Here is a 67,839-nt window from a genome sequence, read left to right as displayed (position 1 = left end):
ATAATGCTTGCAGTTTTGTGCTATTACAAATAATGCTTTGATCACTATCCCTGGGCACAATGTTTGTGCCTCTCTGTAACTTTTCTAACATAAATGCCTAGAGATTGGGTCAACATTTTGGTGAGGTTAGTGAGCTCTCTTGCCAGATGGCCCACAAAAAAATGTGCATTTTACCCCACCCCTATCAGCCTCTCCTTCCTATGCTACTGAAGGCCTTTCTCATCCTAAAAGCAACACAAAGTTCTCCTGCATTTTATTTTCATTATTTTGATGTCCGTTTAACCACTCTGCAAATTGTTTATGGCAAGGCCAAGGGTGTGTGACTTTTTCTCGTTCAAATAGTTTCTTTGTTCCCTTTAAATCAGTTTTTAGTCAGTATATCCCTGCTGCACAATTATGCCCCCTCCACCCTCCCAGTGGCCACAGGGTTGGACAAGCACTAGAGAGGGACACAGACACTGTGGGACCAGTTTGTGGCCTGGCTCAGGAGGGTGACTTTAGTCTTGCAGGCCCCGCAGGGATGCGAGACCCGCCGCCCAGCTAACACATCTCAGGAAACTCTTCCCACCGTAGATCAGGCTTGAGCAGGACACACAGCACCTGGTGCACATGTTGGAGATGTGCACTTGACTGCACTTGATTGGAGCTGCTGCATAGTCTCTCCGATGCTGTCACCTGGAAGCCTACCCAGGTGAGGGGAATGGGGATGATGAGGTGTCCTTTCAAGGCTGTTGCTGCTTTCTGCCCCACAGTCAGTATACCCTGGCTGGCTGGAGGGTCCTGAAGGAGTTGGGGACCATATGGCCTGGTGCCCACTCCTCAAGGATCCAGGTTGCTGAGTCTGCAGGACGAAGCTGTGGGAAAGGCAGGTCCCACCTGTGGGAGGTGATCTGAGCCTGGGTTCCCACAGCTGAAGGCTGCTCTATGTCCCTGTCCCTGTTGCTGAGCTACTGGCATCTGGACCTCTCCTGGGCCAACAGCCCCCTCCCTAGCCTCAGAGGAGCCTGCTAACAGTGGGGATACTCCTGGGTCATACCCAATCCCAGGGAGCCTGCTGATTCTCTGGGAGGCTCAGCATGGCTATGCATCTGCATCCCCTCTTGTGAGCCAGTGAGACCCCTGGGGCAGGAGAGCTGGGACTAAACATGGTGGTCTTGGAGTCAGAGGTCCACAGGCTGGACTGGAGAGTGAGGAGCCTAAATGCCAGACACATGCCCCTAGGCCCACCAGGGAGTCTGCAGCCACCAGATTCCAGCCATGGGGAGGGGTCTTCAGGAGCAGGAGCAGCCCAGCCTCCACATGGGGAAAGTGTCCCTTCCACTCGAGCTCCAGGTAGGCATGGTGTCTCAGTTTGGGCAGCTACCTGCTCTCTCTGCTGGCCCTGTGCGAGTTCAGGTCAGCACCACTGATGGGGCTCATGTCCTGGGGACACCATCCCCACCTCTGGTGGATGAGCCAAAGAAGAAAGGGCTATTCAGAAATCCAGTTTGGGGTAGATTATTCATATGAAATCCTTCCTCAAATCAGGTGTCAGTATCTAATCAGGGGATAGACTACTGCTTTACTTTAAAAATACAAGTTTGGAAAATGTACTTTTAATTTCCTTTGAGAGTCTTTGACCCATGGGTTATTAGAAGTGTGTTGTTTAGTTTCCAAGTGTTCAGAAAACTTCCAGGTACCTTTCTGGCACTGAGTTCTAGTTTGATTTCACTGTGGTCAGAGAACACATTCCAGTGATATCAGTCCTTTCACACTTATGCAGGTTTATTTCATGTCCTGAGGTTTGGTCTATGTTCCCCAGCCATTTGAAAAGCAGACACGTTCTGCTGCTGTTGGCTAGGTATCGATAGGACCTCTTGGATTATCAAATTCCTTGATACCCTTGCTGATTTTCTGTCTAGTAATCCTGCCCACTGAGCCACATCGATGTCTTCGACAATTGTGCGTTTGTCTACATCTCTTTTCAGCTCTATCAGTTTTCACTTCATGGATATTGAGGCTCTGTTGTTTGGTTTGCACGTATTTGGAAATTACAATGAAAATACAACATATCAAATATGTGGGATGCAGTTGAAGCAGTGCCGAGAGGGGAGTTTACAATCCTGAATGCTTACATTCAACAAGAGGATTGTTCTCAAGTCAATATTCTAAGTTCCTGTCTGAAGAAACTAGAAGAACAGGAGCAAAATAAAACCAAAGCAAGAAGGAAGGAAGTAAACAGGAAAACAATAGAAAAATCAGTGGAAAAAAGCTGGCTCTTCAAAAAAAAATCAATAATGTTTATAAACCTCTAGGAAGACTGAAGAAGACAAAAAAAGAAAGAACACACAAGTCACCAGTCAGGATGAAATAGGGGACATCACTACAGACCCCTGGACATGACAGTGATAATGAGGTCAAGCTAGGAACAATTTTCTGCTCAGAAATTCAACAACTTAGAAAACATGGACCCATTCTTACAAACTAGACTACAAAAACTCAACCAAGATGAAATAAACAACCTAGATAGTCTTATAACCATTAAAAAATTAATGTAAATGAAAAACAGACTCATAGATTCAGAGAACAAACTAAGGGTTGCCAGATGGGAGGGTGGTTGGGGGAATGAGTGGAAAAAGTTGAGGGAGTAAGTGGTACAACTGGCAATTACAACATGGTGACAGGGATGTAAAGTACAGCACAGGGAATGCAGTCAATAATACTGTAATAAGCATTTATGGTGCCAGGTGGGCAATAGACTTATTAGAGAGATTGCTTGATAAGTTATATAAGTGTCTGATCACTATGCTGTATACCTGAAACTAATATAATATTGAATGTCAACTGTAACTGAGAAACAAAAGAAGCTTGCATAAAAGAAATCTCCATGACCACGTGGTTTCAATGGAGACCTCTATCAGACATTTAAAGAAGAAGTAACACCAATTTTACACAATCCCTTCTAGGAAATAGAGGAGATGAGAACAGACCACATTTTAGAAAGCTAGTATTGCCCTGCCTGACACCCAAACCAGGCAGACAGTATGAAAAAGAGAAACCCACAGATTAATATCCCTGATGAACATAGGAGCAAAAATCTACAACAAAATATTAGCAAACTGAACCTAGCAATTTATGCAAAGAATTATATACCATGACCAAGTGGGAGTCATTCCAGGTCTGCAAGTCTGAGTCAGCTTTTGAAATAAATCAATGTAATTTAGTATATCAATAGCTAAAGAAAAAAACCATATGATTGTATTGTAAAAACCATATGATGCAGAAAGAGTGTTTGGAAAGAAGCCAACACTCATTCATGACAAAACTTTCAGTAAAAAAGAATAGAGGAGAAACACCTCTACTAACTACAGCTCATTCCATACATGGTGGAGAAAGATGCTGCATCCCCTCAGAGTGAGAATGAGGAGTGCTGTCTGCTCTCACCACTCCCATTCCCCACTGTGCTGTGAGTTCTAGTCAGTGGAATAAGATAGAAGCAAGAATAAAAGATGTAAACCTAGGACAGGAAGAAATAAACTGTTCTCATCAGCAGGTGACATCTCATCTATTTAGGAAATCCCAGTGAAGCTTAAGAACTCCCCTCCCCCCACAAGCCTTCTAGAACTTAAGTGAGTCCTGTAAGGTTGCAGGGTACAAGAAAAATGCACAAAACAACCATATTTCCTCCCACTCACGGTGAGCATGTGGGAACTGGGATGTAATGCACAGCACTCCAAAGAAAATAAAATAGTTACAAACTGAACACAACATGTGTAATATCTGCCTGCTGAGATTACAAAGTGCTGACAGAAAAAGTCAAAGATGACCTAAATAGAGAGCAATGCATCCCAAGCCTGCAGGCTGGTGGACTGCATCCTCCCCACGTTGGTCTACAGGTCTAGCATGATCCTCTCACAATCCCGGCACAGCTGCTAGTAGGCACAGACAAGCTCATTCCCACATTTACAGGGAAGGGTGCGGGCCCTGGAGCAGCTAGACCACCTTGAAAAAGAAGAAAGTGGAAGTATCACCCTACTTGACATTAGGGCTGCTCTACACCTACGGACATCAAGGGAGTGTGACTTTGCAGAGGGACACACAGACGAATGGCAGGTGACAGAGAAGCCACCAACAGGCCCACACAGACATGCTCACCTGATCTTTGACAGACGTGCAGAAGCACTTTGGTAGAAGGAAGAGCCTTTTCAACAAATGGTTCTAGAGCAACTGGATATCCAAAGGGGAAATTGAACAGTGACATAAACCTCACAGTTTAGAGGAAAATTAACTCAAAATGGTTCATGGCTTAAATGTAAACTGTAAAACTATTAAACTTCTATTTTAAAAAGGAGAAATCTTCAGAATTTTAGGCTAGGCGAAGAGTTTAGACAATACCAAAAGCACAACTATAAAAAGTAATATTAATAAACCTCATCAATATTAAAAAGTTTTGCTCTATAGAAGTCCATGTGAAGGGGATGAGAAGACAAGCTACAGGCTGGTAGAAAATATTTGCAAACCAGACACCTGAAAAAAAGAATCACACCCTCAATATATAAATAACTGTCTAACTCAACATACAATAATCCAAGTAGAAAATGGGCAAAAGATGAACAGACATTTCACCAAAGAGTAGATACAGATAACAAATAAAAATCATTAATATTCAACATCATTAGCCATTAGGTAAATGCAAATTAAAACCACAATGAGATACCACTACACACTATCAGTGGCTAAAATAAACACAGCGACAACCTCAGGTGCTGACAAGGATATGAGAAACTGGACCACTCACGCACTGCTGACGGGAACTAACTGTCAGCCCCTCTGAAAACAATTTGGTGGTTTCTTACAAAATTAAACATGCGAACACCACATTACCCAGATATTGCCCTCCTGGGCATTAGTCCCAGAGAAACAAAACTTACATTCATGCAAACCCTGCACACAAATGTTCACAGTAGTTTTGTTCATAGTAGCCAAAACTAGACACAGCCCATATATTTTTCAATGGACAACTGGTTAAACAGATTGGGGGATATCCATTCAGTGAATTCCTATGCAGCAATGAACACAAACTGTGGCTATTCTGGACAACCTGGGTGACTCTCCAGGGAATTGTGCTCAGTGCAAAGGCCAATCCCAAAAGGCTACATGCTATATGATTCCATGTCTATAGCATTTTTGAGCACACAAGTGTTAGAGAGAAGATTTGTGTGCCAGGAGGTAGGGGGAGCAGTTCAAGGAACCCCCTGCTGATGGAGATGTTTAGTATAACTGTGGTGGTAGCCACATGAACCTCCACGCATGATAAAAGTGCACAGAACAAACATGCACATAGATGAGTGCATGTAGTGAGGTCAATGGACTATGTCAATGTCAGTTTTCTGGCATACTGTCCTAAGGTTTTGTGAGATAGTATTGTTGCGGGAAGTGAGGAAAGGGTACAAGGGCTCTCTCTGTTATTTTTTACAACTGCACATGAATCTACAGTTCAATTGAAACAAGATTTAAAAATTTTTGAAGCCATTAAAAATGTGTATTATACACCCAGGCCTCCAATACATATCTCACAGGGTACAAGGTGGTATGAACAGATGGTGTCTCACCATGAAGAATAAGCTCTACATCTATTTGGCATCTGTCCCAAGAAAGCTCCTGTGCTGGCTGCTGCCTACAGGGTGTGAGCATGCTGGACCAGGATGCTGAACTGACTGAATGCTGGATGAGGACGCTGGACTGTACCCTGGATGAGGACGCTGGACCCTACCCTGGATGAGGATGTTGGACCCTACCCTGGACTGGATGCTGGATGAGGATGCTGGACTGGACCCTGGATGAGGACGCTGGACTGGATGTTCTGATGAGGATGCTGGACCCTTCCCTTGCCAACCTGCAGGGGGCAGCCTGGCCATGCAGGGAGAAGGCTATGGTGAAGGCGCTGCTGGGCTCTGCTTCCCGGTCCCAGCTGTGTCAGCACAGTGTTCTCCCCCTTCCCCACCCCACCCTGCCACACACCACACGCCACACACACATGCACACACGCACGCACGCTCCACAACCCATGAGCTCATTCTGCCCACGACTGGCAGGCTGGGTGGGATCATTTCTCCTTGAGCTCTTTGTCCAGCTCAGTTTCAAATGACTCATGAGTGGCTTTTGCTGTCTCCCCCAGGGAGACCCCCTGCCTGGCCCCATAAACCTCCCCAATTAGGCAATGCTTCCTGATAAGCGGCTGTTCACCCACTCTCCCAGACCACCCGAGAGAACTGCTCCCCCTCCCAGGCAGCAGCCTGGTAATGTAGCCTCCTCAGCCAACTGTGAAGTCAGGCCTCCTGTCCTGTCTCCTTCTCCCCTCTCCCTCTGTCTCTGGTGCAAGGAGGAGGAGGTCTCTGACTGGGCAGGTGAGGCGTCACCACTGCACAAGATGGAGCCTTGAATATGTTGGGTGGCTTGCTGTCACCCAGCCTGAGGTCATGGTGGGCACCTCTGACTTTGCAGGAGTTTGCTGTTTGTTTAGGCCTTGGTGGTCATCTGGATGGCTAGGCCCCTTCCCTGTGTTGGCACGCTCAAGACCTGTTGCTGTGCTGACCCCAGCAGTTCATAGGCTGAGGTCTCATGAAGCTGGGCGTCTGCAGAAGCACTCAGTCCAGTGAGTGTTCAAGGCCTCGGTGCCTTCCCTCCCTGAGTGGGCTTGCTTCAGAGCACACAGCTTTCCCTGGTACCCATGCAGTCCTCTTGGGGCTGTGCATGTTCTAACACATGGGTGTCAAACTGATTTTCACCGGGGGCCACATCAGCCTCATGGTTGCCTTCAAAGGGCCGAATGTAATTTTAGGACTGTATAAATGTAACTACTCCTTAACTAGGGACAAGGAGCTCAGCACTGCCGCTGGGTAGAAACATGGTGCTGGGTAAAACAAGGTGGAGGGCTGGATTCATTCTTTGCGCCTGGTGTTTGCCACCTGTTTTCTAATGCTTGTTAGGAAAGTGTGCAGAACAGAGACAGACACAGCCCAGCCTGGACCACTTCTGGTCTGCCCTGCTCTGCACAGCCAGGCTTTGGGTCACTTTGCCATTGGATGGAACAGACCATGCTGGGTGGGAGGTGTGCCCTCTGGGGAAACACTGCTCCTCACACTGTGCCTGAGGTTAGTGAGATCACCTTCAAGGTGACTAAGCTGGGAGAGCAGGAGGCTGGGCTTAGGCGTTTGTCCCCAGCTTGCCCTGTGCCCTTCAGCAGGAGTTTTCTAGGCCTCAGTTTACCACCCAGGGTCAACTGCGCAGGTGCTGATCTATCAACAGCTGTTTCTTGTGAGTTCACTTTCAGAAGTGGAGTTGTCAGGGAGGTGTCACCAGCGGCCAGAGTTAGCACAGGTGGACTGGGCCAAGTATGGGAGAGGTGGGAGCTGCAGGCACAGAGGTGGAAGCACCCAGGTCCCCTCTGGAGAGGGCTGGACTCCACAGGTGCCTTGAGGGCCAACTTGGCTCTCTGCAATTTAGGAAGGCCCCCAGCAATTGTGAGAGAGGTGGGAATGGAGGCAGAGGCAGGTCAAGGCAGCCAGGCCCTAAAGGGGGCTGGGATGGGTTTCAAGGCCTAGCTGCTTCAACCTGCCTGGGATGGGGGAGCCTGTGTCCAAAGGCCAGCTAGGGTGGGGGTAGCTGGTGGTACCACCTCCATCTGCTGCCATCTCCCCTGGTGCAGGGGGTGGGGCTGTCCCTCCCAGAAGTCAGGTGAACCCCCAACACCCTAACATTGTCTGCACTGGGCATTGCCCCCTACCATGTGGCCTGGTAAAAGCCGGTTCTTCTGTAGGCCTTGTCCCCTCCCCCAACCCTGCCTTGAAGGGGTCTCTTGGAACCTCTCCCCTGCCAATACTTGGGGTTTCAAACAGGGTATGATGGGACTGTTCACGGCTGGCTGGGCTGACAGGACCATGGTAGCCTTCTCCATCCTGAGTCCACAGGAGGTACTTGTCTTTCCACCTCCCCTGAGTCAGCTCCTGCCCATGGGTCCCAGGCTGGGCCTCAGGCAGCTGCCTCCTTCCTCACATGTGCTGGGTGGCTAACGAGAACCTGGCACTCCCCAGGAAGGGAGCCTGTGATGCTGGCAATGCCTTCCAGACTCACATTCACAACCTCACACTCCATTTTTCTTGGATGAAATCTCAGTGTCTTTAAACATGTCATCACTCTGTGCCCCTCATGCCATGCCTCACATTTCCCGGGTGTGGGGGCCAGGCCTTCAGGTGGAGGTACTGGGGCTGTTCCCACCAGTCCTGCAGCCTGGGTGGGCTGGAGCTCTCTCTGCTGTGCCAGCATGCTTGCTGGTGAGGTGACCGAATGGGCAAGGGTCCCTGGAGTGGAGAATGACATGAGGCAGTCACACTCACGAAGAGGCAGCACCATGCTGGGGCTTCCACAACATGATACCACAACTCAGAAAGGGCCACAGCTCCCTGGGGGTTGATGGGTCTTCGATAGGGAAACAGACCCAGAGAGTGATTTGCCCAGGCCCAGCTCCTTCCTGTGCACACTTATCCAGCAGCGCACCAGGAGTTCACCAGGAGGTTGAGGCCTGCTCACCTGGGTGGCCTTCCCAGAGCAGCAGGAACCAAATGATGTCCTTCACCAGGACCACCATGGGAATACATTTTCTGCCCCTCTGCTTTGCTTCTCAGCACTGTCTAGAGACAGGTCACCCAGGGTAGGTTCTCAGGGCTCAGGACAGAGGGCCCAGGGCAAGAAAACTGGTCCTCCACGCTTAGGCGCTGCCAGGGAGCTGCACTCTGCCAAGTTGACCCAGTCTCCAGGCCCCTCCTAGGGTGGACTGGTCAGCCCTTGGGGCAGTCAGTGTCATGTAAGGGCCGCCAACATTGTGTGGGCATCCAGCGCAGCCCAGCGGGACTCAGAGCCATGCTGCCCTTTCCCGTGTGGCTGCTGACAGAAGCCGTGGCCCATGGGCTTGTAAAGGTTCTCTGAGGCCACACCCCCAGCCATTTCTGCTTATTTGTGTTTTAATTTAGGTTTTAGCGTCTCTGACACGATTTGCTTCAGAAGTGGCTCCATCTCCTCTGCTTTCTGCCTCTGTTCACTACAAGCCTGCCCTTGCCCTGGAGCCCCCTCTCTCCGGTCTCCTCTATAGAGGTTTCGAGAAGGGGGTCGCCAGAAGATCAGCCTTGGTTGTGACCTCAGCCTCTACCTCATCTTCTTCTAGTTCAGGATGGGGGAGACAGAGGTCCCAAAAGCTTGAGCACCTCGGCCGGCCCTGAGCTGACCAGGTCTCTTCATTCCCAGGCCAGCAGACCAGAGAGCAGCGCCCCCAAACCTCGCCCCTCCCTTTCTGAGCGGTCAGGTTTCTCCAAGGGCTCGGACATCACCTGCTGTCCCGGATCCCTTTCCTCCAAAGCCCCTGGGGAGCGGAAGGGCGCAGTTCAGCTCCGGCTGACACCGGGTCCCCAGCAGCACCACCCCCTGGCCGGGGGTCCTGGCCTCGAGCTCCATCCCGGGACCCTCCGGCTCGCTCTGTCCCGGTTGCTGCCCTGAGTTCTCCCTGCAGCTCCCCAGACGCTCCCCCCCGCCCCGGCTCCTACCCCGCTGGCAGACGGGCTTCCACCCAGAGCCCGCCCCCGTCCCCAACGCCGTCCAGTCCTGGGGCCGCCCACGCTCCGCCCAGGCTCCGCCTCCAAGGCCCGCTCAGGAGCGTGTTCCCTTCTTCTACCCGCAGCGCGCACCCCCCCCTGCCGCCCCTCCCGCCGGTCCCCGAAGTCCCACCGCCTCTCGCTCGTCTCCCTCCCCAAGTGCGGGACGCAAGCCGAGGCCCGCAGGCCCCAGGGGCAGCGCAGCGGGCGGGCTGGCTCGGGTTTCTGCCCGCCCCCGGCGCCGGCGTGACCCCTCCCCGGGCGGGGCGGGTCCAGCCCAGCTGGCGGCCCCGCCCCCAGCCTGGCGCTCCGGGCGCTATAAGAGGGCGGCGGCCGCGGGGCGCCCTGCGCGGGGCCAGGAGCGCGATGGTCAGCCGCCGTGGCGCGGCAAGATGCTGGATGGGCCTCTGCTGGCGCGCTGGCTGGCCGTGGCCTTCGCGCTGACGCTGCTACTTGCCGCGCTGCGCCCCTCGGCCGCCTACTTCGGGTAGGTGCCTGGCGGCCGGGCGGGCGGGGAGACTGGAGGGCAGGCCTAGGGCGGGGGCGGCGCGGGGGCGGCGCGGGGGGCGGGGGCCACCAGGTGCGCGGGCCGGACTGGTGGGGGCCGCAGGGTTGCCTGGAGCTGTTTGTTGGTGGCGTGCGCGTCGCTGGGTCCGGGAGTCTGAGTCCGTCTGCGCCGCTCGGAGAGAGGGGCCCGCGTACCCGTCGGACTGGCGTGGGGCCGCCGTCCTCTGTAACTCCGGAGTCGTCATTGCTGCGGCCGCAGCCGAGCGACGGGCTCCCTGCAGTTCAGAGACCAAGGTGTGGTCCCTGCTCCTTTAGGCCTCCGAGTTCTTGCCAAACGGCTGGAGCCTCCCAGCCCCTGCCCACCCACCCCCCTTGCAGCTTCCCCCTCCTTTCTCTCCTCGAGAAGTTAATTTAACAACAACAAAAAAATACGTACAAAATCCAGATGTTCCTTGCACTGAGCCCCAAAGGAAAAAAAATAACTCCAAGCTGGAGGAATTTATTTTTCTTGCGCTTTGCTTCTGACGCTCACTCGGGCCCCGGCTCTCGGAAGCGCGTCCGTGGGACCCGGCCGGAGCGCAGGTCTTGGCGGGGCCGTGAACGGCGCCGCCCGCAGTCTCTGGGGGTCGCTGCCCCGTGCGCTTCTCCTCAGCAGCAGTGTGGGTGGTTTTGGCGCGTCTGTCTCTGTCGTTTCTCCCTCCCCTGGCTTGCCCCTCACTTGCAGGTCTGGGATATCTAACCCAGCGACCTTTGGAGACCCTCGATGCGATACGCATATGGCTACACTGAAGTTTGGGGTGGCACCAACTTGGGCAGCCTTCCGGCTCTCCTCAGCCTCCCCCCTTCCCGCCCCACGCCGACCCTGAAGTCATGCCCACTCTTGCTCCTCGACCCCTGTCCGAGGCGTCCTTCGGCCACACTGGGCCGCTGCCCTCCGCCCTTCACCTGTTCCCTAGCCCCTGGCCCCTGCGGCAGCGGGCGGCGGCCTGGCCGGCAGAGGGCCCTGTTGGTCCAGAAATGTGGCACCGCCGGAGCAGGGAGAAACTGACTGGGCGAGGAGCCCTGCAGGTGTATCCTGTTCTCAAAGAAAATAAAATATTTTCATGGGAAACTTTTCCTTTGTGTTTATCTCCCCCTCCCCTTTCTCCTTCTGCTCCTTTCTCTTGGGTTGTCTTTCAGGGTCAGCTCCATGTCCCCTTACCTGGAACTCCCACCCCAAGGCCCTCTCCTGGCTGCCTGTGGGGCTGGGCCCTGACTGGGACCCAGGCTGTTGGGAGGCTGGCACGCCCCTGCCCGCCATCTGTGCAGCCTTCACCTCGCCCTCATGGGCAGAGGGAGGGTCAGAGGATGGCTGTCCATGAGTGAGTCACGCTGGCCTGTTAGCCAGCTGTGCCTTCTTGCTGTCCTGGCCCAGCTGCAGGTCTGTTCACCAGGCTCCAGACAAACCCCAGGCTTGTCTGCTCTGGCTGTGCTCTGCTGGGAGTCTGCTGCTGCTCCACTCCTGCTAGGGAAGATCAGTTCAGGGGGAGGTTGGGCCCGACTTCCAGTCCTGCCCCCACCCCTGCAGTCTTTCTCTTTCTCCACTTTCCCTGCACTGTGTACCTCTGGAGGAAGTCTTTGAGCTGTTAGTGTGTCTATTTTAACTCCCTCTCAGAGAAAAGTCCTGGTGGTCATGTGGCATGTGGGCAAAGCTTGGTGCCCCGTGGTTTCTCCAGTCAGCTCACTTGGTTCTGCTTTTTGGCCCCAAAGGCCTGATCAGATGAGGCTCCTGAGGAGCTTGGAGGCAGATGTGATGCCCTGGTGACAGCTGGCTCTGCTGGAATCACTGCCACCCCTGGCACCAGGCAGGAGTTAGGGCTCTGCTCGGTGGGCCTGGAGAGTGAGGGCAGCATGCCCAGCACCAGCTGGGCTGTGAGAAGAGTAAAGGGATGGGTGCTGGAGGGGTCCACACGCAGCATACACCTCAGGACAGTGGTGGACAGGGTGGATTCCCAAGGTGGGGCCAGGTCTGGGAGGAGGGGACTGGGTAACACATCCTGTGTTCTGTGCCACTGTGTATGGAGGCCCTGCCTCTGGCCCATGGTGACTTGCTAGGCCAAGGTCTCCTTTCTGCTGGCCCAGCACAGGGGCAGAAGCGGGAGGGAGAGGGAGTAGGAGATGGCCTAAGAGAGGCAGTGTCCAGCGGATCCAGTGGGCCTCTGTATTCAGTGTGCAGGGCAGAGGGAGCAGGAGGAAGGACCTGATCCAGGCCCTCTTATCCCTTCCCCCTCTCTGAAATCTCTGCCTGGCACCGAGGCTGGAGGCTCACAGTCAGGGCAGCTCCAGTTACAGCCCAGAAACCCAGAGAGGCTGGCCTGGGGGAGGGTCATGTGGGTGGCGGGAGTCCTCCCTGCCCCCTCTGTGAGGCTGCAAACCAACCCTAGATCCACTGCCCCGTTCCTGCTGCCCTCCTCCGGCCTCTGGCCACTAGGCAGGACCCTCCAGGCTGCCCACTGGCTATCTTCTCTTCCCTCTGACCTGGTCTTCCTCTGGCATGCTTAGCAGGTGGCGTTTCCATCTGGCTCTCCCGGGGCTGTGGATATGCCTGTGTTGGGGGGCCTAGCCCCCTTGGCTCAATGCCCTCTTAGAAGGAGGAGGGAACCATGGCTTCCAGCAGGAGGGCTGCCCCAGGCTTCTTGGCGAGTTGGGGATAAAGACTCATGGACTTGGGTGGGCTGACAGCTTTGGTCTGCCTTGGGTGTTGGTAGGGGGTGGTGCTCGCCAGTGCCTAGTCCTTCTGGCTGTATCCTCAGGTGTGTGCTGAAATTTGGTCATGAGGGGACTCCCCAGACCTGGGGGCAAGGTTCCTGCTAGCTCCTACATGGGGCCACATCTGGGGCTTGTGGGGAACCATGCCTGGCTTTGGGGCCCCTCACTGCCATTTGCTTCTAGATCCAGGTGCATGCTTTGGCAGCTTGCAGCAGGGCCTCCAGTGAGGTCACTAGACCTGCATCACAGGGCTGCCAGTGGCTTCCAACCTGGTTACTCTTCAAAAGAAATAGGACGGGGTGTCAGGAGTCCTGAGGCTATCTCATAGTGTTGACCCCTGTAGCCCACAGTCTGCAGGCTGGTCCTACCTCCCTGGTCCAGGCTGCCTGGAGGCCTGCATGAAGGAGGTGGCACTAGGTGTGGCACTGAGGGCTCCCCCAGCCTGGCTGGATATTGGCATTGGAGTGTGAGGGGTACCCAGAGCAGATCTGAAAGGCAGCTGAGGTGCTTTCTACCACTGTGAATGGGGGGGCAAGTGGGTGTGAGGCTGGTTTTTGTTATTGACACGTAACTCACATCCTCTAAATTCACCCTGTTATAGTGGACAGCTCAGTGGTTTTTAGTCATCCACAAAGCTGTGCAGCCAGCAACCCTATCTAATTCCAGAATATTTTCATCATCCCAGAAACTTCATATCCCACTGCCCCACCCCCAGGCTCTGGCAACCACTAATCCACTTTCTGCCTCTGGATTTGCCTGTTCTGGATGTTTCATAGAAATGGAATCATACGATATGTGGCCTTTTGTGTCTGGCTTATTTCACTGAGCATGTCATTTTCAATGTTCATCCACGTTACAGTGCGTGTCAGTGCTTTGTTCCTCTTTGTGACTGAGCACATTCAGTTGGATGGACACATGTAGTTTTTCTTATCCGTTCAGTTGGTTTTGGGGTTGTTCTCACCTTTTGGCTGTTGTGGGTAATGCTGCTGTGAACGTGGGTGTACAGGTTTTTTGGGGGGCATACGTTTTTAATTCTTTTGGGTGTATACTAAAGTGGAGTTGCTGGGTCACATGATAATTCTGTTTAACATTTGGAGGAACCACCAAAATGTTTTCTACAGTGGGGGCACCATTTCGCATTCCCACACGCAGTGCCCAAAGGCTTCAGTTTCCCCTCGTCTTTGTCAATGATTGTTATTCTGTGGTTTTATAATTTTTAACTGTTTTTATACTTGCCGTCCTGGTGGGCATGAGTGCACATCCCTGCTGACTGGTGAGGTGATGTCTTTTCATAGGCTTGCTGGACATCTGTGTGTCCTCTTTGGAGTAATGTCCATTCTGTTCCTTTGCTCAATTTTTGGTTGAGTTTCTCTTTTTGTTGTTAACTTGTAAGAGTTCTTTATATATTTTGGGTCTTTCTTGAACTGAGTTGAACCTGGTTTCTTGACCAGTGACAGCCTGCTGTCTGGCCCCTGCACATGGAGGCTGCCCCCACAGGTCACAGGTCTTCTTAGCTTGGCCCCCAGCTTAACTGTGTGAGGAGCTGGTGTGTAGCTGCTTGTTTCTCTACCAGAGTCTGTTCTGGGGGCCTGTTGGGGGGCCTGGCTGAGGAGGCTGCACCAGCGCTACTTGGAGGGGCTGCTGTCATGGCAGCCATGCATGCAGTGTCAGGGAGGTGAGGGCTCCCTCTGCTTCTCTGGGTACCCAGCTTGGGGCCCAGTGGGGGCAGGGCATGTGGGCACATGCCTGAGGGCGGCTCAGAGGAGGGGTGCCCAGCTAGTCTCAGAAGGAAAGAGGGAGGGCAGCTTCCTAGGGCCAGAGGAGCAGGTTGTGCGGTGAGCCTGTGAGGGCAAGGAGTAAGAGAGGGTGCTGCCGGGAGAGTAGGGTGGCCCCAGTGGGGCGCAGGGGCTGTGTGTGGGATAAGGGCTATGTGTAGGATGGGGGCTGAGTCCTAGCTGTTGGCAACCAGAGAGGGACTGTAGGGAAGAGAGAAGCCCCAGCAGCCCCTGGCTGGGGATCAGGGGTAGTGGTGCAGAGTGGAGCAGGCAGGATTGTGGATGATAGTCAGGAGGGTGCTGTCCACAGAGACCCACATCAGGACAGCCATGCCTGGACCCAGAGTTTGGGGGGCAGGCCACAGAGAGCAGAGTGCTCTGGGGGAGAGAGGTAGCTTTTCCCAGGAGCTGAGCAGCAGGGGGACCCAGGTGAAAGACCTTATTGTCATGTCTAGGGCAGCCAAGGGGCCACAGGGAGAATGTTGAGGCCTCTTGGTCATGGCCCTGTGCCCTGTGGGTGAGACCTCCCAAATGCCAGCCAGGGGGACACTCAGGTCAGGGGAGGATGGTGTGTGTCGAAGGGCCTAGTGTTCAGCCTCCCAAGGACAGGGGATTCTGCTAGTACTTGCGGCCCGGGGCCCCAGAGACCATCAAAGGGAATGAGGTATCCTGGTCTCCCAGGTGGGTCTGGGGCAGTAGTGGGGAGGCAGGTGGAAGGAGCAGGCAGATAGACTGAGGTTGGAAGGACTAGCCACTTCCTGCACCTCTGGTCTCCAGTGTCTGTCCCTCTTCCTCCTCCTCCCAGACAGCCTGCTCTGGGGGACCACGGACCCCCTCACCCTGCTGGCACTATCCTGCCCTGGCCTCCTTCCACAGGCTCAGGGAGGGGAGGGTGCTTTTGCCTGGCTGCCCAATACAGCCACCAGAGCTCTGGGCTGGGGTCTTGTGACAGGGAGTGCCGTGTGTGAGCCTTGCGTTGGGCCTGAGGTGAGGAAGAAGCCGCAGCCACCTGGCTCCCTCAGCTGTGTGAGCAGACGTCCTGCCACAGCCGGTGGCTGTCTGGATTGGGTGGGGGTGTTGGACAGCTGGTGTAATCTTGCTCCTGTTCTTGCCACTGTGGCCCTGGACCTGACTCCAGTGCCTCAGGCACCAGCAGGACCCTGCCCCAGCTCCAGGGTGGCCCCAGCCAAGGACACCCCTGCCCAGGGGCGTCTCAGTGTTGAGGACAATAGGAGAAGTGTGTGGGCAGCTTTTCTCATGGGAAAGAATCTGCACACATGATTTCTTCCCATGGGCCATAGGCCCTGGACTTGGGAGGAGTGATGACCTGATAACGGGCCTGGCTCTGCTCTCCTGGCCAAAGAAAAATGACACCTGTTAGAAGCTAGCACTCAGTCCCCTTAATCCTGGCCTGGGGGCACCAGCTCCCTTTGTGTATTGTCCCTGTGGGTGGTGAGTGTCCCTGTGGTACCCGCCCCACTTGTTGGGCTGCTGGGAGACCCACTAGTCTGGAAGGTGGGCAAGGCCAGGCCCCACTGGGAGGGGAGCCCCTGGCAGGTAGGGCAGGGCCGCTGTGCTCCAGGTCAGCTTCAGCTGTCAGCTGCTCTAGGAAGCCAGAGGATAGTTCCATAACATCGTACTTCACTGTAGCCCGAGCTCCCCTCTGAGGAGGCCAGGAGGACCCCTCATGGGGTCTCTTCCAAACTGTGCTGGGCCAGAGGCCTCCCCTGGCTCTGGACCCAGGAGCCCAGTGTGGGGTCCAAGGCATTCACCAGGTGGGCCAGACCCTGCTCTGACCTCTGCCTGCTGCCCTCATACCTGCTGGCCTTGGGTAGATATCTGAATGCTGGCTTTGTGGGTGGCATGGGTGCTGTGCTGAGGGGCGGAGGGCAGTCTGGAGTCCCCAGAGTGAGGGTGCAGGGAGAGCCTGGGGCTCTGCTGGATGAGAGTGGGACAGGGTGGCTGACTGTGCTTCAGACCCAGTGGCCTGGGCTGGGCAATGACTTTCCCAAGAGGGCTAATCACCAAGGGACATCTGTGGGCTGGGCTAGTCTGGTTGGCAGGTGGCTATGCTGGGGCCACCACAGGAGGGCAGCCCCCGACCTGGGTGGCGAGAGACAGCGAGGCTCTGTGACCTGAGGACCGGCCTTCGTCCTCTCCTACCCCTCCCAGTGGTTCTCTGCTGGCTTGGTGCCTCTGGCCGCAGGAGGAAGCCCAGCCGCCCAGCTGGCAGGCCTTGCACCTCGAGACCGGCAGCCGGACGAGGGAATGGAAAAAGGCAAGCCTCAAGCTGCGTTTGTTTTTCTTAGCGATACCTGAGGTAGATGTGGCCAGGGAAGTGGTCTGGCCTGCGTGGAGAGGCTGCCAGGGGCTCCCAGACCAGCACATGTCAGAGCCGCTCCCTCCCAGCTTGGCCACCCTGTCTGTGCCCTGCACCTGGCAGGCCTGCTGTGGGTAGGAAGCCAGTCATCGAGGTGACTCTGGGGGTGGCTGTGATGGGGTCCTCCCATGGCCTCCAAGCACCTGCCTGGCCTCTTGCCTGTCCTTCCATAACATCCCTGTGGATCTGTGGCCATCTGGGTATGGTGACTGGGACACAGAGAGGCGTTGCTGCTCTGGTTCATGAAGCCACCACTGCCCGTCTTCTCCTTTCAGCCATCAGTGAAGCTGGGATCCCACAGGCCCCCTTTCCACTCTGGGTTCCAGCATCCTGCTCCTGGAAGGGGCCAGTCACCAGCAGCCCTCAGGGCCTGTGGGTCCTGTGGGTTCTGTTCACTCTGGGGGCCACCAAGGGTGGACAGACATTTCTCTTAGGCAGAGCACAGGTCCCCATGTCCTGGGGTTTGTTGAGTCATATGTCTGCCAGCTGACTCTCAGGGTGGCTAGACCTGGGTGAGAAGCTTCCCCTGGGTGGCCAGTCAGTGATGGAACTGGGAGCTTTTTGTGCTCTTGATTATTGGGGCCCAATGAGATAGGGGAACAGGGGTCCTGCAGCTCTCCCAGCTGACAGAGGTGATAGCCATTAGACATGGGGCTGTTCATACTGCCCCAGTGCGAATAGCCTGTCCATGTGGGGCTGTCCTCCTGTCCACAGCCTCCTGTCTTGGCCTCTTTGGCATGCTGGGCACTGGGTGGTGGTGGAGCGCTCAGAAGCACCTAGACCTGGTCAGTGTCTCTGTACCCCTGTCCTCATCTCTGCTGCCTGAGTGCTGGGCAGAAGACTGCAGGCTGCAGGAGAGTGGAGGGTTAACCTCAGAACCAGTGTCTCAGCACTGGAATTTGTTTTGAATTTGATTCACACAGAAATTAAATGCCGTCTGGTGGGGCTGAGGTTTCCTTGGCAGGGCACTGCGGCTTCTGGAACTCCAGCCTTTTCCCCTCCGCCCAGCTCAGGGTCTCAGCTTCCCCCACGCCCGGGGAGCTGAGTTTGTGGGCAGGGTGGCCCTTGGGGTAACCAGACCTGTTGGCAGGAGGAAGGGTAATCAGAATCTGTCACCACCCTACCCCCAGCAGAAAGCAGCAAGACACTGGGTGGGGGGCTGCTGGACAGGGTAGGCCAGGCCTGGCTGGTCTGTTCAGGGGTGGGGCCCTAAGGGCAATGACATCTCTGACCCCAGCCTGGGCCACACCTGCACCCCCCAACCCTCATTTGGCAGTGTCCATCTGCCACCTGGCTGCCCTTAGGGGCAGGTGTGATGGTGTGTGACCAGCTGAGAGGGCTGGCCCCTGTCCCCAAGCATGCACCCATAATGGCCTCAGGCCTGGCCCTCAGAGAGGGACAGGTGTCCACAGACTTGGCCCTGGCTGTCCTAGGCTCTTTTGCACTTGCTGTGCAGCAAAGCTTGGGTCCCTGCAGAGCTGCTGCGGGTGGTCAGGGGCGGTCAGAGCGAGGTTCCCAATAGTGTGGGGGCTAAAACAGGACAGCCTTGTTTCTAGGCCCTCACCTGGGTCACATCTGCAGACACCCTTATTCCAAGTGAAGTTACATTCTGAGGTTCTGGATTGTTGTGAGAATGGGTCCCTTTATCCTTTGTTCAGCTTATTCTTGCAAACAGATTGTCAAATATGGTGACCAGCAAGTTCAAGGATCACCAGGCTTTGGGGAAGTGCAACCAAAGCCACGCCGAAATGATGGCAGTGGACAAGTCAGTGTGCAGCACAAAGTAAGTTTCACTCTCTGCAAGGAATGAGATACACAGATTGACCCAGCAAGTCTGGAAGCCCAAATAGAATTGGGGAAGAAATTTGGGTAGTGGACTGATTTAAAAGCAGATTAGAAACTGCTGAAGAGAATTAACAAACTGGAGGATAGGTGAGGAGGCATTCCTGGGGTGTGGCCTGGGCAGGAGACCACAACAAACAGAGGGTGTTAGACCTCGGCCTGTGGGAGGCCCTGCACACTAACCAGTGCCTGGAGGTGGGGGCAGGGCAGTGTCTGGAGAGAATGGCAAAGGATTTCCTGAAACTTCTGGGAGCAGTCAAGGGGACTGAAGAGGCCCAGTGTCTTTCCAAGCAGAAGCGTGAAAGTTCAGGCTGGAATATAACAACTTGGTAGCACAAAACGCTGAGCACAGAATTTTAAAGCAGTTTGAGAAACAGAATGCAGGTCACCGTTCTGAGGGTCCTCAAGCTGACAACTTACCAGAGATGCAGCATGGGAAAGACAGTACTGCCCATAGCTCGGTGAGATCAAGGCATTTCCAAGGTGCTCTGAGGGAGACAGGCATGCTCACCTCAGGCCTGGGGAGCAGCCTGTCACACTCCAGGCAGGGGAAGTAGTGAGGTGAGGAGACAGTCGTGTTGGATGTGGGTAAAGTTATAGCCTCATGTAATTTTGAGGGTATTCATGAAAATAATGGAAATATAAAACTGCAGATTATAAAGGGGAAAATGGAACAGTAAAAATAACCCAAAGGGAGGCAAGAGAGGAGAAAAAGGGGAAATAGGCATGGCCAGTAGAAAGGATGAACTAAAGCCCCTGGTGTCAGACCAAGGTGACAGGGTTGTGGTCAGCTCCTAGCTGACTAGGCCATGTATGGGAGACACAGAATGTAGGAGACAGCACAGCAACTCTACGGGCCGTAGGACATAGAGGGAAATAAGGGAAGAGATTGAAGGATGCACTGTGACCCAGGCTCTGCACAGTGATCTGAGGCTGCACATCTGGAGAGACCAAATCAGTGACTGCAGCAACTTAAATGCATGTTTTAGAAGTGAAGAGAAGTGAGGAGGATGGCAAAGAATGTGGAGGGAATGAAGTAATGGTGAGAAATGAACAGAAGGGAAGCACTGGAGTTGGAGGTGAATAAATCTGCATCTGTGAAGGTCTGGGGAACATCTGAGGAGGAGGCATACAACGTGCGTCCTGCTATGGGGAGCATCTCGCAGATTGTACATAATAAAGCAAGGGGGACATAATGAAGGATTTCATGCCAGTAAATCTGAAAATTCAGAGGAAATAGAGAAAACCAGAAAACTAACAGAAACAAACTCAAGATGGGGAAATGTCAACTAATACCATAATAAGTAAAGAAATTGGGTCACTGAAATGTAAATGGTGAGACTGCTGTGGAAACTATCTGGCATTTCTACAATTAAACATGGATTTCTTCTGTGACCCAGCAGCATGGGGCCATGCTCGCAAGAAGTGAGCCGGTGAGCGCATTAGTGATCATAGTGGCACTGTGCATCAGAGATAACGGTTGAGCACCTCCTCAGACATATGTTAGCTGAGGGGTAACCAGGACAGGCTCCATCCTACAGTGGGACATTATTCGAAAATAGAAAGGGGTGAGGCACGAACACTGGCTGCAATGTGGATGAATCTTGAGAATGTTGTACTCAGTGATAGAAGCCAGCCACATGGTGTGTGATTTCATTATATGAACTGTCCAGGATAGGCAGATCCACAGAAATAGGAATGGTATGGAGTTTATTTTTCAGGTGATGAAAATACCCTAAAAGTGACTACTTACCCATATGTGTGATTATCCTATAAAACACTGACTTATGCACATTAAATTCTATGGCATGTGAATTATATCTCAATAAAGTTGTTTTAAAAACAGAGAAGAGAGAAATTGGACCAGAAAGGAAGTCATTCTACCAGGAAAAGGTCAGCCCGTGTGGTTTCATGACAGGTTCTACCAAACGGTTATGTAGACACAACTCTTTTAGGACATTTAAGAAAGAACACTCACTCAGGCACCTAAACTCAGCAGGAAGAGCACAAAGAAGAAAGTTAGAGATGTGAAAGACTACTGAGATCCATCATGCCAGGATCACTGCTATCCAGTGTGGGAACCCCCACTGTAGCCAAAGGAGAAAATTCACATACCAAAAGGTATGGGGATGACATTGGATGGAGTTCAGCATCCATTTATGATTTTTCAAAGGCTCTTAGAAAATTAAAAGCAGAGGGAACTTCTATATCCTGATACATAGGAGGCACTCAGTGAGCTTCATACTTCACAGTGAAGTGGCAAAAGCTTCTCTTTGAGACCAGTAAACGGGGACACCTGCTGCCACCCTTGTCTGAATGGGCCTGAGGCCAGCTGTCTTAACAGCCCCTCAGGCAAGATGGGAGTCTTCCTCTCACACAGCGAGTGTGGCTCTGTGGGCATACTTTCCAGGCCTCTGGGCTTGTAGTGTCCTGCCAGCCTTCAGAGCACCCTCGTCTCCCACGTGAGTTTGTGCATGTGGAGGGGACATGGCAAAGCAGAGGGTCTGCACTTCCTAGTGGTGCACAGCAAGATGGGGAGCTTTTGGAGGATATTAGGGGACTGTATTCATAACATTAGAATAGGGGTGGGTTTCTAAAATGAGACAGAAGTAGCAGACAGGAGAAGGCTAAACATTGAGGTGCAGTAAAGTTAAGAACTTTTGTTTACAGAAAGACATCATAAAGAGAATGGAAAGGTAGCCTTCATCCAGGAATGGGCGAAACACCCACCCTTCCTGTAGGATGTTTGCACCTGGTGTGGGTGCTGTGGAGATTGGATGGTGGTCGCCTCTGACCTCTTTGGGCAGGGACTCAAGAACTCCCCAGCGCAAGGCTGTGTCTTTCTTTTTAGAAAGTACTAAAGGTTTAGGCTTTACATTTAGGTTTATGATCTGTCTTGAATTAATACATTAATATTTGTATACAGTAAAAAGTATGGATCAGTCCTGGCTGGCGTAGCTCAGTGGATTGAGCATGGGCTGCAAATCAAAGTGTCACAGGTTCGATTCCCAGTCAGGACACATGCCTAGGTTGCAGGCCACGGCCCCCAGCAACCGCACATTGATGTTTCTCTCTCCCTTTCTCCCTTCATTCCCTCTCTAAAAATAAATAAACAAAATCTTTTTAAAAAAGTAATCTTTCTCTTAAAAAAAGTATGGATCAGCTATTTATTTGCATATAGCTATCTAATTGCTCCACTACCATTTGTTGAAAAGATTATTCTTTCTGCACCAAGTTGCTTTTGCACCTTTATTAGCGAAATCTGTTGCCCATATATGTTTGGGCCTATTTCTGGGCCTTTGTATTTTGTTCCTTTGCTTCATTTGTCTATGTTGACAAAAACACCATACTTCCTTGGTTACTGAGCTTTATAATAAATCTTGAAATCAGATAGTGTCAGCCCTGCAACTTTCTTCTTTTTTTTTTTTTTTTTAAGTTGCTTTGGCTATTTGACTCCCCTGCCCCCCCCGCCCCCCACTGCCTTCCCTTTAGCAACTATCAGCTTGTTCTCTATATCATGGGTCTGTTTCTGTTTTGTTCATTTTTTAAGGTTCCATGTATATGAGAAATCATATGGTATTTGTCTTTCTTTGTTTGACTTATTTCACTCAGCATAATACCCTCTAGGTCTATCCATGTTGTTGCAAATGGCAAGATTTCATTCCTTTTTACTGTTGAACAATATTCTGTTGCATATATGCACCACATCTTCTTTATCTATTTGTCTGTTGATGGACATCTGGGTTGCTTCTGTACGCTGACTATTACTAGTAAAGCTGCAGTGAACATAGTGGTGCATACATCTTTTCAAATTAGTGTTTTCTGTTTTTTTTTTTTATTAATACCCAGAAGTGGAATCACTGGATCATAAGGCCATTCCATTTTTAATTTTTGAAGGAATTCCATACTGCTTTTCACAGTGGCTGCACTAATTTACAATCAACCCAACAGTACAAAAGTATTCCCCTTTCTCCACAATCTTACCAGTGCTTGTTGTTTGTTGATTTATTAATGTTAGCCTTCTAAAAGGCATGAGGTGATGTTTCACTGTGGTTTTAATTTGCATTTTTCTGATGATTAGTGATGTTGAACATCTCTTCCTATGTCTGTTGGCCACCTGTTTGTTCTCTTTGGAGAAGTGTCTCTTCATGTGCTCTGCCCACTTTGTAAATCAGATTGATTTTGTATGTGTTGATTGAGTATGTTGTGCGTTTGTGTGTGCTGAGTTGTATGAGTTCTTTATATATTTTGGATATTAACCCCTTGTCGGATGTATCATTTGCAAATATCTTCTCCCATTTGGTGGATTGTCTTTTCATTTTAATGATGGTTTCCTTTACTGTGTAAAACCTTGTTAGTTTGATGTAGTCCCATTTGTTTATTTTTTCTTTTTATTCCCTTGCTCAAGGAGATAGTGTCCAAATATATGTATGTATAGCTGAGAGCAGTGTCAAAGAGTTTACTGCCTATAATTTCTTCTAGGAATTTTATAGTTTCAGGTCTAACATTAAAGTCTTTGGTCCATTTTGAGTTTATTTTTATGTATGGTGTTGGAAAGTGGTCCAGTTTCCTTTATTTGCATGTGTGTGTCGAATTTCCCAACACCATTTATTGAAGAGACCATCTTTACCCCACTGTATATTCTTGCCTCCTATGTCATAGATTGATCATGTAGGGTGGGTTTATTTCTGGACTTTATTCTGTTCCATTTGTCTGTGTGTCTGTTTTTATGCTAGTACTGTGCCACTTTGATTACTGTGGACTTGTAGTATAATTTAATATCAGGTAGTGTGATACCTCCTACTTCATTCTTTCTCAAGCTTTTTGGGGCTATTTGGGATCTTTAATGGTACCATGTAACTTTTAGGATTATTTGTTCTAGTTCTGAGAAGAATGCCATTGGTATCTAATGGTAACTGCATTGAATCTATAGATTGCTTTGGGTAGTGTGGGCATTTTAACAATTTAATTCTTCCAACCCATGAGCAAAGTATATCTTTCCATTTATTTATGTTTAATTTAATTTCTTCATTGTCTTACAGTTTTCAGAGTACAGGTCTTTCACTTCTTTGGTTGTTTATTCCTAGGCATTTTATACTTTTTGATGAAATTATAAATGTGATTGTTTTTTAAAATTTGTCTTTCTGATAGTTCATTATTGGTGTATAAAAATGCAACCGGTTTCTGTATATTGATTTTGTATCTTACAACTTTACTTAAGTCATTTATTAGTTTAAAACTATAAAACACCTGTAGTTTCTTGTGGAGTCTCTACTGCAAATAACGAGAGTTTTACTCCTTCCTTTCTGATTTGGGTATCTTTTATTTCTTTCTCTTGTCTTATTGCTGTGGCTAGGGCTTCTAGTACTGTGTTGGGTAAAAGTGGTGAAAGTGGTCATCCCTGTCTTGTTTCTGACCTTAAGGAAAATGCTTTTAGCTTTTCACTGTTGAGTATGATGTTAGCTGTGGGTTTGGCATGTATGGCCTTTATAATGAAGTATGTTCTTTTTATGTTCACTTTGTTGGGAATTTTTGTCATAATAAGATGTTGAATTTTGTCAAATGCTTTTTCTGCATCTATTGAAATGATGGTTTTTATCTTTTAGTTTGTTAATGTGATGTGTTGTATTAGTTGATTTATGGATGTTGAACCACCTTTGCATCCCTGGTGTGAATCCCACTTAGTCATGGAGTATAATCCTTTTAATGTGCTCTTGAGTCCAGTTTGCTAATATTTTGTCAGGAATTTTTGCTTCTGTGTTCATCAAGGATATTGGCCTGTAATTCTTATATTCTCCACCCCACCCCACACAATCTCTCTCTCTCTCTTTGGTAGTGGTTTTATCTGATTTTGGTATCAGGGTTAACGCTGGCTCCATAAAATGAGCTAGGAAGTGTTTTCTCCCTCTTCAGATTTTGCAGTAGTTTAAGAAGGATACATATTAATTTTTCTTTAAATGTTTGGTTGCTTCTTGAGTGAGAACTGCTCCTACACTTCCCTGGACAAACTGTATCTCTTGAGAATGTTAAAGATTAAAGGGAAATACCTGAATGTGGTAAAGTGCATTTAGGTCTTACTGTTATTTCTTCCTGGGAAGCAGGTGTGGCACTGTGAGAGGTGGCCAGCCAGATGAAGCAGGGGTTGGAGGGATTCTGCTGCCTCTCAAGGGCTGCCTGTGTAGGCTTGTGGACTTGTCTGCCTTGAGCCAGACGTTTGCTTGGGGTAGGGGTGTGGGGTGGCAGCTGCATTGAGCTGGGCAGGCTGAGCTGGGGCCTGTGCTATGCCAGGTGGCCTGGGCCACTTTTGGGGCTGGAAGGCAGAGTCCCCAAGGCAGGTAGAGTAGGCAGAGGTTCCTTGCCAGGCTAGCGTACAGGGCTGAGGGCCTGCACTTGGGTGGGGGTTTGAGGTGAGGGACTCAACCTGTGCCACCTGCTGTATGCTGAATGTTGTTTTGGATACATCACACATGCACAGTACAATATGTGAGAAGCTCACAGGCCACAGGTGAGAGAGGGGTGTTTCCTGTGCCCCAGGCTGCCTGTGTCCTGGGTTGCCCCTGTACATGCAGACAAAACATTCAGTACTGAGGCAGGCCGGCCAAGTCTGCCATGGAGAGATGGATCCCGGTGTTCAGTCCATCTCCAGTTTTTGTACAGTAGCCCCCTAATTCGCAGTCACTTTTGCTTTATGCAATTTCAGTCGCCATGATCAGAAATATTAAATGGAAAATTCCAGAAATAAACAATTCATAAGTTTTAAATTGTGTGATGTTTTGAGTAGCATGATGAAATCTCACACTGTCTGTTCCATTCCACCCAGGACGTAACTTGTCTCTTTGTTCAGCATTCCTACATTGTAGATGCTCCCTACCTGTCAGTCTGTGAGTACCTGTCCTGGTGATCTGCTTGGTTATCAGAGAGAGAGGCTGCATTCAGATAACATCTCTACAGTATATTCTTAAAATTATTCTACTTTACTATTGTTGTTAATCTCTTAATGTGCTAATTTATGAACTAAACTTTGTCATGGGTGTGTAAGTATGGGAAAAATCATAGCATGTGAAGGGTTTGGTACACTATGCAGGTTTAAGTGTCCACTAAGAACATACTGGAATGTATGTCTTGGAACGTATTCCTGCAGATAAAGGATTGACTGTATAATCAACAGCACCTCCAGCATTTTAGTGTGATAGTGTGGAGTTGAGTGACGTGTGAGTAACGTGTGTATGTTTTAAGGTAACACATCTGTAGCCTGTTTTCTAGAAAGAATTGGTGGGTAAATTTTTGTAGATACAATGAGTCCAGGATTCCAGCCACGGAAGGACACCTCTCCTCATCCTGGACAATAATCTTGATCAGGTTTGTGCTCATCTGATGAAAGAAAAGTAACATCAGTATATTTTTATTCTGTGTTCCTTTGATTGGGGGTGGAGACTAAGCTTTATCAGCGGCTGCATTTCCTCCTTTGAACTGTAAGTTCACACTTGTGTCCTCTCTAATTGACTCCTTTCACTATTGATTTTGAGGAAAATACACATACACACACATGCACGTGCACACATGCATAGCACACGAGCAAAGGAAGTGGGCCCTTGGTCTGGGATCTGAGTTGCAACATTTCCCCCAACTCTTATTTATTGTTTTTTAAAACTCTATGCTACTTTTTCACTGTACAGAGATTGTTGTATTTTTAGAGTCAAATTTATTACTTTCTCAAGGTCTTCTGAATTGAGTCATTCTGAAAAAAGCCTGCCGGAGTCTAGGCGTGGTCTATAAACCTCTCCTCTTCCCTCCAGCACTATTGTGGTTCCTCTGGGTTTGGGTTCCTGTCCTGGATCCTTGGCTCCCATCACTGAGGCCTCTTCCATCGAGGCCAGGCCAGCCCTGCTCCCTGACCCCAGATGTCGTCTGCCCACTTCTCTTACTACCTAGCACCTCCATAAGGGTCTGTCCTCTGCATCCCAGGCTGTGAGCCCTGAGGCAGGGCCATGCACTGAACACTCCCCAACAGCTAAGGTTCTGGGCAAGGGCTGTCTGGGTGCTGGTACTGGAGAGTTGGGGAGGGGCTGCCATGGGAGCAGAACAGTGTACCTGTATTGGGGTTGCACCCTCATGCCACCTGTATGGGTGGGGGAATCCTTCCCTCTCTCTGAATGTGTAGTGTGGACACAGTTGGCCCTGGGTGTTATGAGACTCCTGTTCTTGGCCCCATATGCAGTGTGGATGAGGGGACCCCGAGTATAGGGGACCCCTGTCCTCAGCCTCCCTGGATGGGGAGGCAGTGTGGCCCCAGGTATGGAGGGCTCCTGCTCTTAGCCCTCATGTGCCCTGTGGCCTGGGTACAGCCCTGGTGGGGGACCCCTGCCCTCTTCTCCTATGTAGAGGGTAGTTGGGAGGCACCATGGCCCACCCTCCTTCCTCTCCCCTTGTTCATCCTCACAGCTGCCCTGCCTAGGCTGGCCCCAGGTTCTCTCATGTTAGCCCCACCTTAGGGGGTCCTCTTGGATGCCGGAATGTTTTGGCACCACTTGGAGCTTGGTTAATCTCATACAAGTTGGAGGCTGCAGGGTTTCTGCTGCCTGGCACTCGTTCTGGGCACAGCTGTTGACATTCCTGTCTGGGGATAAGTCTCCACTGTGTGAGCTGCCTTTGTGTGGGGAGCACAGCTTTTCTAGCCTCAAGCTTGGGGTCTACGGGCCCCTGCCTGTTCCCTGTCTGCCTCAGCAGCTGTCTTTGGGCAGGAGGCCTGGAAGTCCATGAGGCTGCCCATGGCAGTCCCTGCTGTGTCCTTGTGCCCTTAGTCATGAAGCCCTACACCCTGCAGTGGCATTGGGGGTGCAGGTCTCTGGGTGGCTTGCTTGCCTCCTCCCTTACCTGCTTTTTCTCTAGTGCAGCATCCCAGCTTGGAGCTCATAGGCACCTTGTCCTTGAAGGCCTTGATGCCTCTCTACCTGCAACTGTGGGCCACCCACTCTAGGCCCATCCTGTGCCTCAGGACCTTTGGGGTTCTCCCCTAGCCTTTGCCCATGCTGGCCTCCCACTGTGCATGGGGGTGGGGGAGCAAGGGTGGCTCCTGGCTCAGAGCATCATTCAGAAGAGAGCTGTCCCTGCAGTGAAGTTTGCAGGATGGGAGCTAGCGAGGACATGGCCAGAGCTCTACTCTGGTGCCGTGCTGGCTGAGCATATGGGGAGTAGGGCCCAGGCCTGGGGTGGATCTTCTCACTGAGCCAGAGTGTGGAAGGGATAGGGTGGGGGGCACACCCTTGGTCTGGGGCCTGCTTCTGTGGCTTCTGTGACCCTCCAACAAGGGATACCTTGTTCCTGCCTGCTACTCCCCTTTGCACCCTGGGGCCTTTTGCCCTGGTGTCCCTCAGTGTCACCTGGCTCTCCACTGGTTCTCCTGCCCTCAGAGAGCTGGTTGGAATGAATGAGGCAGGCCCTACCCCTTCAGGGTCTTGGGGCCCACCTGGGCCTTCAGCAGGGTAGATGCCCCTTCCCTAGGGAGGGCCTGGGAGAGGCCATGCTGGGGTATGTATGGGGTGGCCCTGAAAGGGAGTGGGGTACAGGGGAGCTTTGAAAGTCAGTATCCAGATTGTCCCCAGAGGCTGCTAGGGTCTACTACACAGTGGGTTCTAGGAGGGCCCACCGATCCCTTCTTCTGAAGAAAGCTGTGGCTCTGGGAGTTAGGCTCGAGGCCACTGTGCCCCTCAGTGGGGCCTTTCTAGGAGCAGCAGGAAGGAGGATGGGGTGTGGTGAGGGACCATAGTTCCCATGGGTAGGCTGGTGTGGGAGGTTTGTTTCCAAGATGCTTGAATGGAGGTTCTAAGCCCTGTCTCTGCCTAGATGGGCCTCTTTCCCTCCCAGGTGCTGAAGGTCTGGGTGTGGCTCTGCATGGACATGCCTGGGGCCCAAATGAGCAGTTGTCTCTCTGGGGACACTGACACCATAGCATACAGAAGGCCAGTCCTGTCAGTCCCTGGATGGAGCAGGTCAGGGGGGCAGATTATAGACCCTGTGGGCCAGGGCCCGGGGTGGAGCTGCGGCAAAAACGCACTGGTTTCCTAGTGGCACCCAGGTCCCGCGCTGGGAGGTCTGCTCTGGTGCAGGCGTTTTGGCAGATCTGTTGGGACCCGGAACCAAGTGGGCAGGCTGCTGGAGGGCAAGGAATGTGCTAGGACCCTCACAAGGGCCCACACTCAGTGGGGGACTGCAGATGTGAGTTCCTCCAGCTGGGTAAGTGGGCAAGAGACTGGGGGAGGAGGGCATGTGTGCTCCTGAACCCTCAAGGCCGGGGTGTGGGTGTGCAGAGGCTCTTTCTCTGGGGCGGTGCTCGCCCTGGTCTCTCTGCACAGGCTGACCGGCAGCGAGCCCCTGACCATCCTCCCACTGACCCTGGATCCTGAGGCAGCCGCACAGGCACACTACAAGGCCTGTGATCGGCTGAAGCTGGAGCGGAAGCAGAGGCGTATGTGCCGCCGGGACCCGGGCGTGGCCGAGACACTGGTGGAGGCAGTCAGCATGAGCGCCCTGGAGTGTCAGTACCAGTTTCGCTTCGAGCGCTGGAACTGCACCCTGGAAGGCCGCTACCGGGCCAGCCTGCTCAAGCGAGGTGCGTGGCACTGGAGGTGGGGCAGTGGGCTGCCAAGCACAGGCGCACCAACCCCTGGTGCACCGTTGGAGGGGTCCTGGGCCAGGGGCGAGGAGCTGGGGCCTAGAAGACTCTGGAGCTAGCTCCTTCCCCACCACTCCCTACTCTCTCTGCCTCTGCCCCTCCCGACTCCTCTGTCCCTGTCCTCCTGCCCCTACCTCCTCTTCCTGCCCTGTTCGCACACAAGCCTGAACTGTTGCTGGAAGGACTAGGAGCCTTTGGCAGCTTTGACAGGGCCCCAGGCAGCTCTGATGGCTTTTGCCACATGCCTGTGGCCAAGGCCCAGTGCTGGCAGGGGTCCAGCTGGTGCTCCTAGCACAGAGCTTCATCTCATTTCTCGTGTCTCCTCCACACGTGGGAGCTGTTGGGGACTCTAAGAGCATCTCGATGTGCTTGTTTAAAAACCGGGAACTTCAGGCCCAGGCAGGGCTTCTCTAGGGCCATGGGCCATTCTGGTGGGTGGGAGACCCAGACGAATGGGATCACTGATTGCCAGACAGAACCAAGGCCCCAGTACCCCTGGATCCTCCCTGTCCCACCTTATTCATGCACATAGGAGAGCCTTCCCCCAGGTGCACCATCATCCCAGGCAGGTATTCTCCCCAAGTGGATTATGGGAAGGATCCTGCCAACAGTCAGGGATTCAGGGCCTCATCTGGAATGCTATGGTTTGGCTGCGAAAAGTGATGGGGGCTGCTGCTGTGCCACTGCTGACCAGCCCCACTGCCTCCCCAGGCTTCAAGGAGACGGCTTTCCTCTATGCCATCTCCTCGGCTGGCCTCACGCACGCACTGGCCAAGGCCTGCAGTGCAGGCCGCATGGAACGTTGCACCTGTGATGAGGCACCCGACCTGGAGAACCGTGAGGCCTGGCAGTGGGGTGGCTGCGGGGACAACCTCAAGTACAGCAGCAAGTTCGTCAAGGAGTTTCTGGGCCGGCGGTCAAGCAAGGACCTGCGTGCCCGTGTGGACTTCCACAACAACCTCGTGGGTGTGAAGGCAAGAGGGGAGGGGGCTGGCACCAGGCAGGGGAGGGCTGCTGTGGGGGCAGTGGTGAAGGGGGCAGGCCAGTCTCAGGGAGGGCTGGGGGGCTGGGAGGAGATGGGGTCTGCTGTCTCTGTGCTTTTGTTCTAGCCAGGTGGTACCAGCCAGGGTCCTCCATTCTCAGCTTATATAAGGCTCATTACCTGCCAAATAGATGGAGATGCTAGTTGTCACAGAGGATGCCAGTGGCCTCCCATGGAGAGTGTCCTCTGGCCTCCCATGGAGAAGTGGAGCTGGAAGGCCTCCTTTTTGCTGATTGGGGTGGAGCCAGGTGGGTCTGGACCCATCTGCATCTGGCCCTGGGTAGTCAAGGCTACCAGGAAGGTCTCTGTCATGGGTACCATCTATCCAGAAGGAGGGCAGACTGAGAACCTGCCTGCCAGAGTCAAGAGGCAAGTGGTGCTGTTACCAGGGACCTAGGTGGATGCAGTATGGGGAGTGTACAGGCCAGGAGTCCCGGGGAAAGGCTGGAGTGCTGCTGGTCCAAGTGTGTGTGTCAGGGGGGTGGGGGGTACTTCTGCCTCAGGGTTCTCCTCTGTGGCCAGGACTCTCTTCTGAGCAAACCCAGCTCAGAAGACTCGGGAAAAGGTGTGTCTTGATGTTTTGGGCTGGGCCCTTCTGGGGGCTGCTGGCTGCAAGTGTGGCTGGGCCCAAGGGAACCTGTCTCCTGCCACCCTTCACCATTCCTGCAGGCCCTTGGCTCCCTAGCCCACAACACTGGAATAGGCATCAGGCCCATACCTGTAGTCCTTACTGCGTGCCCAACACCAAGCCCTTAGTACCCCAGCCACTTGGGCCACCAAATGCCCCTCAGGCTCACCCATTGTCTAGGACCTGCACAGGATGCTGGGAATGTGGATCCTAGCCAGGGGGTATGTAATGAGAGACAATCTACTCAGTCTCAGCCTTGGTATTGGCTAGCTGAAGTTCTGGGTCTCGCAGGGGAGCTCCTTCCCTCCTTCTATCCTGTGGGGAGGGGTGTGGGGAGATTAAATCCCCCAGGCAAGGCCCTTTATTTCCCTTTGTACTTGCCTCTTATAAACGATAAATGAAAACTCAGAAAACTCAGAAAAAGTGCTCCATTAGCTCCAGGCCTGGGTAAGCAGTGTTTTAATTAAATTTGTCATGTTTCTCAGCAAAATATCAGTAAATGTGACTCTTCTGTTACACATCCAGGGAACATGGCTATGTTTCTTAATGCCCTTACGTGGCCCTCTAGGGAGCTCAGGCTTAGCTTGGGCCAGTGGAGAGGGCTTCCCTGCCCTGCCTTCCCACGTCCATCCAGGGACCCCTGGTGGGCAATCTGCCAGGAGGCTCAGTGGGGCAGCTGGCCTGACCTTCTGGCTTTGTAGGTGACACCCAAGTTCTGGAAGAGGAAGGATCCTGTTTGGGTCTCAGGTAGCTTCCCAGAGCCTGAGCAGAACTTGGTCCTTGGCCACACCTGCTCCTGTTCTGGCCAGCTGCATCCCACTTCTGGGTCGGTCAGGTGGCACCTGTGTTTTCAGCAAACCAGGCCCCAGTGCTTAGGCAGGGACGTGGTCAGCTCAGTTGTAGGCTCCAGTGGCCAATCCTGCCTACTGGGCATGCAGCTCTGCAGAGAGCACACTGCTAGGTCCTGGCTGATGGGGTGCTGATGGCAGGGCTGGAGGGTGGCCTGTCGAGTCCTTGCAGGGGCAGCCCTAGACACAGGGAGGAACATCTGGGCAGGGAGGGATTATCTCCACAGTGCCACAGGTGCTGTGGTGGTCACTCTGGAGGCCACGCTGATAGCTGTAGGGCTCTGTCCTAGGTAGTCGGGGGCTTGAAGGCAGAGGGATAGGTGTGTAAGCCAGGGAGCCTGGGTGATGGGTTGTGGCGGCCCTCTAGGCTGTGCCTGGGTCTGGGGGCAGTGGGGTTTGGGTCTGAGGTAGGTGCTGGTTTTTGGCTCATTTGGAGTCATCCATGTGGTCTGGTCTTGGTGTGCCAGGTAGGACCCTCAGGCTCACCTCTCTTCCTCTTTCCAGGTGATCAAAGCTGGGGTGGAGACCACGTGCAAGTGCCATGGTGTGTCTGGCTCCTGTACCGTGCGGACGTGCTGGCGACAGCTGGCACCCTTCCACGAGGTGGGCAAGCGCCTGAAGTACAAGTACGAGACGGCACTCAAGGTGGGCAGCACCACTAACGAGGCTGCTGGCGAGGCGGGTGCCATTTCTCCACCCAGGGGCCGGGCTTTGAGCACAGGTGGTGACCCACTGCCCCGTACACCAGAGCTGGTGCACTTGGACGACTCACCCAGTTTCTGCCTGGCTGGCCGCTTCTCCCCAGGCACTGCAGGCCGCAGGTGCCACCGTGAGAAGAACTGTGAGAGCATTTGCTGTGGACGTGGCCATAACACGCAGAGCCGGGTGGTGACACGGCCCTGCCAGTGCCAGGTGCGCTGGTGCTGCTACGTGGAGTGCAGACAGTGCACTCAGCGGGAGGAGGTCTATACCTGCAAGGGCTAGTGCCAGTTGGCCAGGCTGTCCCAGGGGTGCAGGCAGCGTGTGTGGCAGAGGCATCCACACTTGCAGACTGAGCCCCAGACTGGATGCCCCCAGCACATTTGGGCATGAGGCAGGAGCAGGAGCCCAGGGCAGGCTGGGGAGCTGTCTCTGCATCTCCGTCTCCCCTCAAAGGCCTGGTCTCACCTCTGCATACTCTCTGCTTGTCCCTCCCAGGGACCTGACAGCATTGCACTGATGCTTTCCAGGTTGTGTCTGTCCCTAAGACTCCAGTTCCTGTATCACAGCACCCCTTGACACTTGGGCTCCCTCTGAGGAGCACAGTACATTTTCATGACCAACTACACAGGGCCTCTGCAGCAGCCTGTGGGCTGCCCTCCGCCAGCTCTGGCTAGAGTCAAACCACTAAGAGAGGGACAGCCAGCCACCCAGGTGTGGGGGACACTGTCGCCGCACCCCCAACATCAAACACTTCTGTTTGGAGTGATAACAGTGACTTTTAAGTTATTTTTATTTAACTAATATATAATAATTATTTTCTCTGTTCCCACTGTATCCCAGGCTGTGGCTCTTCCAGACTGGAGGGGCCCCTTCCTCTTTCCTCGTCCCCCATTCCCAGACTTCTTTGCCTGATCTGCTTTGTGTTTGAAACCACTAAGTCAAGAGAGATGTTGCTGTTGTTCTAAATTAAAGTGAGCTATGTCTGGCCTCCTCCCTCAGGGCTTCCGAAAGTCAGGTCCAGGCTGCCACCCCCAGGGAGGCCGTCCTGAGAAGGGTGCCTGTGGGTACACAGCCCTGCACTCCAGCTCCCAAATGCAGATTCTGGGGCTGGGAGTGGCAGAGGCTGCCCTGCCCTCCCCAAGGGCTATGCATGGGCAGAGGGGCAGGGCCAGCCCCTTGGAGCGATTATTTCACAAAGAAGGCACAGTTTGCTCTGTGTCACTATGGGGGAAGCAGGGTGGGGAGAGATGTGATAGTGTCTGGGGCCAGGATTTGGCAAATGGCTATGTTCCTTGGCCATCCTCTTGTCTTTGACAGAAGGGGAAAAGGATGGCTTACATTGACCTGGCTTGGTTTTGGTGTGTGGTGTATGTGTATGCATGTGCAATGTGTACACTTATGAGATGTGTATTAGCATGTGTGGTGTGTGTGCATGAGTGCTCATGTGTGCAAGCACATGCCTATATCCGGTGTGCACACATGAATATGGACATAGGCATATGTTCATGGCTATGCACTTGTGCATATGGATGCACACACCCGAGCACGTGTGCTATATGCATGTTGTGTGGGGGGCATGACTGGTATGTGTGCATATGTGTGAGCATGTGCTTATGTGTGTGTGTTGGTGTGGTCTGTGGGTGGCTGGATATGGCCTCCACCCTGTGTCCTTCTTTAGCATGGGCCTCTCCTTCCCACGTTGACGTGAATGGCAGTCTTGGCTCTGGAGCCTCTGCCCTAGGCCTGTCCTGCTTGGCTGGGTGGCTGTGCTCCAAGGGTGCAGGCAGCGTGGAAGCAGGAACTACTGAGCTAGGGTGTTTCTCAGAGTCCCAGGGGGCTCCAGGAACCCCAGGGAACTGTGTTTTTAAAAGAAAACCTATTTATGTTAATGTGGGTCTCTTAGTCCCTGTTTTATAGTGTTAATAGTAAAGTTTATTCTCCTGTGGTTCAGAGAACACTCCGTGAATAATTGTGCTGTGGAGGCCCATCCTAGAAGGGAGACAGATAGACTCTGCAGTGGCAGGAGATGTGGGCCTGCCCCTTGTTCCCTGCAGACCTGGCTGGACAGAGCTGGGGTGTGGTAAGCAAGGGTGCATCCTGGTTGTCCCCACGGATCCCCACCTGCTGGGGCCCAGAGCAGGTGGAGTGTCATGCTCCCATCATAAGACTAGCCAGTCACTACTGGGTCTGGAAAAGTGGCAAGTCAGAGGAAGGATTTTTTTAACTAAATACATTTAGCTATATGTCATAAATATTAAGAAAAGTATTTTTTTAAACAAGGCAGGCTGAAAATGTCTGCTGGCTGGTTTGTTTATATATAAACATATATCAGAGTGTCTTGCTAAGCGAAGAAACAACTCCCACTGATGGAACCACTCCTTAACATGCTTCTCTTTCATGTGACAGAGGGTCTCTGAAGAAACATGTTGGTAGTGGGGCCAGAGCTCCAGGTTCAGCCTTACGAGGGGCCATGGGGGAGGGCCACCATGCTGAGGGCCAGGCAGGTCCCGGCCACCTGCTTCCCCCCAGCCACTCAGATGTGGGTTCCGGGCTTGGTTTGTCCAGGTCCAGAGGTCGGGGGGTGAGGGGCATTCACATATGACAACTTTCCTCTGGGTGTTCAGCTTCTGCCGGCCTGCCCACTTCTCTACCTCATCTGTATAGTGAATAGGTGTGTACTCGAGTGACTTGGAGAATGTATTTATTTAACGGCTTTGTGTAACACAACCAGAAACAAATGGAAACACTAAATAAACATATTTTAAATTATACCCCGACTTAGTCTGCTGACTTCAGAGTACTTCTGGTGAACCTATGGATGGAGGGCCTCAGAGAGTAGAGTGTGAGAGAGGAGGATGTGAGGGAGGAGGGCCTGAGGGAGGAGGGCCTGAGGGAGGAGGATGTGAGGGGGGAGGATGTGAGGGAGGAGGATGTGAGGGAGGAGGGCCTGAGGGAGGAGGATGTGAGGGAGGAGGGCCTGCGGGAGAAGGGAGGAGGTATGTAGTTTGAATGCTGGGGCTAAAGACCACGAGAGGAGAGTTGAGGCAGGTTGTTGGGCCCGTTCAGGTGAACCCTGACTACGTGAGAGTGTTTAGGGAGCTTTGTCTTTTTTGAAGCCCAAGCACAGCCCAACTGGACCCAGGTTTGGGATGGGTGGTGTATCCATTGTCATATATGGAGAGGACACAGCTCATGTGTGGGGACCCTATTGAGATTCCAGGTCACTGAATGTCTGCAGGTTCCCCCTCATGGTGCTGTCACTGGGGTCCCAGGTACCCAGCAATGTCCAGCTTGGCCTCTCCCACTTAGCCTCCCACTAGGGAGGGACACATGAGCCTGGAGACCCTCATCTCGCCAGACCTTGAGGTGGGTAGTCTGAGATGAAGGTGTTGGGGGCTGCACTTTCTCTGGAGGCTCCAGGGGTGGGTCCTTCCTGCCTCTGCCCCCAGCTGCTGCCCCTGGCCTCCCTGTCTCACCTCCCTTGCCACTTGGCTTCTCCTCTGTGTTCCTGTCTGGACACCTGTCATGGCATACAGGGCCTCCAGATAATCTGGGTGCTCTCATCTTGAAGTCATTAAGTATCTGCAGAAACCTCTTTTCCAACTAAAGTCCCACCCTGAGAGTCAAGTGGACGTGAATTTTGGGGGACAGAGCTCTACCCCTAGTAGTTGTGGAGATCTGGGCAGGGGTGGGCCCTGGGCAGGAGGGAGCTGCTGCTGGGGTCAGGCTGGCAGGACACATACTTCCTCCTGAGCTTTAGGAATAATAATAACTTCCTCCTGAGCTTTAGGAAATAAGGCTTTGGGTTCTTGGGTAACCAGTGGGCAGAAGCCTCTGGGATGCTGGAGGGGCAGCTCACCTACCAGCACATGGGGCTCCTGCCTCTGCATCCTTCTCCTCTCCCCAGAGGTGTTTGGGGGGCCTTCTGCTTGCTCTCAGGATGCCCACCAGGGCCCTACTCTCTTTTCTGTTCTGAGCCTGCAGCCTCTTCCAGAACCAGGTTCTTTATACCTCCTCACAGCACTGGGTCGGTCCTCAGTAGGGCCTGTTAGTCCATCTGTTCACCTGCTGCGGACCTGGGGTGCTGGGCATAACACACAATCCCCATTAGTCCCTAGTCCCCAGGCTCCTTCACTCACCCTGCTGGCCTCTGTCTTCCCCTCAACTGTCTTGTGTGTCCGCCCCCCGCCCCAGAGTGCCAATGTGCCCTTCTGGACCCTCTGTCATAGGCTATCTGAGAGGTTGCTCCTCTGCCACCTCCAGTCCCATGCAAGCCCCCTAAGTTCCCAAGAGAGAAATGTGGGTTTGCCTGCCTAATCTCTGTGCCTAGGCAGAGGGTAGCAGCACCCCTTCTCTAGCCCATTGACACCATCATGAAGAGGCCAATGGGCACCTCCTGGCACCAAACCCTGTGTCAGGCTGAAGGCCACCAGGCTGCACTGTGAGAGCACTCAGCCAGCCACTGGGCTCTGTGGGTGAGGGATGGGTGGAGGCAACGGGGCAGCAGGGTTGAAGGAGACTTGGGGCCTCCCACCACTTGGGAGACCTGCAGGGGCCAGGTCCTCCTCATTGTCTTATTGAGGACTCCTCCTGGGCACTGCTACCAAGGGGTGGGTGGGGGTCTCAGGCCCCTGTGCCTGGTGGGAGGGGGCTGTAAGTTGCCCAGGGACCTGGGAGAAGACAGCTTGAACAGGGCCATTCTTCCTATGCAATGGTGACCAAAACTAGCTGAAACCAGCCCAGTGTGAGAGGACAGGTACCATTGGGCAGAATGGGCTGGTGCAGAGCCTCCACTAAGACCGACCCTCTCCTGGCCAGGCACATGGCCCCTTGCCGAGGAGCCCTCTCTGGACACATGGGCCTTCCTCGGACTCTGGGGTCCTGAGTAGAGTGGCTCTGCCCTGTGCATCTGGCTGGCCTTATGTTCATGTGTGTGCATGCACATGAGTATATGAAGGACTGGATTTGCACATCTGTCTATATGCATGTTCATGGTTCTGTACATGTATGTGTGTGTGTACACGTACATGTTTGTGCATGTCCATGTGCACGAGTGTATGTGTATGTGTACTGCAAGGATGAAGTGCTGGGCTGTTGCTCTCCTTTCTGGCTACTCACCTTGCCCACTGACCATGGTGTCCTGCCCCATTTCTGGCCTCCTCTAGCTGAAAAAATCTCCCTTTGGTCGGGCCCAGCACCAGAGGCAGGGGAAGACCTGCCTCGACCACATCTGCCAGGTGGACAGAGACACCTTGGAGACTGCAAGATGCTTCCTGTCTCAGAAGGAGCAGGCAAGAGGCCTCCAGAAGTTCCAGAGCACCTGGCTTTCCTCCAGCTTCCTGGCAAGACCCATGGGATGAGAAAAAGAAGAGCCTGCAGGGTTTAGGGCTCAGGCTGGGGGGCTGCTCAGAGCCATTTCCAGCCAATTGGCCTTGGCTCCCATTTGCAGGTGTAGAAGCAGCCCAGGATGCATGAACAGGTGGCCAGAGGCAAATCTGGCGGGAGCCCAGCCGTCAGGCTGGGGGAGGTGGGAGATGGCCGGGGATTAGGGAAGAAGGCATGGTTAGGTAATGTCTCAGACAGGAAGGTATTCAGCTGGATCCTGCTTGCCTTTCCAGGCAGACTTCAGAGATGGAGGGTGAGGTGGAGAGACAAATGGGGGAGGAGGAGGATGGTGAGGAGGGGGAGAAGAGAGGGTGGAAAAAGTGAGGCCAGCAATGGGCCAGGCCATGGTGAGGGCTGCGTCTCCTCACCATGAGACCCTGGGGAATCTGGGATTGTTAGGACCATGAAAGGGGGTGCTTGCTGCCACCTGGGGCCTGGCCCAGCGATGCACAGCAGGTGCTCAGGGAGCAACCCCTGAAGGATGGGAGAAGGAGGCCACCCTGGAAGGCTGAAAGCTGGGAGGCTGTGGGCAGATTAGGGCCATTTCATCCCCATCTGGGTGGGCACACAGCCTCTACTGACAGCTCTGCTCTTGGGGTTCTATGGTATGAATGTGTCCCACCCCTCCTGTGGCCTCTCAGCTAAGGTGAAGGCCACACAAATGTGACTGCAGTGACAGCGCCCTGGACTTGGGTGCTACTGCCCTGGAGGTCCAGGCTGGCTGAGGCTGCCCTGTCTCACCCAGCTGCTCAGCTCCACTCCAGCTGCCTTCTCCCTCCTGCACCTGGGCTGCCCACAGTGCCTCCCTCTGTGCTCGTCTGAGCCCCTTCCTGTTCACTGCCAGGGTGTCCTCTCCTTGATGCATTCTCTCGGCCCACAGTCCAGTGCACAGGTCATCTGAGGGGTACAGCCTGGACCCCAGCTCTGGGTGATGGGGCTGCAGGCCTAGGGCTGCCCCATCCACCTGAGCTCCCAGGTGGAGGGAGACCTTAGTCTGGGGACAAGTGACCTGATCTGACTGGTTCCCGGGCCTCACTTTCTCCATTCTTTGAACCTTTCTGGCTGCTCCCTGACAGCCCTGGATTCTGGGTGGGGATAGGCCAGAGTGGGAGGTGGAGCTAGGGGCCTGGGGCAGTTTAGTCCCCTGAACTAACAAATTGTGAACAGAGTGCAGGAGGGGGCTAGCAAGTTTCCATGGTAACAAGACCAAACAAATATTCGCACCCTTCCCCCTGCTGTTCCTGTGGCAATGACCTCATCTGCCCACCAACCCTGTGCTGTGGGGGGTCCTGGGCTGGCAGGGGAGCTGTAGCATCCATGTTTGTGTTGGGCCCTCATCCATGGAAACGGCTGGAGCAGGAACCCAGAGGCTCCTGCTGTGGTTATTAGCTGGGTAGCCAGAGGCCCTTCCCAGAGCAAGGGAAAAGAGGGGAGAGGAGAGAAAAGGAGGGGGAAGGGAGAGGAAGAGGAGGCAGGAGGAGGAGGGAGGGCAAGAAGAGGAAGGGGAGGACAGAGGAGGGAGCAGAGAGGAGGGGACAGAGGGCAGGGTGGGGAACATAGATGCTGTTGCGGTTTGGTGACAGGACACTGGAGTGGACGGTGGGAGGCCTGCTGTCAGTCTGCATGGACGAAGGATGAGAAGGACCCGAACACCAGGCAGGAGGACAGGCTGCAGGGCTGTAGGGACTTGCTGGAATGTGGGGACCAGGAGGGCAGTAACTGGAATGGAGGGAGGCCTAGGGCGGGGCAGCCCACAGGGCCTTGGTGCGGGGTTTGTCACAGGGGCCTGGTGCAGTCTTCCAGTTATTCTACCCCCAGCCGTGAAGGAGAATTTCTAGCCACCCTATAGTGAGCTCTGCCCACGGCCACGGAGCGGGCCTCTGTGTGTCTGCCTCCTACAAGCCCAGACCCTGTGCCCAGGCCCTACTCACTGGATGTTAACTTCATCACATTTGCTTTAAACTCTCTCTAGAAACACACATCTAATTCACCCTCTGAGAGTCACGGGCCCATCCCAACACATCCCTTGTCACTCTCAGTGCATCTTCCACGGGCAGTCGTTTACAAGACTCCTGACTATTGAACATAGAGGAAAACCTCATTGTGGTTTGTTTTTTTTTTTTCTGATCTGAGCCCACAGAGATTTCAAGGCTGTTGAGTTGGGTCCTGGGCAGGGTGGTAGCCACCCTCTTCTGCTCTGCTATGGGATCCAGGAGCTCTCCCGGCAATGCCCTAATTCTGTCACTCCAGCTGCAGTTACTACACGTGGTTCTGTAAGGAAACTTTCTTTCATTGACTTTTTACTGTTACGAAAATCGTCTCTTCCTCAATTTGAAGTTTATACCCCAGTGCTCTTGTTAAGTTTTGAGAGCTGATGTTTTCCCAGGTATGGTTGGGAAGCCCCTCCAAGTGGCTCCTCCATCCTTCTCTCAGTCTATAAAGGCATTCTGTCTTTCTGGGGTCTCAGATGGGAGTAAAATGTGGTCACAGAATCACTCTGGCTGCTCTTGGGAGATATATAAAAAGATGACACTGGAAGAAGTAGAGATAATTCAGGACACAGAAGTGAGTTTTAAGTATAATCATTAGTATCATTAGAAAGATTTGTGAAGAAATTACACAAAACAAGAATAGAATCAATGGAAAAGTAACAAGAAGAAGAAAAGTGAACTATTGGAAATAAAGATATAGCAAATGAAATATAAGTAACCTCTCCTTTGCCATCCTGTGGCCACAGAGAGAGATCACCTCAGAGTTTTGGCCAGGGAGGTGTGGTGATAAATTCCTGTGGAGAGGGCCCCTTCTCTAATGAAAAGGCAAAGCTTGCTAAGAGAATGCCTGTTTTGCTCATTACCGCTACCCTTCCACCCTTTTCTGGCCTGGAACATAGGCCATGATGGAGGAGTTGCAGCAGCCATCTTGGCACCATGAGCATGGAAGCCACAGATGAAAAGTAGAGAGACAAAAATAGAAAAGGCTTGGTTTCCTAGTGACTTCATAGAGCGACCCCCATTACCTCATCTGTTTCTGGTGGGTGTGTGTGTGTGTGTGTGTTCCCACGTTGGTTGGGTTTTGTTATCTGCCATCCAGGTCGTTCCTAACTCATGTGCACATGGAGCCTGGAAAAGCATGGACAAGTATTTGGCATTGTCAGTGGTGATGCTAGACTACAGTGCAGCCATACCTTCTATTTCCATCCTAGAAGTCAGTGCCTAGGCAGGCTTGCATTAAAACATACAAGAGAGGCATTTGAGGGCAGGTGAGTTCTCAGGTAGTTCACTTCTGTTTTACACTCTTCCTGGGAAATTATTCGAAAAAGCACTGCACAGAGCAATTGAAGGGGTGCAGAGACTGAGGCTCCACCTGGAGAGTAGGGAGGAACCAGGAGTGGCTGGGCAGGGGCAGGGACCCAGGGCAGTGGAGAGGTCAGAGGGGATGAAAATGCAGACTCTGGGGGATTGAGGGGAGAGGGTGTGCAGCCCAGGTGCCTTTTTTAAAAAAGAGTCCTTCATTCATTCACTCATTCAAACCCCTGTTGAACACCTGATACGTGCAAATGCTGAGATTAAGGATTTAAACATGAAAACTATCAGCTTAACAGAGGGAAATAGATTGTGAAACTGTCAGTGAATGCACCACAAGAGCACAAGGAGAAAACAGAGGACTGGTGTTGATTATACCAGTGTCTGCCCACAGAAGTGCTTCTGCCAGGGCCCAGAGACAAATGCCACCCCACAGGAACTGGACTGTGGATGCGCTCAGAGCCACAGCACAGCCATGTCCCCATCACTGTCCTGGGGGGCAGGACACACATCTTTGTACTGGCCACAACTCAAGTACAAGATTGCAGGGGCAGAGAGCCAAGCGCTGCTGCCTCTTGTTCACCCAGGGCCCTGCCCCACCCCTAGGAGGCTGGAAGGGGATGATGGACATGGTGGACTGAGCCAGATAGCAACACAGCCTGGTGCCAAAACAGGGCCCAGAGGAAAATGTCAGAGCAGACTAGTCGAACTGAAGCACCACTCAGGTAAATTAAAAATATGCAGATGGGCACAGGGCAACCCACCACTGGGGTAGTCTCAGAACAGAAACACCCTAAAGACAGAAGCATGGGGGAGAGGCCACAACCACCCACACCCTGCTCTGGGTGAGTGGAAATGAGGCAGCAACTGGTGGTGCAGGACGGAGGGCACTGCTTCCTGCAGGGGGGAGCTGGGGCCAGGAGCCAGAGGTGAGTAGGGGGTGCTGGCTTACAGGCCAGGTGAGGGTGGGCCTGCTGGCCATCCCCCATGGGCAGCTGTCCAGGTGCAGACAGGTAAGGTGAGGTGTGGCCTGGGGGTTGCTGGAGGCAGGGCATTGAGGGTCTTCATGGGAGACTGGAATGGTGGACATGGAAGGCATGGGGGCAGTGAAAATGTGGCTGCCGGGGCTGAACCCAGAGCCTCAGTAGGGGCAGTGTCCACAGTGGCTAGATGAAGGTGATGGTGGAGGGGAGGGGATGTGGTGCCTTGGCAGAGGGCAGGGGTTTGGGAGGGGCTTCTTCCCCAAAGCTGGAGCCCCTTTCCTGCCCACCCTCAGAGGCATCCCCTGAACCCAAATGTGTATGTGTGTGTTTGTGTATGTGTGTAAATGTGTGAGTGCTCGTGTGACTGTGCATGTAAATTTGTGGATCTGTGTGTGAATGAGTGCGTATGTGAGTGTGAATGATGGTGGTTATGTATGTGAATGAGTATGTGTACATGTGTCTGAGTGTGTATGTGCATGAATGATTGTGGTTATGTGTATGGATGTGTGAATGTGTATGTGTGTAAATGGTTGTTATGTGTGAGTGTGTGTGTGGTTGTATATCAGTAACTGGGTCTATGAGGGTGTATTATGTGTGAATGTGTAAGTATTTGGGTATGTATGTAAATGTGCGACTATGTGCATGAATGTGAGAGTGTGTGAATGCATGCATGTGTATGTGTGTGTGTGTGTGAATGTGTGACATGGTTATGTGGGTGGATGAGTGTATGTGTGTGTGTGTATGTCTGTGGTTATATGTGTGAATGTGTGTGTATGTGAATGCCTGTGATCATGTGTATGAATGTGTGAGTGTTATGTATGTGTGAATGTTGGTGGTTATGTGTGAGTGTGAGAGTGTGTGTATTTGTGAGTGGGTGTGTGAGAGCTGAGATTGCTGGGAGGCCTCCAGCTCTGGGCTAGGTACTATGGAGCCAGTGCTTCCTAGGGTCTGAGAGTGGGTGTGTCCAGGGCAGGGCAGTTGAAGCAGAGCCGGGAAGCTTCTGGGATGTGAACTGGGGAACTGCCTTCCCTGTGGGGTTACCTAGGGGCTGGACCACTGTGGAAAAGGCAATGGTGCTTGGTGGCCCAGGGCTCCTTGCCCAGGGGAATGGTGGTGGTCCAGAAGAGGGACCTCAAGTGTCGCCCTGACCACTTCTCTATGTGGCCATGACTGCATCAGACCCACAGTCCTGCACACTGAGGTGTTTTCCACTCTGAGCTCATTTCAGGTGGGGAGCCCAGAAAGGGGGAGAATTCCCAAAGGCCACACAGCAGGTAGGGAGCAGGATAAGCCTGGTGCTGGCTGGGACATTGGCCACGTCACTGGTGATGGTGTCAGTCAGTGGCATTTATGTTGCTTTGGGGGTTGGGCAATTCCCTGCCAGAGAGCTCTGCAGGGCTGAATGTGACAAACACATAAAACTAGGGCGACAGTGGCTGTATCGGCTTCATCACAGGCGTCTGGGCTGAATGGTCCTCCCGGCTGCCGCCCGGGTCCAATTTCTGCCAAGTATGTAACTCGTCAAGCTGGGGAATGTCTCAGCAGCCCTGGCTGGGCTGGATTCCCTTGTCCAGCCAGGCTGGGAGGGGGCTGGGCCTTGCTGGTATTCCCCCACCCAGCTGAGAGGAGCTGAGAGGGGCTGAGAGCTCAGGCATACAGTGAGCTCAATCCGTGCTCATGAGTGGAGCAGACTCTGAGAAGACAGGCAGGCCTGATGGAAGCCGGCCCTTACAGAGGTGGGGTTCCCTGGGTCCTCATGTCCAGGGATAGCTGTGCAAGTGCCCTGGCCCCCTGACACCTCCTGAAGGAGAGCTGAGTGCAGCTGGACCACACCTAGGGGGTCCTGGAGGGGCCCAGTCTGCTCTGCACATGTGACTTTGCAGGAACCTGAGACCGCATCTATTGGTAGTGATGTGCCTCTCAGGCTGGGCCTGTGTGGGGCTTGAAGGGCTTTCTTCACATTCCCCTACCTCCAGCTGTGGGTCCAGGTGGCAGGATCCCTGAGCAGCAGGCCATGGGAGGGCTTGGCCATGCAGGCTCAGGTCCAGGATGTCAACAGGGGGCCCGTCCCAGCCTCGAAAAGGGCTCTTGAAGAGATGAGGCTTAGACCGAAGAAGGGACATGCTCCAGCAGCTGATGAGAATGCAGGATGCCCTGTGGCCAGCTGGACCCTGGCCCTCCCCATGCCCAAGGATGAGAGCCACCCTGAAGCCACACAGAGGTCACGGCCTGGAAATGGCTTAGCTTCTGGCTCAGTTAGTCATCTGGACTAGCCAGCCCTTCTGATTATAGTTGGAAGCCCCAGACCAGACCCTAGGGCATATCTGTGTCCCCTCGACAAAACCTACCCAGAAAGACATGTGCCCCAGACCCCAGGGCAATAGGACTATGTCCCCCAAGCCAGACCCAGAGCAGAGCCATGGCCCCCAGGCCTCAGGGACAGCACAGACCTTCTGAAGCTAAGTTCCTGAATCTGTATCTCTTTCAGGTGGGGTCTGAGATCCAGAGGCCTTGGGGAGATGGAGGGTGAGCAGTCAGCTGGCACTCCCCTCATTCCACATAGCTTGGGTGTCTGGTGGCCACCTCAGCATTGTGCATCTGTGGGGTGTGGGGAACCCTACTGTGCTTCTGGGCCCTCTGGGTTTCCACACCTGGGACAGCATCCCTGTTGCAGGCTGGGTACCCACAGAAGTAGGTCTGTGAGGTCCAGGACAGCTCCTTTCACCTGTAGCCTCTATCCCCTGGGCTCAGAATGGCAGCAAGTACCCGAGACCCCTCACTCCTCGCTCCTCTCTTCACTGGCTCTCACTTTGTCTCTATCCAGTAGCCATAGCTGCTAGGGTCCTCATGGACCCTGGGGGAACCTTCTCAACTTCCTCAAAGCACTGGTGAGGAAACTGAGGCCTGAAGGGCTGGAGCCAGCATAACACCTGCCCCCGATGGTGCTCAAGAGCCTAGGGGTCTGGTTTAAGGCTTTGGCCCTTGGGCCCCAGGTCCAGGTGGCCCTCAGCCCCACTGGATGAGGGGTGACCACACCCAAAACTGCCCCCTCCAGCATGGCAACCGGGAAGCAAAGGCCTGGAACTGGTGGAAGCTGCTCTGAGACCCTCAGGAGCCCTAGCCTGGTTGGAGGGGAGTGGCCACAGAGCAGGGGGATGCTGGAGTGAGAGTTATCAACTTGCCCCAGAGACAGCCAGTTACCCTCACTGAAGTTGCCGTCAAGCTTCTGCCCTGGGTACCTCCCCAGTACCACTATCTCTCTGGGCATCCACATCTGTTTGGCTGCTCCCTGGGGTCTCTCCCCACCCAGTCTTCTCCCCAAGGCTTTGAATGCAGAAAGCTGGGAGCTGCTCTTTCCCTTTGGGTGACCCCAGGCCCACCCTTGTACTTTGTTTCCAGCGGCCAGTGTCCCCTCCCTTCCTGTGGCCTGAACCCTTTCAAGGCCTCTGAACTCTGGGTCCTGACCCTCTCATCTGCCTGATGAAATCTCATTACACAAGAGTCAATGATGCTTCTGCCTCCTACAGGTTGCCTTCCCAGATTTTCTGATCCAGGTCTAGGTGAACCCCTGAGTGAGAATATTTTTATTCTTAGTGGAGTGGATCTATCCAGGGAGAGGAGGCCTTTCTGGGGTCAAGGTGGACTGACTGACCGTGGAGGGCCAGGGCATGGAACTCCTGGCACTCTGCTAGCTGGGATTGCACATGGAGGGGATGCCTAATTGGCCTCATTTGCATCCTGAGAAGTAGCTCCAAAGAGTGACAGTGGTCTGGGCTGGCTGCCTGGGCTCAGGGGTGAGGGAGGGCTGAGCAGATTACCCACCTTTCTACACTTCAGTTCCTGGGGCAAGGGTGTGGGGTGGGGGGTCCCCCCAAGTGTTTATGTAAATACTGCCTGCTGCCAGATTCTGGCTGGGTGAAGTCATCCTCCTCTCAGGGAGGGAGGGAGTGGAGGGAGGGGAGCTAGAGCTTGCCCAGAGGCTTGGGGAGGGGCTGGGACGGGCTCAGGCCCACCCAGAGTGGGATCCAGCAAGGGAGGTATTATAGCACCTGGAGCATCAGCAGCAAAATGGGGAGAAGAAAACCCTCGGAGTCCGCTGGTGGTGGACACATCAGGGGAGGGACTCAGAAGGTGGGTTCTGTGCCTTCTCCTTTGGCCCCAGAGCTGGAGGAGGGAGGACCCAGGGAGGGAGGGCTGCTCATCCGGGTGGCTAACACCCAGCCAGGCTCCTGTGTGATTTGGCCCTATTCCAGGAGACTGCGAGCCTGGGGGATGGGCTTGTACCCCACTGGTGCTCTATAGCTGCATAGGGATGAGGGGGAACTGATGAGGGGTGCTGGTACTGGGAGGGGCTGGAAGGGGCGACACTGCAGTGCACACGTTCCATATTGCCCAGCTGCCCAGAGGGCCCTCTCAGGTCAGACATTTCTGTTCTCATTTTGTAGGCATTAAAATGGTTGGACAGTGACCATGGTGATTGGCAAAGGGCAGCTAAGAGAATGAGAGGCCAGGCCACCATGCTCCTGCCAGACTCAGCCACAGTATCAACCAACATCAGGAGAGAACATTCTAGGAGGAGACACAGTGATGGACAACCCAGCAGCAAAGGGAGAAATAACTTGAGAAAAACGCCAAGAACAGAGAAGGCTGGTCCTCATGCATGAGACACATGGGGATGGGGGCTGAGGACATGTGGTCAGACAAATGTATTCATTTATTCACCTCCCTCCCTTCCTTCCTTCCTCCCTCCCTCCCTCCCTCCCTCCCTCCCTCCCTCCCTCCCTTCCTTCCTTCCTTCCTTCCTTCCTTCCTTCCTTCCTCCATCTAGTCATCCGCTTATCATCTCATTGCTGAGGCTGACTCTGAGCACCTAGGAAAAGCACTGTCAGGGACCCTGAAGCCTGCAGCGAGAACATAGCCCTGTTTCCACCTGAGACCCACCCCACGTGGGGGGCCAGTGGTCCCCACGCCTGACAGAGCTGATGTGGAGGATGGTTCCCCAGAACCACTGGCTGCTCTGGGAGGGGGGAGGCCTCTCATGGCTCAGGAGACTGCAGCGGTCTCCAGACAGGGTTAGTTGGACACAGTACTAGGTTGACCCCACACCCCAATTCAGCCATGCACCCCCACCCAAGGTTCCCCCTTCCTCCCAAGCCCAGGAAGTAAGAGATTTCCCACTGCGAGGCAGACAGTTTAGAACCCGTCAGCAGTCAGCAGGTCCTCTTCTCAGCATCTGGCTCAGAGCAGGGTCCAGCACTGTGACCCTCTGATACTTGAGCAGTGGGATGAGTGTCCCAGTGCCTTGCCTGTGCCTGCCTTGGGCGTGGGCCCTGCATGGCCAGACCCTGGCCTGTTCCTCTGGCTTCAGCTAGGTTCTGCTTCCCAACACTCAGGACCTCAGTGGGTGCCCCAGGACTGGGCCAGTGCCCTGCCTCCTGCGGTGTGCCACCCTGGGACCCCAGGGCCAGCTTCCTGTGCAGCATGACAGCGGACAAAGCATATGTTGCCACTAGAGGTGTCTGCCATGGTGCCAAGCACCCAATGAGTAGGGTGGCTTTGCCAAACTCATTCAGGGGATCCCCTCCACCCACCCTGAAATGCCCCTTCCCTCTTGGCCGCTTAATGAAGTCACTGAACAACCCATACCTGGGGTACCATGCCTTCCCACTGCTCCCCCTGCCAGGTTTGTGGCCCCGGGACAGAGCCTGGTGCAATCCCCCACTCAGCACCCACTCCACACATTCACTCAGGTGACCCCTCCTCAGAGATGTTTTTTTGAACCCCAGAGTCATTGAGTCCTGGGCCTGCTCTTCCCTGGGACTCACTGAAGGGCAGCACTGTCCCCCCACCCTTCCTTGGGCCTTGAGGGCATGGGTAGAGGCCCCACGGCCAGAGAGATACCAGCTGGTGTCAGGAGGAAGCCTGCCCACCTGTCTGGGTGAAACTCCCACAAAAGAAGGAGGCTGTCTGGCCCATTCTGGTCTTTGTCCTCACTCTTATCACTGACCTAGGATACAGATGTGAGATGCGGTGGGCAGCAGTTATCTTTGGACCATGAGGAAAGGGCCAAGACTCCTTCCTGCATTGACTTCCTGCCTGGCCTGCAGCAGCCCTCTGCCCCCCACAGTGATAGTGGACATATCCTGTCATGGTCCCTGCTGCTTAGAGTATGAACCAGGCTTTGGTATCACTGGTACTCAGCCCCCATGCTCCCATGGCCAGAGTCTGCCTTTTGACAAGGTCAGGGTGGGTCACAGTGAGCTGCATGTTCTGTGTTCTGCAAATGCCCAGAGGAAGGCATGTGCTAGGCTGGAGACCCCCCACTCCCCAGGGGCTGCACTGCCCAGAGGAAGCCCCACTGATTCCCAGTTGTCAGGCCTCTCTGATCCCTTCTAGTCCCACTGTATGAGGGAGGTTTTAAAAAGTCAAGTTTCAGTGCTTTTTAAAAACAGAAAAATTGATGCGGTTAATTAACACACAATTTGAAGGTGGAGTCCCATTGTAAGTGGGTGATGGTTTGAAGGGAACAGATGAAAAGGGAGGTGACTCTGCTGGACCTGTTCCCTCTGACCAGGCAGTCTGGGCCTCGGGGTAGAAGGTGGGCAGGGAGGGGGCATGGACAAAAACCAGGGCTCCTGTGGCCCTCCTCGTGGTCCTGGGGTGGCCTTCATTCACCCATTGCCCTGGTGAGGATGTTGAGGCACTGGGGCCAGGGTGGAGGGAGACCCTGGACGCAAGCCTCACATGTGGGACTCAGACCCATACTCTCCCTCTCTTGAATGAGGTGGGTGCTCTGTGGGTATCTGAGGAGGCCGCCCCAAAGGTCTAAGGAGACCACCCGGACCACCAGTGGACAGGCTGTGTCCCCTGTAAGCTATGTAGAGGCCCAGCCCAAGTAGAGATAGGGGTAAGGGTGAGTCACAGCTTTTGGGGAAGAGGAGGAGGTGTTACTACCTGAGCCTTCGTGGGTGAACCCATCCTCCTCATCACTGCCAGGAGCTGCCTTTGCCCACCTGGCCCTCAGTCTGTCTGCACATCTTGCCCAGGCTCTGGCTTCAGGCACAGGGCCCCACAGCCTCTAACCCCTAAACAGTGCCCTCCTTTAAGATTCCAGCTGCTCAGTGAATTCCTGCTTGCACTGTAAAACCTGTCTCAAAAGCACCCTTGCCTGGGCTGCCTGCCTGACTACACTCTGACTACAGGTGCTGGCCTGGATGAAGCCCTGGATGCTGCTTCTCTCCCCACTCTTTGCTTGTGTGTCTGACTGTGGGCCCTCCGAGGTGAGCTGGGGTCTTGTTGCCAAACAGCAAGTAGGGTCCTGCTGCCTGCCACCATCCTCCAGGCAAATTCCAGAGACAGAGGTTTGGTGATAAAGGAAAAGAGTCTTCAAATCTACACAATTTTGGAATAACAGCTTTCCACATGCATTTGTCACTTAAGCCTATCAATTAAGGCTAAAATCTTTAACACCTGGGTTCTCTGATAATTTCCCCTGTTAGTTTTAATTATCTTTTTTCTATAGGGTTAGTTTACAAACTAAAACAACATAAGATACAAAAGCTACACAGTTTTGGAAGAATGGCAGGATTCTGCCTCACAGAACACCCCTCTAGAACACCCAGAGAAACATAACCTGCCACCCTGCCAGGCCAGCCAGACTCTAGGCTGCACCTGGAGTTCCTTCCCATCCAAAATACTGCTCACTGGGAAACACATGCAGCTGCAGTCTGATCATCCAGGCATCCTGGAGGAAAAGAGAGCCTGAGGGTCCCTTCCAAGGGTCCAAGGACCCTTCTTTTTATTTCATATCTTCTCACCCATAATTCCATGTGCTCAAGAGGCATTCAGCCTCTCAGCCAATCCTGTTCTAGGCTCTTTACCATAGTCTTCCCCCTACAGCCCCTCCCTACTCTCCCCTAGTGACCCGATCAGATCTCTCTGGATAGTCTGGGCTCCTGGGCCTGTCATGGGTTTGAGTGAATAAATCTCTTAGCGAATGGATGAACTAATGAACGAAAGACTGAACAGATGGATGGAGGAGGATGCTTAGATGGAGAAACTGGTTTGGAGAGGGGAGGAAGCTGGCTATACCAAATGATGAAATTCACCTTAAGCTTGAAGACAAGCATGCTTTGTTCTCAGGCTTTGCTAGTGACAGCTGGCTGGGCCTTGCTCTTGGGAGTGAGTCTGGGCTTGGGTGGGGGGAGCTGGAAGCCCCAGAGGGAGTTCCCGAGGGGTCTGGGACAGGCAGCTGGCCTGGGCATACTCAGGAGACTCCTGCCTCTGGATCTGGCCCTTGGATAGAAAGTCAGAAATGAGGCCCTGGAACCCAGTGGGACTGTGCCATCCTGCCTGGCCATGCCCAGAGCTGAGGCTGCCCAGGGCTACAGGCTTGGAGTCCCGTTGGGCTTTCCTCTCCCACAGGCCCTGTATGGCCACTTCCACCCACAGAGTACCTTTTGGGAAAGGCAGCTAAGACTGGAGGAATCAGAGACCCAGGGTCTGAAGGGACATGGGCTAGGCTTCAGGTCCTGCCTGGGGTGTTGGGAGTCAGGTCTTCTGTCCAGTTCATGGCCCCTGGAGCCAAAAGTGGCTGTGGCAAGGAAAGCTGAGTGTACCTGTATTTGGGAGATGGGAGGTGGGTGAGGAAACTGCCTGAATCTCCATGATGTGGTCTATCCGAGGGCAGTGGGAACCCATGACCCAGCGGCTCGCACAGCATGGCAGGCAACGGAAAGGGGCCACCTGGGAATTCCATGTGAACCCTGAATGCTGGTAGCCAGCTGGGCTCTGGGCCTGCGGGTTGTAAGGGCTCCCAGGCAGCAGGCTCGCCATCCTGGGGAAGCTGGCTGCAGCCTCTGCCCTGTACCTTTCCTTCTGCCGGGCCTCCTTTCTTGGGGGCTCCCTCATCCTTGTCCACCAAGTTCCCCCACCTCCAGGTCCTCCCATCTCCAGGCTCCCAGTGAGTGAGTCTTGGATGTGTGGGGGCTGTACAGGCTCCCAGGCCCTCTGGGTCACACCTGTCTTATGCCCCGAGGCTGCACCCCACCAACCCACTTGCTCCCCTTCTCCCCAAGCTATGCTTCAAAGGCACAGTTTATTTTCCTAAGGTTCAGGAGATACATGCCCAGATGCTCCAGGAGATAAGTCAGCTTCCTTCACCTTGTTTGGTGTTTTGTTCTTGCTGTTTCCTGAGTCTGAATGTTTGAGAACTGGGAGTTGGGTGGAGGAGGCTGCTGGGCCCCTGAATCATGTCTGGAGGGGATTATTTGGAGACACTTTATATGCTCCAACTTGGACTCTGGCTCCCAGGCTGCCCCACCCCACCCAATACCAGATCCTCATACTGCAGACCCTTTCTGCATCTCCAAGTGGCCTGGCCACTTCAAGGGGAAGATGTTGGGGTTCCTACAGGAGGAGGTGCTGGTTGGTCAGAATGATGACCACCCCCTCCCAGGGTTTGAGGAAGTCAGTGTGGCCAAGGAGAGGGGACTTCAGAGACCCCCAAATGCCAGACAGGGATACCTGTCTTGTGCTTCTTCCTCTTAACAGCCCTCTCAGGGCCCTTTGCTGGGAAACTTCCCTACCTTGTGGAAGCACTTCCTGAGGCCGCAATGTCCATTCTGGCCCCGGGTGGGGCAAGCTTTCACACAGGCCCCGTGTATGCTCCTGGCAACTTGCTGGGGGAGGGGCTGCGGGGCCAGAGCATGAGCCTCCTCCCTTCTCCTGGTTTTCTGGCTCACTGTCCAGCAGGGCTGCAGCCGAACCACTGCCCAGCAGCCTGGGAAGATGGACCCCTGGGGTACCCATGGCCTGCTGGGAAGTGGGGATTGGGGCAGAGCTGCTCTCTCCTTTTCTCCCAGGGATGTGAGCACACCTTGCACACCTACTCCCTCCACAGCATCAAACCCCAGAGGGCCCAGGACTGACAGTGCCTGTGTAGAAGCAAGATGCCTGCCCCCAGCCCATTCCAACTGTCTGCTACAGCCACACCCAGGAGCTAGGGGCTAGGCACATAGCCCTGAGATCCCAAGGGGACTCTAGACCCTATGGTGGGGTGTGGTGTCACCTGCTAAGCTGGCCCTGGGTGTGTGTCCTCAACTTGCCTGCCCTAGCTTTGAGGCAGGGCCTTGGGTGGAGGTCCCCTCTCACCTTTGCACCCAGCTGCTGGCAGTAAAAGCATGTGAAACCACTGTGGACCCTGGGTGGGACCCGGAGGTGGCAGCAGTCACAGCAGTCAACAGGGACTGGAAAGTGTGGCCTTAGCCTGAGGGTGGGAACTGTTAAGGGCTAAAAGTTGCTTTTTCTGGTTATAAACATAACACAGACTCTGTCTGTTGACCAGGAAAGAAGAAGAAAAGTGTGCACCACCCCTCGGAGAACCAGCAGGCGTGGTGCCCTCCTCCTTTCTTGGTTTTCTTCCATCTCCCTGTGGATTCCCGGAATTCCTTCTCAGTCTTTCTGGCAGGGAGGTGGGGGCCAGGAACTGTGGCCCAGCACTTCTGTCCAGTACTTGCCCTGCAGCCTCCAGGCTCATGTCCAGGACAGTGCTCAGCAGTGCCTGCAGCCTCTCAGAGCCTACTGCCTGTCACCACCATCCATGAGCCAGAAGGGGTTGGGGGGATGGTGTTCTACACAAGACAGGGCCGCTCCCAGCAGTAACACTCATCCTGCACAGGAACTCAGCCTGCTTAGGGGCTCAACTGGGACAGGAAATGATGGATGGCTGGTTCCCACTCCATGTGCCCGCAGGGACTGGAGGGCCCCACAGGACTTGTGGGCTCATCTACTCGGCTTCCTCACAGCATGGTGGTGACCCAGGTGGAGGCTGCATCCCTAGAATGCCTGACCTTGGAGGTCATCACCCCCATGTCCAAGGATCACAGAGCTCCCCTCTTCCCAGTGGGGAGGTGAGGCTGTGACCTGAAATATCTTGGCAGCATTCCTGGAAAATACAGGAGCCCTATGGGTGAAAGAACACACTGCCCCCTGCCAGGGGTGCACAGCCCACCGGCCCTGGAGAGGGACACCTGTGGCCAGGGGAAGCCACCCCAGCCCTGCCTCCAAGGCCTATGGACCTCTTCACCTGCCCTTTCCTTTCCTCCCATAGTGAGTGAGGCCTTATGAGCAGTTTCTCCTTCTGGTCTTCAGAGGGTCCTGTCCTAGCCACTCACCCAACACCTTCTCTCCAGGTTCTTGTTTTTCTTTCTCTGCATTTATTACATATTTTAATTCCATATTTGTCTGCTGTTAGACCCCCATCCCCCAACCCCAGCCCACCCTGGCTGGAAGTTCCAGACAGCTTTGTCACTGTGGTGTCCCGAGGCCCTCAACAGACCTGGTACAGATGGGGGCCTGTGCCCCACAGAAGCACTGAGAGAGACCTAGGAATCTACACTGGGGTCCCTCCAGGGTGGGTAGCACCTCACAGCCCACTTTCTGCTCCTGAGGGACCTACCTACTTTGGGGACATCCTCCAGGCCCTCCCATGGCCGCTTCTATAGACCCTACCCTGGTGCACAGGCTTCTGGGCAGACACCTTCCCATGGGTCCCTCACTCCTGGGCCTCTTGGGCATGGGGTGCTCAGACTCCCACATGAGGTCCCCACAAGAGGCCTGATGTGGCCTGAGGCAGGCTGACCCCACCTCTGATACCCTCACACTCAGAGAGGCCTCCTCCCAGGACCCCTCACTGGGCAGGGCTCAAAGGAAACCACAGGTGGAGGGCACCAGGGCTGAATTAGGCCAGAGCACTTCCAGCTGGAGGACTGAGCCAACCCTTTGGCCACTTTCAGCCAGCCTGAGTGGGGAGGCCTGTATTCTGGGGGCCTTGGGGTGGGGCACGAGGCTGCCTCTTGTGCCTCACCCACCCCTGTGGGCCACCTACACTCTCTCCTTGACCGGGCTGTCCTTCCCTCTGCACTCAGGCAGTAGGACCCTTCCCCATACCCAGAGACTTCCATGGCACTTAGGGGTGGTCAGGGGCCTTCTGGCACCCTCCTTGTCACCACCTTCCCTGCCTGTCCCCACCACTTGGTCATTTGCAGCCTCATCTGGCCTCAGACACCTGCTGTCTGGATAGACATGTCCCTCCCTGTCCCTCCAGGGCTGGCCTGCACCCGGTCTCAAGGGTCCTGGCCACAGCCTCCACCCCAAACTCACCATGGCCTCTGTATGGTTAAGGCCAAGTCTCTGACTGCAGGCACCCTGGTGTTGTATGAGACGCCAATGTAGGAAGTACCCTGAACCCAAGTCCTGCCGGGCAGTGAGTGGGGCCAGAGTGAAGCAGAAGCTGACTAGAGACCGCTTCTACTGCAGGGGCTGGAGCCTGGCAGTGGCCTGGCCAGCTCAGGCAGGCTTCAGGGGAGAAGCTCTAGCCCAGAGGTAGCAGTGGGCCTGCAACTGAAATGTGGGCACAAGGGCTACAGTCAAAGGGCAGGTCACACTGTCGCTACTGTGGCCCTGGAGAGAAAGAGCCAGTTGTGTGGCTGTTGAGCCAGGGCTGGGCCTGCTCAGTCACCTGACAGACATGTTGTGAGGGCCCAGGACCAGGCCTCTGTGTCACAGGGCTTCACACAGACAGCCACCTCCAGATGCAGGGACAAGTGTGCTATCCCAGGGGAAACTTCCTGTGTGGAGACACCCTCTCTGTGGGAACACCCTTTGTGTGGCAACATCTTCCATGTGGGGATACCCAGTGTGGAAACACCCTCCATTTGGGGATGTCCCTAGTGTGACTGGGATGCTTTTTCATAGCTACAGGTGGCTGATACAACTCAGCCTCCCTGGTGGATGAGGTTGCAGGTTCCCCTCACCTACATCACCTGCCCCCTCTCCTGTGTCAGAGGTCCTCACCAAGGCAGGGGTCATGTGCTTTCTAGTGATGAGGTACTGGCAGTGGCTCAGCATCCTGGCCCCACCAAGGCGGCCCTGTGAAGACTCTCCCAGCTTGGTCTCTACATCCTGCCCTGGCACAGACTGGAGGTGAAGGGAGGCCCGGTGGGCAGCACCCCACTGTCTACATGCCCAACCTCTCCAAGCTGCGGGTCTGTGTTTCAGGGCTGTGCCCACACTGACTGGGCCCTGCTCTCCCAGAGGATGTGGGTCCTGATGCAGTGTCCCTGCTGCCCAGGCCCCAAGTCTGCAGTGGCCCAGAGCAGCCGTCGACTCGGTGTTATTTCACCTGCTGGATCCAGCATTCCAGAGCACGGCCAGGAAGGTCATAAAAACGTTGTGGTAAGTATATATTATTTTTATGCTGGTGCTAGCATGATGCCTTTGACACATGTGCAGGACCCTGTCGTCAGGCCCAGGTCTATCGTGTATACATGCTGGGCCGGGTGTGTCTCTTACCCGTGTGCTTAGCCCATGGGGCTAGTGCCAGGCTTCTCCAGTCTGGGTCTAGGGTCCAGGTGCCAGCTGCCCCCTATCCCACTTGCTCACAAAGCTTCCTGAGTCAGGGTCAGGGAGGGGCCAGCCAGTGACTGCCTCCTCCAGCTCCAGGCCAGAAACTGAGGGAACACCCAGGCTCCTTTGGCAACTTACACACAATCACTCATGCATGTGTGAGTGTGTGTTCTTCTGGGTGTGTGTGCATGCAAGTGTGGCTGAGCAGACCCTGTGTGCTCCCAGCCAGCACTCGAAGCTCTGCAGTCCTTGTCCTCTGCCTGGATGGACTGGGACCTAACTGCTGGGCTGGGTCTCAGTGTCCTTATGAGTCTTTCCAGAGGTTGTCCGAGTCCCCATGGCATGGTGGCAGTTATCTTTGAGCAGGCGGTCCAGGGGTCCTGAGCTGCACTCATCTTACTTTGGGAGCCTGTGGGCCACAGGGCTGCACAGGCTCATGGTAGGAAGAGCCCCTGGGGCACGAAGTCCAGGAAGCCTATCTGTTGCTTCCACATGGAGGCTGGTCAGAGTTGCTTAGAGAACACAGCAGGCAGCTGACAACCAGGGGATATTGAGCAGAATCTATGGCTCAGGGCTAGGACAGCTTTGGAGAGGTTTCACCTCTTCTTAGTCCTGACCCTGAGCCCAGGTCCTGGTACTGCCAGGCCCAGGAGAGGGGATCCTGGAGATGCTTCCCTTGAAGAGAGCTCAGCTGCCTTGTATGGCAGGCATCCAGCTGCATCCTCCATGTCCCCACCCCCAGTGAGCCCCTCCATCCTGCGGCACTGAGCTCTATCAGGATGTCCCTGGAGCAGAGGCCCTGTCCAAGCCTGGGAGAAGCTGAGGGGCTGGAGAGGCTGGAGACCACAGTTCCACTCCCAGATGCTCCATCCCCAGTCCATCAGGGTCCCGTTGTGTCAGAGGTCCTTCCGAAGACAGGCAGGGGAGGAGATGGGAGTTACTGTGGCTGGGACGATATTTGTAGGAAAACTCAGACAAGTAGGGTCAGGCAGGGGTTGGGCAGGAGCTGCTGGGGGTTGAGTCTGATGTGAGGAGGAAGGGTGGGTTCTTGCTGGGCCCTGGGGGAGACGGCCTGGAGGCAGGGCAAGGGATGGACGTAGTGCCTCTGACAACTAGGAGGCAGGCTGGGGTTCAGGGGCTGGGAGGGGGTGGACAGATCTGGCTGGGGAGTTGCAGCTGAGTGGGGCCCTTGCCGAGGGGGGGGTATAGGAAGGGGCACATGCCACAGGGGCTGGCCCTGAGGGTCTAAGGCTCAGGAGAATCTGGAGACAGCTGGTTCTTGACTCAGGTGCTGGGACCCCCAGGATGGGTGTGCCAAGGAGAAAGGGAGCAGCCTAAGTGTGACGTGGGCACCCACGGTGCAAGCACAGGCTCCGGGGCTGTGCAGGAGGTGGCGGCAACGGGCTGGAGAGGAGGCCCTGTCAATGCTGGTAAGTGGACAGGCTCCTGGGTAGATGTGGACAGGCCTCTGCCTGCCTGCCTGGGGTGGGGTGGGGATAGAGAGCTGGCTTGGCCCCTCTACCCACTGGGCCCTCCTGTCCTCTGGGCCTAGAACTCCTGGGCCTGGGGCATCTTGTGAGTGTCTGCCTTGGTGGGGGTTGAGGGGCAGCAGAGATTAGGAAAAGTCAGCTGCAGTTCAGAGCAAATGTTTAGGAGCTGAGGCTGAGATGGGGGCTGCCCCACTGCCCCACAACTCCCCACCCCCTTTCCACCCACAGCAGCCAGACACCCTCACACTGGCCCAGTGGTGGAGGGTGGGGCAGAAACAGGCCTCTTTTTACTGAGTCACTCCAAGGAGATGCAGGATGAATTCCAAGCCCTGTGCCAGCCTGTGGGGCACCTTGTCTAAGGTCCCAGACAGTGGTCCCCATCCTGCTCTTGGTTCCCATCCTCCAGCTCTGCCCAAAGTCCCCTACCAGGAGGCTCTCCTGTCCAGTGGGCTCAGCCTCTCCCTGTGCAAGTGTCTGGTGGTCCCCAGGCCAACCCTGAGATCCATCAGGACCCAGAGGTGGGAGTGGGGCCGGCCAGTGGCCTGGCAAGGGGGTACCTGCCTGCCTACAGCACACACAGGCAGTTTATAGGACATGGGAGGTGGTGTTGGCCTCTGGACCCACTGCATTTTATTAAGAAGGAAGAGGGAAGACAAACAAAAGTCCCACAGGGACCACACACGTGGCATGGGCAGGAGGGGCAGGCTGTGCCCAGATGGCATGTTCAGATATGTTGGCTCCTGGCCCCTGCAGGGCAGCCCAGGGAGGTATTGAGGCCCATGCTGGTCTCAGCCCAGGATCCCACATTCACTGTCCCCCTGGCCACCCTGGGATTAGGGCTGGAGGTCTGGGGTCCTTGGAGGGTACATCTTGCCTGACTCTCACCTCCTTCACATAGTTCTGGTTGGAGCCTGACTTATCACAAGTATTCTCTGAGTGCCCTCACTCTGTACCTCCTCCGCCAAACAAGAATGCCTCCATAGAGAAGGCCTGCAGCCCCGGGGTCAGGCCCAGTGCTGGTGTGGTAGTAGTGCTAACCCCATCCCTGACCTCTCACCTCCAGGTGAGCCCAGGGCACACCCCTTCCCTGACCTCTGCCCTGGCCACCCCTCTGCCCAGGAGTTCAGCTCTCCCCTGTCATCACCTCAGACAGACCCTGGGTTGCAAGGCCCTGTCTTTTCTAAGCTGGAGCCCACCCTCGAGGAGCCCTGAAGCCCCAGGTCCTGGGTGGGTGCTGGAACCTGGAAAAGTGGGGGAGTGTAAAGGGGGCTATAGCCCACCCCCCACTCATAGAGGAAGCTGGGACACCTCACCTTGACCCCACAGACCTTCCTAGGTCAAGCACCCGAGGAATGGTGGTGTCTGGGAAGATGCCCCCACCCCACAGGAGGGGGTTTTGGATATTGGGAGGAGGCAGGACGGAGGAGGCAGGAAGAGGCAGGTGGGAAAAGCAGGCCCCAGGCCCATCCCAGTGAATGTCTACTCCTAGGTGTGAGGTGGGCCCACCCGGGGCCCAAGGAAGGAGGCAGGCTAAGGACCTGAAAAAGGGTTCTCATTGGGAATTGTAAACAGGGTTCTGCTTCTACCAGGTGTTCCTGGAAAGTATCTAGGATCTGTGTGGACACACAAAATTCCCATCAAACCTTTATTAACGTAGGCACTTGCTGTCAACCCATGCCTGACCCTCTGGACATTCCTAAGAGGGCCTGGCCTGGGGGGCTGTCCAGGCCTGCCTTGGTGTCAGCGGAGGGCTGGCAGTGTAGGGTGGCAGCCATCCGCACTGCCTGAGGCCAGACTTGGCTACGCCTGAGGCCACTGCAAGCAGGCCCAGGCTCATGGAGAGAGCAAGAGCAAGGCCAAGGAGAGCCTGCACTTGGGTTGTGGGCCTGTGCTTCCCACACCCAGAGAACCCAGGTGCGGTGGCAGGGAGAGGGGCTGTGGCCAGCTGTTTCCTGAGGTTCTGGACTGTGCACAGTGGTGATCTTTTTATGGAGTGGGAGCCTTGTAAAGAACCAAGAGCCCCACTTAAGAGCTGAGAGTGGGGCTGGCTCCCTGGCCAGGAAGAGGAAGGCCCAGGCAGGACTTCTGGGAGAAGAGGGGTTCCTGGGAGAGGAGACCAGATGGGGCTCCAGAACCCATACTGATGGGATCCCCTCCTTTCCAGGACAGAGCGGGCGGGGGGCGGGGGGGCCTTGAAGACCTGAAGCCCCACAGGCCCACTGCTGGTCCTGCACAAGCTCCCTGTGGGGGCCACACCCTCTCCCCAGGCTGTTCCTCTCCCAGGTCTGTGTTGCTGGGTCAGCCTCTCCTGTTCTGGGAGGACAGACATTCATGGGGCTGGCTGGGAGAGGATGCTGTAATTCCACACAGAAGTGCCAACTGCTTTCTTAAAAGCTGTATGTACTTATGTGGGCATTTTCCCCAGCTCTGGTCAGCGCTGGGGAGATGATGGATCATGAAAATAGCCCCCCATCCCTGTTGGGCCACCCTGGCTGACTCATGACCCTGTGAAATTGAGACAGAGGGAAGGGACTCTGCGGTCTGCCCTGGCCCAGCCTCAGAGAGCCCTGAACCTGGGTCTGTGTGGGGTGCTGAGCTGCATGGGTGGCACTGGCAGGTGTGTGTGTGTGAGGGGTGTGATCAGGGTCTGTGTCCCCTGGGCCACTGGGACAGGGGAGCCTGAGACATCCCACCTCCCCATGACTCCAGCTCAGGTCTCCCTTCCGCTGTGGGAATGGGGGGCCTGACTGGGACTGGGACTGGAGGCTGGAGTGGGGGTTCCTGGAAGCAGGGCCTAGGGTCCTGCCCACTTGGTTGAAGGTGGCTCACCCCCTTCCCAGTCCTGCCTGGGGTCCCAGGGCTCAGTGGTCAGTGCAACCTGGGGCAAATCAGATGGCTGTGCTACAGAGGTAGGCTGGGGGTGCAGCACTTAACATGGCCTCTTCTCTCAAAGCAGTTCTGGGGCAGCCAGGGTGGAAGACTCCCCCCACCATACACACACAGGGTAGGTGGGGGTCCAGGCCCCAGTAAGGTAACCTTGGCATCCTGTCTACTCATTTCCTTCTGGTGGGTGGCTTTGCTCCAACTCTTCTGAAGGCCACAGTTGGGTATCAATCCCTGGGACTTACTAAGCACTGACAGTATGCAGAACCCCAAGCAGTGCTGAGTAGAGGAAGGAGAGTCCTGGTGGGAGGGGCCTTGCAGGGATCTGAGCGGGGGCACCTGGTCTGGTTTGCACTCCTGTAAGTTACTTACCTGCAAATGGTGAGAAGACCCTGCCTTGGGGTGTGCAGGTGCTGTTCCACAGACCCTGGGACCAGGGGCAGCAGGACAAGGGCCCACAGCAGTGCCACTTCAATCCCATTTGCAGGGAACAGGTATCACACTTGAATCTGCTTCTCCCTGAAGGATGGCTACAGGCCCACCCTGCACCCCAAGCCTGTCATCTGGGAGCAGGGAGAGCCCCTGGGAGGGGTTGGGAGAGGAGAGGGGCTTTCCCAGGAGAGGAGGGGTCTTCTGAGGAGGGTTAGGAAGGGCCTTGGGCAGGCCCCAGAAGCCCCAGGGTGATCAAAGCTTAGGCTGTGGCCTCACCAGCAGGGCTGGGGGACCCACCATCCAAATGTTCTGCCTAGTCCAGAAGGGGACCGGGCTCCTGTGTCCTGGAGCCCTCCTCCTGCCACCCACATCCCCCAGGTCCCATCTCTGCCTCTGACAGGGGCCCCCAGATGAATGCCCACAAAAATCTACTCAGAAGCCATGTCCTTGCAGGAGATCTGAATGCTATTTGTCTCAGAAATGATCCAGGAAGGGGTAGCCACAGTGGGATCCCAGGAAGGTAGCAGAACCAGTAGATAGCCTCATGCCTGGGGTGGCTGGCTTGGTCACTGTGACCCTCCTGGTGCCTCACCATGGGGCCATGGCCTGGACCTTGAGGTTGGCGCCTGGCCTTCTCCCTGACTCAGGAACAGCTGGCAGAGGCTGTTCTGGCTGAATCCCTGGCCTCCTGGAAGATCTTCCCAGTCTGTTCTGTGGAGAGGGATGTGTCAGGCCCATCTACCCCCACACCGTCTTGTCTATCTGGGCATGTGGGCTCCGGGGTGGAACACCTTCCCTAGGGACCTGCCAGACACTGCCCCCGGTGAGGGGCTTAGTTCCCCAGCAGACAGAGATGGAGGCATCAGCCTGCCTGTGGGCCCTGTTCAGCATGCTGTTTGAGGGCAGTGTGTTATGAGCCATCTCACAGGTGACGAAATGGTCTCAGAGGTTAAAAGACTTCCTTATCCCCAGGTAGAGGGGCAGCTGGGCTCAGGTTCCCTGTGGGGTCTGTTTACTGGGCAGGTAGAGGCAGCATATAGGGGCCACATCATCCCTGAATTTGGAAACTGAGGCTGGCTGGGTATTGGCTGGGGTTGGAGGCTATGTGAGTTTTGGGATTTGGGGGCATGGGAGCATCCCTTCTGTTGAGCTGTGAGAACTGGAGAGCAGGAGTCTTGCAGACCTCACCCCCAACTCCACTGTGTGAGGAACAGAAGCCTGTGAGAGGCAAGGGGCCAGCAGGGGGCACACCCTGTCTCCCAAAACCCAGGTGCTCTCCCCACCAAGGCCCTCACCAGGCACATCATCCACTGAGACTCACAGAGGCTGAGTGGTTGCCTGGACCACAGTGGTGGTTAGGGCCGACGAAAAGAAGATAGACCCATCAGACAATAGGTGTGCATGGGCTAGAGAGACAGACAGTGGGACTGACAGACAGGAGGAGCAGCAGGCAGAGGGAGGGTGTGATGGCCAGACCATAAAAACCAGCCTTTCTGCTCCTCCCACTGCTCCCCTGCTCCCCACCCTCACTTAGCCACCCAGAGATCAGCCCTATTCAGACCCTCAGCCTGGTAGGCCCCCTGGGCCTCACCTTCCACCCAACCCCACTGCCTGTCCTCTGTACTTCAGTGTGCAGCAGCTTAATCCTGCCGAGCCCTGTTCCCCTTGCTGCCCAGTCTTCATTTGGTGACTGAGAGTCAAGCCCAGGGTAGGGGCTGCTCACAGTGGGCCCACCTGCCTCTGCTCGGTGACCTCACTGATTCCAGGGCTCTACCAGGGGCTGAGACGCCCATCCCATCCCGGTGGGCAAGTCTAGGGCAGGTGCAGGAGTTGGGGAAGGGTGACTGTGAGCCAGGGAAAGGGTCTCCCTGATGGAGACCCCAGCCCCCCATCCTTGCTGAGAGGCCTGCATTCTACTGCCCAGTCTGTGTAGCAGGAAGCCCATTTTGGTCATTGAAGACTTAAACACTCCCCACAACCCCTGCCTGCCACCTGCCCCCTGGCATACCCTGGCTTGGCCTGGGACCCAGCATGTTCCTGTGGCTGTGTTGGAAGGTGGGGAGACTGTGGGTGAGAAGCACTAAGGCCACAATGTCACCAGGGCCCTCAGCTTCCTCACTAAGTCCCATCAGGACAATTTATCTGGTCCTCTGGCTTGTCCAGCTTTGCTTTTTGGGGTTTGTGTGTCTATGAGGACTCAATCCTTGATTCTGTGGGACTTGCCCTGGTTTCACCATCCAGGGCCACAGAGACCTGGAGAGATCTGTGTCCTCCCTTTTGAGAACCAGGCTGGCCCCCACCCCTGAAGAGATCTGTGTCCTCCCCTTTGAGAACCAGGCTGGCCCTGCACCCCAGCTCTCTAGCCCTGAGCATGTCTCTGGCTGCTGACCTTCCCATCACTGCACCCGGGTGGCCTCTGTCTCTTCTGGCCCCTCAAGACAGGACACCAGGATGGGAGCTAGTCCAGCTGTGACCCTCTCCCCTATCCCCTGCTGTATTCTGCCTCTTCCTCCCTCCCCCTTCTCCCTCCTCTCCTCCCCTCTGCTCTCCCACATCACAGAACCCCCAGACTCATCCTCTAGGACTGGGGACAAATGGCCTTGGATGTCCCAGCCCTGGATGCCCCTCAGGACCATTGGCTAATGATAGAAACTACTTTTTACCTCAGTACATTTTGAAAACGTTCAGGAAAAGGGGTGCTTAAAGGCCATGTGACATTCCTCCACTTCAAGATCCTCTATTTCTCTCGACACTGGAGTCTCCCTCACATCCCACCCCTACGCTATGGCCCTAGGACACTCATTGCTCTTTCCCCTCGCCCCCAGGCACCAGCCTGTCAGCTCATGGCACCTTGGGGCCCAGCACACGCTGACCCCCCCCCCCCCCCACCGGCTTGGCCCTGCCCCCCACTCTGGGAGAACTCCAACCCACTGGCCCCGCCCCTGGCCTGAGCCTGCCCCCACGCTGGGAGTGCCCAGCCCCGCAGCACCCAGCCTGGGTCTGGCCTCGAAGGCTCAGTGCACACTCACTAGTAGCGGCAGTGGGCGGGGTAACCACCTGCCCTTGGGGAGCATGGTGATACTGCAGTTAGCAGGCGTAGAGGCCCGTGTGCTGCCGATTTGACCTGCCAGGACTACCTGCTCAGAGGTGTGTCATGGCCCTCATGACTTTGCCTTCTGGATACAACGGAGGTCGGAGGACAATTGAAGTGCATGCAGGCTGTCCTTCCCCACCCTGCAGCATCCTCGCTCTCAGGTCTTCAGAGAGCTGGGCGCTGCTGTTTTCACAGGGACGGGCGAGTAGGCTACACCTGCCCCTTTCACACGCGCTGCCAGTGTTGCCTCTGGGACGGCTCCCCGCCCCCCGCACCCCGGTGGCTCTTAGGCGGGGGGGATGAGGCAGATGGGACGGCGTTGGCGGCAGAATCGCGAGGCTGGCCTGCAGGGTGAAGCTGCCAGGGCAGAGGCCCCTGTGGGCTCGTACTCAGGACGGCCGACCTGGCCTGGCAGCCCCCTGAGGAATTGCCGGGAGGTCCCAGCCCCACTCTCAGACCAAGCCCTGCGCTGGCCCCTGCCAGCACCCCTCATGCCCCTGCAAAGACAGTGCCCCTCTGACCTCCTGGCTGTGTGCATGGTTTTATGACCTAGGCAGGTTTATGACCTTGGCACATTATCTAGATGGATTCCCAGGTGTACATTATTTTGGATGGTTGTTGGTACTATTATAAACGGTTGTTGTTTTATTTTAAAAAGTATTTTCTAATGATTTGTTTCTCCAAATGACTTTGTATGGGTCTTCTATCCAGCCACCTTGTAAACTTCTTAGCAGTTTTCTTTCCAAAGGTATGGGGGATTTAAAAATTTTTGTGTGGTATAACTAAGCGAATTGTTTTTGCAGCCAGAGACTTTGGTTCTATATGGTCCATGCTGTTGAAAATGTGTGGAGAAGTTGTTTCATGGCTAAGAAAAGGTGAGTTTTTACAGAGACTGTGGGCACCTGGGGAGAGTGTGTGTCCGTGGCAGCGGACTGCGTTGTGCTGGGCGAGCAGCTGGGAGGCCTTTTCTCCATTCAGTGTCAGTCCTGCCTGCCTGAGGTAATACAGGGATGTCACTTACCAGCTCTTCCCACCAGCAATGGCCTAATGCACAGTCCCCTCTTTTGGCTTTAACTGTCCCTGCATGCCATTGTTTTTAAATGTGTTTTCTGAAAACAGCACAGAGCTGGGGGTTGGGGCTTTTTAAAAGTCCAATCTGACAAAGTTTTCTAGGTGGAAAAGTCCATGTATTTACTGTAATTATGGTATGTTTGGAATTATTTCTATCATTTTATTTCCACTTTTACCATTTTCCCCTCTTCCCTTGTTTTAAGTGACAATTTTGTTTTACTATTCTTTCCCCATATTGATTTTTTCTCTCTATATGGGCTTGAAATTTATGCGTAATGGACTATTCTTTCATTGCTGCCCTCCTGAGCAGTTACTTCCCTATTTAAGTTAACAAATACTTAAATAGTATTTGACCACTTCCAAGGCCATAAAGGTCTTAAATAGGCAAGTTCACATAAAAGGTGAACGTTTTAGCTCTAATGACGCTTTAAGCATTTTAAGTTGGAAAAACATGCTTTCCAACTTAACACTGCTGAACGTTTCAGTTCCATTTTTAACCTCACACCTTAGATGCTGTTTCTAATTTTATGGACATTTGCTTGGATTCATCCACATGTTAGTGTTTTGTTGGTTCATCAATCGCTCACACAGTCCCCATCTCCCTCCAGATTGTGTCCTTGTCCAAGCACACACTTGAAAATTCCTTGGAAGCAGGCCTTGGTGTTAAATTCCTAATCCTAGGTTGACATTTGTATTTGTTCAACACTTTGTAGCTGTTATTCTAATGATTCAATGATCTACTGCTGTGTAACAAATTATGTCACACTTAGTGGTTTAACAGACGTCATGGTCTAGGTTTCCGTGGGTCAGGAATTGGGGGGCGGCTTGGCTGGTCTGTTTGGCCTCAGGATCTATTGTGAGGCTGCAGGCAGGTGCTGACTGGGGCTGTGGGTTTCTCTCCATGAGGATCTCTCCACAATCCTCCAGAATCTGCAACCCAACAGACCCAGGTGCAGATGCCAAAGTGCTATTTATGCTCTAGCCTCACATCATCACTTCCTCCATATCCTTTGGTCACACGAGGACTGGTCAACACAAAAGCACACCTTCCAGGAGGGGAGGATTGCTGGAGGCTTTTGTGGAGGCTGCCTCAGTTGCTTCCATCACTGTAGTTCAGGAGTCTGCATGGACTTCCTTGAGTGGTGATTTCTCCTCTCTCAGGTTCTTGCGAGATACTCTCTGTGTCCTTGCTCTTCTTCAATTTCATATAATGTATCCAGGTATAAGATATATTGTGCTTCCTCTATCTGTAGATTTGTACTTTTCATCAGTTCTGGAAAATTCTCTTAATACATAATTCTTTCAATGTATGCAGGCATTCCTAAATCAATTTTTACCATTTTCTTTTTCAGAGATGCCAAATACACACAGATTAGATCCTCTCATTGTATCCCCTCATTTCTCTTAATCTCTCTTTCATATTTCCATCTCTGTATCTCCTGCTGCCTTCTGGATAAATTCACCGGGTGTGTCATCTACTTCAGTACTTCTCTCTTCAATTACGTCTAATCTGCTACCATCCACTATGCATTTTTTTAAATTTCAGTGATATTTTACATTTCTAGAAGTTACATTTAAAAAGTCTGTTAATTCCTGGAGGTTTGCTTTTATGTGCTATCTGTGTAAGTGCAACCTTCATTTCTCATTTAAAAAAACATTTTATTCTGAAAAATAACATCTATCCAGAAAATTTCATAAAACAAGACTGTTAAATTGAAGAGTCATTCTAAAGGAAACACCTTCATGGTGGGAACACCACCTAGACCAAGAAACAATGTGTCCAGTACCCCAGAAGCATCCTTCTGCCTCTCCCAGTAACTTTGTCTTAACTCCTCCTTGTAACGTCCTCCAGAAAACCACTATTTTGACTTTACAGTAACAGTTTCCTTTTCTTACATTTGCATTCCTACATACCTTAGCCCAGTCTTGCTTATTTTTTGAATTTTACATAAATGGAACCTCACAGTATATATTCTGTTGTGTTCAGCTTCTTTGGCTCAATGCTAGAACTGTCAGATCCCTGCATGTCACTGCTTGTGGTTGTAGTCTGTGTATTTTCACTGATGAGAGTATTGCATTGTATGAATTTACCATTACTTTTTTAAATATCTTCTTCCATTACTAGATTATTTTTTCCTGTTTGAGACAACTGTGAATAATGAGGCTACATACAAAACCTCTTTGTATTTCTTGGTGTACATATGCATGCAATTCTTTTGGGTATATACTTAAAAATAGATTGCTAGGTTAAAGGATGGAAGCATATTCAACTTTAGTAGATTATGCTTAACTGTTTTCCAAACCAGCTGAACCAATTTAAATTTTTCCCAGCAGTGCATACAAAATTTTAGTTGTCCCACATGGTCAGGTTTTTTTTTTTTTTTAATTAGGTATTGAGGTGGACATGTAATTGTGTCCCATTATAGTTTTAATTTGCATTTCCCTGATGAGTAATGATGTTGGTCATTTGAATTCCTTTACTAAGTTCCCACTAAAGTCTCATCCATTTTTCTATTGGGTTATCTTTCTCTTGATTTTTTTTGGAATTCTTTATATTTGTCAGTTTTGTGAGTTACACATATTTTCTTAAATTTTGTGTCTTTTCAGTGTCTTAATAGTGTCTTCTAATGAATAAAAAAATTTAATTATAATCTCAAAAATTTTACATTTTCCCTCATGGCTAATGCTTTTTCTGTGTACGAACACCCTTTTTAAGGAAATACTTGCCTGCGACCATGTGGTGAATATATTTTACATCATCTTCTAGAAACTTTGTTTTGTCTTTCACAGCTGGATCTAAGTGCACCTGGCACTGACAATGTGGAAGGGAGGGGTTGGGTTTTGTTATTTCCCACATCAACATTGAAAATACCACCTTCTCCACCACGCTGCCTAGTTCCTTTTCCCTGTATCAGGTGTCCACATGGAGATGTGTCTACTTAGCTCTCTGTTCCACCCCCGGCCCACTGGTTTATCCCACACTAAACCTACTTCACTGTCTTAACTTTGCAGATGATTATGCCTA

General features: G+C 53.8%; 1 protein-coding gene across 2 annotated transcripts; it reads left to right on the top strand.

The window, feature by feature from the left end:
• The first annotated feature begins 9,777 nt into the window (after positions 1 to 9,777).
• On the top strand, positions 9,778 to 35,538 carry WNT9A (Wnt family member 9A). Of its 2 annotated transcripts, none has more exons than XM_036032781.1 (4): positions 9,778 to 10,110; positions 29,228 to 29,484; positions 30,259 to 30,509; positions 32,570 to 35,538. In XM_036032781.1, the coding sequence occupies exons 1-4, from the start codon at positions 10,016 to 10,018 to the stop codon at positions 33,047 to 33,049; spliced, it is 1,083 nt and encodes a 360-aa protein (XP_035888674.1). In that variant the 5' UTR covers positions 9,778 to 10,015; the 3' UTR covers positions 33,050 to 35,538. The 2 variants fall into 2 exon arrangements, with proteins under 2 accessions (XP_035888674.1, XP_028390391.1); XM_028534590.2 differs by having other exon boundaries at positions 9,784 to 10,110; positions 30,259 to 30,521.
• Positions 35,539 to 67,839: the final 32,301 nt, after the last annotated feature.

This window comes from Phyllostomus discolor, chromosome 8, assembly GCF_004126475.2.
Source record: "Phyllostomus discolor isolate MPI-MPIP mPhyDis1 chromosome 8, mPhyDis1.pri.v3, whole genome shotgun sequence".
Taxonomy (NCBI): domain Eukaryota; kingdom Metazoa; phylum Chordata; class Mammalia; order Chiroptera; family Phyllostomidae; genus Phyllostomus; species Phyllostomus discolor.
The sequence above is the reverse complement of the archived record's forward strand: the minus strand, read 5'-3'. Positions and strand labels throughout refer to the sequence as shown.

What these genes read in the sequence shown, in the direction of transcription:
- WNT9A (XM_028534590.2), top strand. Translation starts at nt 10,016, where the DNA reads ATGCTGGATGGGCCTCTGCTGGCGCGCTGGCTGGCCGTGGCCTTCGCG. An exon ending in GGCCAGCCTGCTCAAGCGAG is followed by an intron (nt 29,485 to 30,258) that starts GTGCGTGGCACT and finishes CTGCCTCCCCAG; the next exon opens with GCTTCAAGGAGACGGCTTTC. An exon ending in ACAACCTCGTGGGTGTGAAG is followed by an intron (nt 30,522 to 32,569) that starts GCAAGAGGGGAG and finishes TCCTCTTTCCAG; the next exon opens with GTGATCAAAGCTGGGGTGGA.